Consider the following 72,089-nt stretch of genomic DNA (forward strand, 5'->3'; position numbering starts at 1 on the left):
TAAAAACCCATCAACTGGTCTGAATTACACCCAAAAATAGTATCTGGACTGCGTAGAGGACTGGCCACTGGCCACCACAATATAATATATAGAAAACCTTCAACAGGTCTGAATTACACCCAAAAATAGTATCTGGACTGCGTAGAGGACTGGCCACTGGCCACCACAATATAATATATAGAAAACCTTCAACAGGTCTGCATTACACCCAAAAATAGTATCTGGACTGCGTAGAGGACTGGCCACTGGCCACCACAATATAATATATAGAAAACCTTCAACGGGTCTGAATTACACCCAAAAATAGTATCTGGACTGCGTAGAGTAGTGGGCACTGGGCACCCCAATAAAAATATATAGAAAACCTTCAACAGGTCTGAATTACACCCAAAAATAGTATCTGGACTGCGTAGAGGACTGGCCACTGGCCACCACAATATAATATATAGAAAACCTTCAACAGGTCTGCATTACACCCAAAAATAGTATCTGGACTGCATAGAGGACTGGCCACTGGCCACCACAATATAATATAAAGAAAACCTTCAACAGGTCAGAATTACACCCAAAAATAGTATCTGGACTGCGTAGAGTAGTGGGCACTGGGCACCACAATAAAATATATAGAAAACCTTCAACAGGTCTGAATTACACCCAAAAGTAGTATCTGTGACTGCGTAAAGTAGTGGGCACTGGGCACTACTATAAAAAATATATAGAAAACCTTCAACAGGTCTGAATTACACCCAAAAATAGTATCTGGACTGCGTAGAGGACTGGCCACTGGCCACCACAATATAATATATAGAAAACCTTCAACAGGTCTGCATTACACCCAAAAATAGTATCTGGACTGCGTAGAGGACTGGCCACTGGCCACCACAATATAATATATAGAAAACCTTCAACAGGTCAGAATTACACCCAAAAATAGTATCTGGACTGCGTAGAGTAGTGGGCACTGGGCACCACAATAAAATATATAGAAAACCTTCAACAGGTCTGAATTACACCCAAAAATAGTATCTGGACTGCATAGAGAACTGGCCACTGGCCACCACAATATAATATAGAGAAAACCTTCAACAGGTCTGCATTACACCCAAAAATAGTATCTGGACTGCGTAGAGGACTGGCCACCACAATATAATATATAGAAAACCTTCAACAGATCAGAATTACACCCAAAAATAGTATCTGGACTGCGTAGAGTAGTGGGCACTGGGCACCACAATAAAATATATAAAAAACCTTCAACAGGTCTGCATTACACTGCACATACGGCTGCTCCTCCATCCTCTCCATCATATACATGTTGGAGTTTCAGCGTGTGAAAACCTCTTGTTTTTGATAATGTCAGTGCATTTTGAATATTTTTCAATTTGCCCCACAACACTGAATGTACTTTATCTATGATACGCATCTATCTATCTTGACTGCGTAGTGTGGTGGCCCTGGTACACAATTTGGTACCGAGGCCACAATATAATTAAAAAACCCTCCACGGGTCAGAATTCCACCAAAAAAGGGTATGGACTGCGTAGTGTGGTGTGCCCGGAACACAATTTTTTACAGCGCCAACAATATAATTAAAAAATTGGGCATCAACTATCACCGTTGTTTAATCTCTGATACACCTAAATATGGACTGCACAGTGGAGTGGCCCCGGTAGTAAATTTGGTGCCGTGGCCACAATACCTCCTCCAACTTCCAAGTGTAGTGTTTATAAAGACAGACAGCGTCGAAGTGTTATTAGTTGACTTTCTTAACCCTAAAATTGTCCCTGTTGCAAATATTCGTGCAATGGACAGTTACTTTTTCATTGAAAGACTCAAGCTTTCAAGTGTAGTGTTTATAAAATATAAACAACAATACAGTAGTTTTAGAGCACGTCAATACCTCTTGTTTTAAATTATGACAGGGCATTTTACTTTTGGTTTAATTTCTTGAATTTGTTTAAATTTGGTTTTACTTTTTGAACATGGCAAACGACTGTTGATTGGTCATATAATGCAAAAAAAAAAGTTCCAAGATGGAATTGTCCTTGGGCCCTCACACCCACCCTTATGTTGTTGAAATAGGACATGCAAACTTTAACAAACCAATCATTTCAGCGACAGGGCCTACCAAACAACTTTGGCTGAAATGATTGGTTTGTTTGGGCCCCCAATCTCTCCCTGTACAGACTAAACAGGCTCTACTGAGGCAAGATGTCGTCCTCATCCTCAACCTCTGATTCCTCTCCCCCTACAGTGTGTACTTCCTCCTCATCACACATTATCAATTCGTCCCCGCTGGACTCCACAACCACAGGTCCCTCTGTACTATCTGGAGGGCAGTGCTGTACTTCATTGAGGAATTGATTATTCATTTTTATAAACATCATTTTTTCAACGTTATGAGGAAGCAACCTCCTTCGCCGCTCACTGACCAGGTTCCCCGCTGCACTAAAAACTCTTTCCGAGTACACACTGGAGGAGGGACAACTCAGGTAAAATAGAGCCAGTTTGTACAGGGGCTTCCAAACTGCCTTTTTTTCCTGCCAGTAACAATATGGACTGTCTGACATGTCTACTTGGATGGTGTCAGCAAAGTAATCATCCACAATTTTTTCTATTGTGACAGCATCCAATGCAGCGAGAGTAGACATGTCTGCAATGGTTGGCAGGTCCTTCAGTCCGGACCAGATGTTATCAGCATCCCTGCCAGCGCCTCTTTTGGGAAAACTGAGCTTTTTCCTGGCAGCCATAGATGTGGAAGAAAATGAGGGTGGAGCTGTTGGCATGTCACGGTCCTTTTCAGAGGACAATCTCCTGACCAGCAGGTCTTTGCACCGCTGTAGACTTGTGTCCGCCGGAAACAGAGACACAACATACGCTTTAAACCGAGGATCGAGCACGGTGGCCAGAATGTATTCCTCTGACTTTAAAAGAGTGACCACCCTCGGATCCTGGCAAAGCGTACGAAGGGCTACATCCACAAGAGCTACATGCTTGGTGTAATCGCAATGGCTTACCAGCTCCTCCCTCACTTTCTCCAGCTGCTTCTGCAACAGCCTGATCAGGGGAATGACCTGACTCAAGCTGGCAGTGTCGGAACTGACTTCTCGTGTGGCAAGTTCAAATGGCTGCAGAACCTTGCACAACACGGAAATCAGTCTCCACTGCGCTTGACTGAGGCGCATCCCCACTCCTTTGCCTATGTCGTAGGTGGCTGTGTAGGCCTGAATGGCCTTTTGCTGCTCCTCCATCCTCTGCAGCATATAGAGTGTGGAGTTCCAGCGCATCACAACCTCTTGTTTGAGGTGATGGCAGGGCAGGTTCATGTTTTTTTGATGTGTCTCTAGTCTGCGGTAGGCACTGGCTGAATGCCGAAAGTGTCCAACAATTTTGCGCGCCACCGCAAGCATCTCCTGCACACCCCTGTCACTCTTGAGGTAATGCTGCACCACCAAATTAATGGTGTGGGCAAAACATGGGACGTGCTGGAAATTGCCCATATTTAATGCCCGCACAATGTTACTGGCATTGTCTGACACCACAAATCCCCATGAGAGTCTAAGTGGGGTAAGCCACTGGGAGATAATTTCCCTCAGTTTCTCTAATATGTTGTCAGCGTTGTGCCTCTTATTAAAGCCTGTAATACACAATGTTGCCTGCCTTTGCACGAGCAGCCATTTTGTAGATGCTGCTACTGATGCAGCTGTTGCTGTTGCTGCGGAAGGGGATGCATCTACCCAGTGGGCTGTCACAGTCATATAGTCCTTCGTTTGCCCAGAACCACTTGTCCACATGTCCATGGTTAAGTGGACAGTGGGTACAACCGCATTTTTTAGAGCACTGAGGACACTTGATCGTACTTCTCTGTACATTTTTGGTATCGCCTGCCTAGTGAAGTGGAATCTCGACGGGATTTGGTACCGGGGACACAATACCTCCATCAACCCTCTAAATCCCACTCCACTGATGGCGGACACCGGGCACACGTCTAACACCAACATTGCAGTTACAGCCGCAGTTATACGCTTTGCAATAGGGTGACTACTATCGTATTTTGTGGTCATGGCAAACGACTGTTGGACGGTCAATTGTTTTGTGAAAGACTTAGCGGTCTTACGACTTCCCCTCTGGGAAGATGACCGACTAACAGCAGCAACAGCAGCAGTGGCAGTAGTAGGCGTACCGCTGCAGGATTCCTCGGATTAATCCCGTATTGAGGAGGACTCAGTCTGGCTGCTGACTTGGGCTGCAGGACTGAATCTGATGGAGATTGTGGAGGAAGTTGACGAGGAGGGTGTTGCTGGTGTGTATCCAACTGGACCACGGGATTTAGGTGTCCCTGTACCGATGAGGGTCCTAGCCCCAGTTCCTGAACTAACCACTGAACTATGAAGGTTATTCAGGTGACGTATAAGGGAGAATGTTCCTAGGTGGGCAAGATCCTTACCCCTGCTTATTTGAGCTTTACATAAGCTACATATGGCCATACATTGGTTGTCTGGATAAAAATAACTCCAGACCGAAGAGGTGCATTTTTTGGTCTTCTGACCAGGCTTGACGATGGACTTTTTCATCCCATGGACATCAGCTGATTCCCCCTCTGGTGCCTCATTTACAATAACCACATCATTATCCTCATCATCAAGTTCCTCCACAGCGCCAGCTACATCATCAATAGGCTCCTCCCGAGCCACCTCTTCCCGTACAGTGATGGGAAGGTCAGGCTTGACAACCACCAACACCCTTGGATTTGCCTTGAGGATTTGTGATAATTTCTCTTTAGAAGGCAGAGTTGTTTGCTGTTTTGTTGCTGACAGCATAACTCTCTTCAATTTTTTGTAGGGGGGGAGGAGGAGGAGGGATAAGATCCGTGGGTGAAGCTGAACCACTAGTCATGAACACGGGCCAGGGCCTAAGCCGTTCCTTGCCACTCCGTGTCGTAAATGGCATATTGGCAACTTTACGTTTCTCCTCAGATGATTTTAAGTTTCTCTTTTTGCTACTTTTTCTTAACTTGGGCTTTTTGGATTTTACATGCCCGGTACTACGAGATTGGGCATCGGGCTTGGAAGACGACGTTGATGGCATTTCATCGTCTATGTCATGACTAGTGGCTGCAGCTTCAGCATTAGGAGGAAGTGGGTCTTGATCTTTTCCTACTTTATCCTCCAAATTTTTGGTCTCCATTATATGTAGCACAAGATACTGCAGAATGTGTGAACTTGGTAATATTGCAGTACCAATGGACTTATACTGCTGGATTGGTTTTGCAAATTTGGTTATAATTACTTTTTTTTTTTCTTTTTTTTTTATAACTTTTTTTTTATTTTTTAAAAACTTGGGAATAATGGGGAAATAACTATGCCCTTAGAAGCACAGAGCACAGGACACAGCACCACTGGACTGAACAGGACACAGCACAGGACCCAGCAGCACTACTGAACTCAGCAGGACAGAGCACAGGACACAGCACCACTGGACTGATACTGCAGAATGTGTGAAATTTGTAATATTGCAGTACCACTGGACTTTTACTGCTGAATGTGTGAACTTGGTAATATTGCAGTACCAATGGGCTTATACTGCAGAATTGGTTGTGCAAATTTTGTGGTAATTAAAAAAAAATTAAATTCGTTTTTGGTATTTTTTTAAATAACTTTTTTTTATTTTTTTAAACACAGGGGAATATTGGGGAAATAACTATGCCCTTAGAAGCACAGAGCACAGGACACAGCACCACTGGACTGAACAGGACACAGCACAGGACCCAGCAGCACCACTGACCTCAGAAGGACAGAGCACAGGACACAGCACCACTGGACTGAGCACAGCACAGCACAGCACAGCACAGCACTGAACTGAACAGCACGAGATATAGCAGGACAGAGGACCACCTAACACCCCCTTCCTCTACCCTGATCAATGCCCGAGTGAAGATGGCGGCGACTAGCGGGGAATTTATAGGATCCGAGTATCGCGAGATCCGACAACGGGATTATGAGTCAGAGCCTCAGTTTCAGATTTGAATTTGGCGCCAATACCCGGATCTGTCTCGGATCCGACTCGGATCGGCAACGTTCGGGTGGGCTCGGATTTCATAAATCCGAGTGCGCTCATCTCTACTTCTATGTCAGTGTCTTAACTTTGCTTTCAGTCAATTGGCAGTGACATCTATGTATTCTTCGATGATACCTGTAACAAATCAAACCGAAAATACATTACCAAACCGCACAGGTCAATATACACTTATTTTGGTGATTATTATATTTAGGAAATTTATCTGGATATTGAGACATTAATAATTTTTCCAATATGGCGTCCTTTAGCATCAGTCACTAATTATCAAATAGACAGGAAAAATGGTTACGGGAATCAAATCCTGACTTTGAAGGTGGTATCACACCATCCGATACTACAGGTAACACCTGGTCTGGTTATCTTATGGAATTGAAACATCTGATGTATAAGCAAACAAAAACGTTTTGGAATAAAAAGATGTTCGACAACTACTTGAAACAAAACATGATACCATGAGGCTTAAGACTGAAAATCTATCCAGCCAACATCAAAAATGCCCCCAATGATAGAGATAAATTTAAACCTATCACTACGGTGGCTAAACATTTTCTGCTATTTCATGATAATAATCCGAATACACTTCAAGCATATGTAATGGAACAGGTATCTCTAGGAATTAGGGATGGCAATATACAACAGGAACTCCTAAAAAAGGAATCTAAATTGATATTCCTAATAAACAGCTTGGTACCATATGGCTTAAATGATAAAACCAACTATATAGTTTTCATTTGATAGATGTATTAATATATCTATATTACTTTCTTTGTAGTTTTCACTTTCCTTTTTTAATCAATTTAATTAAGTTCAAAAATGTATTTCACAATCATACATATATTCTGTATGTCCTACATAACATAGTAACATAGTTGATGAGGTTGAAAAAAGACACCAGTCCATCAAGTTCAACCTATTTTGGATCTCCTGCAATCCTGCACTTATATTTGAAATTGATCCACAGTAAGCAACCGCCAATCTGTTTCAATTGTGAAAATCGCCCCAGACTCAATATTGCAGTCCTATTTTTACCCTATATCCACTACTATCCTTCATTTAAATTAACGGTCGTATCCCTGGATACACCTTTACGCTAAAAATTTGTCTAACCCTTTCTTAAACATATCTATTGAATCTGCAATCACAACCTTCCCTGGCAATGAATTCCATATCTTGACTGCCCTTACTGTAAAGAACCCCTTCCTTTGCTGGTTGTGAAATTTCCTCTCCTCTAACCTTAGGGGGTGACCATGTGTCCTGTGTATGGTCCTTGGAGTAAAAAGTTCCCATGAAAGTTCTCTGTATTGACCTATAATGTATTTGTACATAGTAATCATATCTCCCCTTAGACGCCTCTTTTCTAAAGTAAACATGCCTAAACTGGCTAACCTTTCCTCATAACTTAAAAGACTCCATACCCTTTATCAATTTTGTCGCCCTTCTCTGAACCCTTTCCGGTTCCAAATTATCTTTTTTATAGAGTGGTGCCCAGAACTGTACTGCATATTTAAGATGAGGTCTTACCAATGATTTATACAGTGGCAAAATTATACTGTCTTCCCTTGCATCTATGCCTCTTTTTATGCATGCCAATACTTTGTTTGCCCTTGCAGCTGCTGCTTGACATTGAGCACTATTGCTTAGTCTACTGTCTACGAGCACTCCCAAATCCTTTTCCATTATAGATTCTCCTAAATTAATTCCATTTAATTTATAGATTGCGTTCTTGTTTTTGATCCCTGAATGCATAACCTTACCTTTATCTGTGTTAAACTTCATATTCCATTTGGCCGCCCAATCCTCCAGTTTATTAAGTCCCTCTGTAGAGAAGCTACATCTTGCTCTGGTTTTATTACCTTACAGAGTTTAGTGTTATCTGCAAAAATAGAAACTTTACTCTCTAAACCATCACCAAGGTCAATAATAAATATATTAAAAAGGAGTGGCCCCAGCACGGAACCTTGTCGAAGTCAGCAAATTGGATGAAGTCATTTCAATTAATATCGAGCAAATTTGATTGTCTTTGTCTGAAATTATGCGTAGAGCACGCTACGGTGTGGAAGGGCGTATCCTGCCGCAACACATGGCAATAACAGTTTTTACACTTTTGTATACATTCGCACAAACACACACATTTGTAAATAGTACACATTAATCGTAGTTGCAACACATAGTTATTTATGTCGAAATATAGTAGTGTTTATGTGTAATATTATAAGTTATATGCATATTAGTAATACATATGGTTCAGGTTAAGGGAAATGTGTCATGATATCATATTAATCCCCTTTGCATCAGCAGCTGTCCGATGCATTCGGCGAATAGATCGCACATTGCATACTCTAGTTATTGATGTTAGGGAATAAACCTTTAATATGATGCTGACTATAAAATGCTAATAGACTAGTTGTAATTGGAGTCTTGGCGGAAAGAAAGGAGCACATCCCCTGGAGAGATGACCCCCACCTTTGGATTCTTTAGTTTGAACTAGCCTATGATCTGCAACCCTCTGGACCTTCCTGAAGCCTGGACCAATAGAAGCAAGCCATACCATCTGCATTGTTTTACTGTATTTCTGTTTGTATACAAGCAGTAGCTCTCATCTAGTGTACAGTCACATTGACCACAGACTTCAGACCTGAATGACTGTTCACTGGATCCAGAGCGCCTGCGATAAGTAACGGCTGTACTTACTATTATTTCGCTTGAATTATTCTGCTACTTTTTGAGAATAAATATTTGTGCATTGGAAACACAAATCGAGATTCGACAATCGTTATTGGATAGCGACAAAACGTGCATAACACCTTGAGGTACTCCACTTAAGACTTTCGACTAATTAGAAAATGGTCTATTTATCACAACTCTCTGTTCCCTATTCTCTAACCAGTTTTCGATCCAAGTACAAATGTTAATTCCTAGACCCAGTTCCCTTATTTTGTAAACCAACCTCTTGTGTGTCACTGTATCAAAGGCCTTTGCAAAATCTAAGTAGACCACATCTACTGTGCTGCCCTGGTATAAGTTCCCACTAACTTCCTCATAGAAACTAATTAGATTAGTTTGACATGACCTATCCCTCACAAATCCATGTTGATTCCCACTGATAATTTTATTGTGTGCCAAGTAATCCTGAATACTGTCCCTTAAAATACCTTCCAGTAGTTTCCCCACTATTGATGTCAGGCTTACAGGTCTATAATTCTCTGGTTGTGATCTCGTCCCCTTTTTAAACAAAGGCACCACATCTGCTATTTGCCAATCTCTTGGTACTGAGCCTGATGAGATTGAATCTCTGAAAATTAAGAATAGCGGTCTAGCTATTTCCGATGTTTAACTCCATAAGGACCCTTGGGTGTATGTCATCTGGAGCTCTATTTATCTTAATATTCTTCAGTCGCCTTTGGACTTCTTCCTCTGACAACCAAGTATTAATTAATGGCATGGTTTCATTTCCATTTTTATGAATTACTCCTGCCATTTGTTCCTCTCTGGTAAATACTGAAGAAAAGAAAGTGTTTAATACCTCTGCTTTTTCCTTAGTATCATTTATCAATTCACCCATCTCACTTCTTAGGGGTCCTATATTATCTTTTTTAATCCTTTTGCCATTTATATACTTAAAAAACTTTTTGGGGTTTGTCTTACTTTCTTTTGCAACGTGCCTTTCATTTTCTAATTTAGCCAATCTAATTTCCTTTTTGCATGTTTTATTACATTCCTTGTACCTATGGAAGGACTCCTCTGACCCTTCAGACTTAAACAATTTAAATGCACGCTTCTTCCTTTGCATTTCTTCCCTTACCTTTTTATTTAGCCACATTGGTTTAGACTTAATTCTTTTACATTTATTTCCCATAGGAATGAACTTATACGTGAATGTTTCCAACAACATTTTAAAGACAGCCCACTTTTCTTCCGTATTTTTTCCTTCAAAGGCTTTGTCCCAGTCTATGCTCTTTATAGACTCCTTTAGCATATTAAAATTTGCCTTTCTAAAGTTTAAAGTCCTAGTTGATCCCTTATACCGTTGCTTCCGGAAACTAATTTCAAATGAGACCATATTATGATCACTGTTTCCCAAGTGCTCCTTTCTTGAATATTTGATATTACGTCTACATTGTTTGTTATTACTAGGTCCAGTATAGTCCGGTTCCAAGTTGGTTCCTCTACTAATTGGGACATGTAATGGTCTTTTAGCGTGCTCAGAAACCTATTTCCCCTAGCTGTACCGCAGGTCTCAGTACTCCAATCAATGTCCGGATAATTAAAATCCCCCATAATTAAAATTTGACCTAGCTGTGTAGCCTTTTCAATTTGCTGTAGAAGTTGGGCTTCCTCAATCGTACTAATATCTGGCGGTTTATAGCATATCTCTATCAGCAACTTCTCTGAACATTTTCCTCCGCTGGATATTTCCACCCACAATGCCTCTATATTATCACCAATATTTTTGTATATAACTTCCTAAATACTTGGTTTTAATTCTGGCTTAATATAAAGACATACTTCGCCCCCCCTTTTATTTACCCTATTCCTCCTGAAGAGAGAATAGCCTTCCAAGTTGACTGCCCAGTCATGTGTATCATCCCACCAGGTCTCCGTAATACCTATAATATCATACTGCTCATTCATTGCTACTAGTTCTAACTCCCCTATTTTACCTGTCAGGCTTCTTGCATTTGCAAGCATACACTTAAGTTTATTGCATCCCTTAGGCATTTCTTTTTGCTTTAAAAAGGGCCTTTCCTTATCGGCTATGCTTCCCTTTCCCCCCTCTCCACCTTCTTGACTCTTGTTAAATTCCTCCTTACTACTCTCAATGTCTATCCCATAAATACTTGCTTGCCACTCCGCCCCGGAGCCTAGTTTAATATCTCCTCCAACCTTCTAACCATCCTCTCCCCTAGCACTGCAGCCCCCTCCTCATTCAGGTGCAATCCATCACAACAATAAAGATGGCAACTGACCGAGAAATCAGCCCAGTGCTCTAAGATCCTATCAGACTACAAAATAGGATAGGCGGGACCTGTCGTTTAATTTGTTAATCTTTCTGCTCATCACGAATGTCTCCGCTTTTTGCAGGGTCTAATTGGTCCATATTGACATGACGCAGGTATTGTGGGCGGACCTATCTCATAAAAGGGATGTCGGTTGTACTCCTCGGCTTGCCTAGTCAAAGCAAGTTAGCGAAACGCAAGTCGGCGTTCGCCTCGCTGTGTTTACTAAACAGAATACTCATGCTGCATTAAATAATGATTTTTTTAAGCAACCTCTTATGAAGGGATAATCGGAGGGTCATCATCTTAGTATTAGTCTAAGGGGACTTTAAACAATAGATATAAGGAGAAATCTGCATTAGGTATGGATGAGACTCCATTAACAAATACCGGTGCTCAGGGCCAGATTAAGGGGGGGCACAGGGTGCATGTGCCCCGGGCCCCCCTCTCTAAGAAGGCCGCCCCCGTCTGCTGTCCGCTGATCGAATCACCAAGTGATCCGATACTTCTCCTGCTGGTGCAGCTGTGGCTGCCCCGCTGACGCATGCGCACGGAAAAAATCCTTGTCAGCGGGCTAGATGTACAACAGCACCGAGGCTGCTGTACATTCTAAAAAGGCCGTAATGGAGCTGCTGCGCATGTGCAGCTACAGCAGCTCCTTGCAATTCCAACTGTGAATGACGTGAAGAGTGGGCTGATCGTGGCTTCCTAGGTGAGTCACATTTTCTCTGGCCAATCTTAGTTTGTAATAATAGTTCATTTAAATATATCATATACAATTTATTTTAATTTAAAAAGGTAATGAAAAGAATAGGAATAGGTGTGTTATAGAAGAATTCCCTACTGTATTAATCATTATTAAAGTATTACTGAAGCCAGCCACTTATATTAAAGGTTGAATTAGATTTCAGTACATATATATATATATATATATATATATAAAATATATAAAATTAAAGCTTTAACATGAGACAGGCTTTGATAATTACCTGGAGCCGCCACGGCTCGTGACAGTACCCCCTTGAGGAGGGGTCAAGGAACTCCGACATCCAGGTTTTCCAGGAAATCTTTTAAAGAAATCAGCAAGTAATTTATCTGAATGTGCCCAGGACCGTTCTTCAGGGCCGTACCCCTTCCAATGGACTAGAAAATGAATTTGGCCCTGAACTTTCTTCTAGTCCAGGATTTTCTCAACCTCAAATTCTTGATGTCCATCAACAGATATAGGCTGAGGTTTAGAAGACCATCGGGGTCCGAACCTTTTGGAGGAAAGAACGGGTTTCAACAGGGAGCAGTGGAACATGTTGGGAATACTTAAAGATCCTGGAAGCTTCAGTCTGAAAGACACTGGGTTGATTTGTTTTAATATGGGAAAAGGTCCAATAAATTTGGGCCCTAGCTTCTTGCACGGTTGGCAGAGTCTAATATTCCGAGTAGACAACCATACGAAATCTCCAACCTTGAAGGAGCAGGCAGAACGATGTAGGTCAGCAAAGACTTTGGACCTAAAGGAGGCTCGGAGTAAGGACTGATGTACCAACGTGTTAGGAACCCCTCCAGCCGGCACAACACAACCCAGAATCTACTCTGCCAATCAGGTGTTCACTGGAGCCCCTGGTGGTGGGGACAGACTGGGCTGCAGACTGACAGAGGGTCGTGAAGTGTGTACCGGCTGGGGAGAACCCAGGCAAGCGGAGTGAGGTCCACGCAGAGTTCTAGGGCCGGCAGCAGGTAGCAATTCCAGTTAACAAGCTGGGGTCAGGGGTCACAAGCAGATAGCAGAAACGGTAAACAGGCCAGAGGTCAGGGTCACAGGATACACAAGCGAAGTCCAATTCCAAGCCAAAGGTCATACATGGGAGATCAGCAGAAGTTCAGTAGACAGGAACGGGAACAAGCAGGTCAGCAGACTGGAGAGCAGAAGCTATAACCGGCAGTGAGGCTGCAGACCTCACTGCCTTAAATGTACAGGTGAGCCAATCAGAGCCTAGCTCTGCAACTTACTCCCAGGAGCTGACTAATAAAATAATTACAGCCTAATAGCTAGCAGGCTATTAGGTCCCTCTGCGCACGCGCACGGCTGTCCCCTGTTGCCGGGATGCGGCGCTACACTGCAGGGCGTTCGGCCGTTGTCTCGCCAACGGTCGGGAGTTGGAGGGAAGTGACGTCCCGGTCGTCATGGTGACGGCCGGGACGTTGGGGCAGGCAGGAAGCGAGCCGCGGCGGCTGTGAGTACCGCTGCGGCTCGTGACACAACGTCCAGATTCTCCTAAGCCGGGTGGCCGTAGACCTGGATTCAGATGACCTATCGGCAGACAAAGAGGACAACGAATTGGCTCTGGGATGGTACCCAAGGTTGCAGTAGAAGGGAGAGTGCTGGAACGAAGAATGGCATGCATTGTTGAAGGCAAATTCAGCTCATGGAAGAAGGTCTGCCTAGTTGTCGTGGTTTTTTTATATATATAACCGCAGATATTGCTCTAGGGACTGATTCACCCTTTCAGTTTGTCCGTTTGACTGCGGATGGTAGGCAGATGATAGGTTGAGACTGATACCCAACATGGAGCAGAAAGATTTCGAGAAGGCTGCTATGAACTGAGAACCCCGATCCGACACAATTTTCTCGGGGAGACCATGGAAACGAAACACGTGTTTATAAATAATGAGGCCGATCCACGGTTAACAAGATGGTGTCTGAGAAGATGGAGCGGTTTCTGAGGGGGGTGTCTGGGCTTGGTGGCCATCAGGCTTCTCTTGATCCCTTGGATTCTGAAATAACAGAGGATCAGGGCGAGGGCGACTGATAATTTATCAAGTAAGAAATTCCCAGGCTCGGATGGTTTAACCTCTGAATTTTATAAAGCCTTTGTGGACCTCCTGGCCCTGTACCCTGTGGAGGTTTTTAATGAAAGCTTGGGTAGAGGTTTACTCCCTCTCTCCATGAGGCAGTCCTTCCTTATTTTGCTATCCAAGGCGAAAGACCCATCCAGAATTGAGAATCGGCGCCCCATTGCTCTTCTCAATTCAGATAAAAAGATTCTGGCAAATGTCATTTTTAAGAGGATTATGGAAGGTTCAGGCCTGTTACTTTCCCCTTCTCAGCACTGTATGGTGAAGGGTCAAAGCATCTTTGATACGTCCAGGGAGGCCGTTGAGCGGTGCAGGGCTGAGAAGTGGGATAAGTACTTTCTAGCACTGGATCAATCAAGGGTGTTTGATCGTGTCAATCAGTAATACCTGTGGGCACTTCTTGAGAGGTATGGTCTGCCAGTGAGGGTGGTTGATTGGTTACGTACCATTTATAGGCAGGCCGAGAGCTTCCCTCTTGTGAATGGTTAGGTGGGCCCTACTTTTGGGGTGTCATCTGGAGTCAAACAAGGTTGTCCCTTGAGCCCCCTCATCTATGTATTTGCGATTGATCCTTTTATCAGGAAGATTGAGAACACTACAGTGAGGGGAGTGCAGCTGGCTGTAGATGTTCCCTTGAAGGTAGCGGCCTACGCTGATGATGTCACAGTCATCTTTGTCAGACATGGCAGAGGCACCGGACATTGAAAATCTTATCTGTGAATATTCTGAGACTTCAGGCTCAGAGATAAATCAGGAAAAGAGTAAAGTTCTCTGGTTAGAGGTGGAAGGATGGCAGTTTCTTCCGGATGCGCTCCCTCAGGCCAATCGAGAGGTTAAAATCTTTGGCATTCGATTTGGTTCAGGTGATTATGCCCAGAGAAATTGGGAATTGAAGCAGGCAGATGCCGCCTCTAAGGTATATACCTGGAAAAAGTGGAAGCTGCCCTACAGAGAACGAATTGATTTGATCAAGACTTACTTGATCCCAGTTTTTTTGTACGTCAGTTACATATGTCTGTTGCCAGAAGCAATAAGGGTCAATGTCAGTTCCTTTTCTTTCAGTTGTTATGGGGGAACAAGTTGAACTTTATCAAGAGGAGTGTGACCTACAAACCGAAGGATGAAGGTAGCCTGGGAATGGTAAATCCAGTGCTGTTCTTTAGTACTGCCTTCTAAAAGCTTCAACTCGTGAGTCTCTTTTTGGAGTCTCCCCCTGGGTGGGTAGCTGGCTTTCGTGTTTGGGTGCACCCCTTTCTCAATGCATTGTTGGATGGGGGTCCCGTAAAACGTCTTCGAGTTAAGTATGGATACCTCCGGCCTATGTGGTTCAAGGTTTGAAGGTGACAAGGAAATTACAGATTGGGGTGGGTGAGGCAAAATACTCCTCTAGGAAGGTGTTGGAGAGGAGGATTTTGCGCACTCACTTTGATGCTCCCGTTACTAAAGTATTGCCCAGGTGATATGTGCTTGAAGGGTCTGTCTTTAGTGAAATCTAAGCGAATTCTTCCGAAGTTTAGAGATCTCACTTGGCTTGCATTTCATGGGAGGCTCTTTGTTAAGGGGAACCTGAAGCATAGGGGTGTCAATGACCGTGGTTGTCCACGGGAGGAATGTCACGGGGAGGTGGAGACAATGGACCACTTCTTGTTGTTTGAGTGTCCTTTTAATATAGGGGTTTACAGGGGAGTGTCCCACGCCTTAGGCCTTCCATGTCTTTCGGGGCTTAGTTACCCTGAGTGGGTGTATGGAGTGCTTAAAAGGTGTGGGATTTTGATTTAAGCATTCGTTTTTTCGTTAGCGCAGTTGTTAGGTTTTACACGTGGAGCACACGGTGTCCATTAGAGGCAAAATCCTTCCTGTAGTGAGGTGGTGGATAGTATTCTGTATGAGGTTTGGAAAATAAGGGAAATGGAGAGGGGCCGGATGGATGCTGGGAGCTGGGGTAGACTCTGGCGGGGGTTGAGACCTCCCTAAGTGGTAGCTAACATCTGGTAGTCTCTCGATTCTTGGCTATCTATCCTGTTCTTTGAACAATAGATTTTGTGGAAATTTCGTTTTTTTATAGTAAGGTTTTGTAACTGGATCACTATTAAATAACTTTTGGTAAAAATGTATTTAAAGCAAATATGTAATTGCATTTGCACTTATTTTTTTATATTGTTTATATTGTGGGATAGGTAATCGTTATTTCTGAGACCAGGGAATAAATTTGTCTCTTGTCTAGTCTTGCTATAGGATATGCCTATTTCTGATGCATATATCTGATACAATGAGCCTGTGTTTACCAAGCCTTTGGTGTATTGTGGTTTGGGAAACTGGCTTGTTGTGAGTCCTTTTGTTGTTCTGTGTGAATATGATTTCCGAACGGTCTGATGAAAGGCCACGTGTTAATTAGATCTTTTGATGTGTGAGGTTTAACTTGGAGACAGAAAGGTTTAATTTAAAATATGTTGCCACTTTTCCTGCATCTCAAAGATGCAGGAAATCACAGCAAGGTTTTTAAGAATTTCAAAGCTAAGTATAAATATTAGTGGCTTTGCAATGTATGTAAATTTATGTTTGTGTAAATAGAGTATATCCTGATGCTAAAAATAGCATGTGTCTGGAAGGTATAGATGCTCTGACTTGTACACTGAAATGTATCGTTCTTCTGAATTTTCATCTGACTTGATATGACCTCATCTGACTGGTATCTTCCACCAGTGTGTGTAAGCAAATAAACCATCTTGCTTCAAAGACCTGCTTGGAAACATCTTCAATATTGCTGTTTTCCCGTGATCTACAGATAAGACCATAAAATCTAATCCGTTCTCCGGCTGACTGCGGTTTGGACCCAAGCTTTTCCAGTACCAACGCTCTGTCTGCTACCCATGCAGCCCTGGTCCATGCGATAGGCCAGGGGCGATCAATTCACAGCAATCCGGATCCATAGTAAGAGGTCCGGAGTTACCGGCCCAGGTACATCAGCAACGAGGTACACTAGCAGCGTCTGTGACCCAGAAGAAACCCGGTTCTGGATGCCGGTATAGGAGTCCAGTGGTGGCAGCAGCTTAAGCCCCTCCTACTGCGGCAAAAGGGCGCTTTTTGGATAACAAAAGGGAACGGTGTCAAAGTAAGCCCAGCCGGTTCCCAGCAACAACAGACAGGGTGGCATAGGCGGTCCATCCTGTCACAGGTTTACATACATTTAAAGTTTGCTTTCAATTACTGACAGTAAAGGGTGTGTGGGTGGTATTATAGATTGGTGGCTGGGTTGTGGTAATGCAGAGTATTGTGCTAGGCAGAGCCGTAACTAGGGTGGTGCGGGCGGTGCCGTCGCCCCGGGCGCAAGCCCAAAGAGGGCGCAGCAGCCGCCCGCTACCTAGCTCTGTTGCCAGTAATAAGAAAAGCCTTTGACTTCCGCAGTGGAACGCATGTGCGTTCCACAGACAGGAAGTTCCAAATACCGAACTTCCTGTCTGTGGAACGCACATGCGTTCCACTGCGGAAGTCAAAGGCACATCTTGAGTGAAAGGCTCCGCTGCGTCCTGTCTGCACTCTCCTCCAGGTTTGCTGTTTGTCCCCTCCCGTGTCTCCACATCGTCTGTTAGAAATATATTCCATGTATCCATTAGCCGCTTCTGTAAAATGCATCTTAAAATGTTGCATGATTCCCTTTGGCTTCTAATTATGTCTGCCTTCTCTACTAATCTGTTTCTGGATTCTGGAGGAGTAAATCCAGGCTCTTAATAATATAGAGGAGATTAAACAGAAGTATCACTGGAACTGTTTTACCTATGACTAATGTGAAACTAATGTGAAATATTGTGACCGCAATTCTAATATGCAGTTGAACACACCAGAAAGTGAAGCTGTTGAATAGTCAATGTATTTTTTGTACTGTATATTCAGGATTTTCCTCATGAGGACTATGTGATGGATGGTGAATATATTTACATTTCTGCTATTTTAACTAAAATCATATTAATTTGTCTCATACTAGAATCCTCAGCAAAGTAAAGAAGCATATTAATATTATATTTGTTTGAAAGATTTAACATGATTTTAATAAGGATGAAATGATTTACAAAGATGGTTTGTGTGCATGAATTGCAGAGCACCTATACATGTTGTCCATGTGTAACGAAAGAAAAAAAATTTGCATTAAAAATCATTACTACCGACAACACAGAGCCGTAACTAGGGTGGTGCAGATATGTGTATATATATATATATATATATATATATATATATATATATACACACACAAATTCTTTCAGTAAAGTGCTAAACACACCCACATTAGGTTGGCCACACCCACTTGTCAAATGCCACTCCCACTTAGATGGGGGGCGCCGGTGCCCTGTCTCGCCCAGGGCACCAAAATGTCTAGTTACGGCACTGGTGCTAGGGGTTGTCATTTTTCTTTAGTGTATATAGTTATTTTATTTGTGACATGATGTATTATTTTTTTGTGGTGGGATTGTAGTAGAATTCAGTCTGTGAAGCTTTGTTCCTATTGGTCCTTTTTACCCTTTGATGTTGTATATAGTGTATTTTATTTTGGACAAAAAGATATTAGATTTATTTTTGTTGCAATTTTTAATAAAAACATCAACCCTTGAAAAACTACAGCTACTTATTCAAAATGATAAAATATGGTGACTTTGCCCCAATTTCATGCCCAAAACCTTGTTGGGTCAGGCTACTATTGCACTTTGCATATGGACACCCTTTAGTGTTAATCTGATGTGAAATCAGTGATCCAATTTGATTTAATCCTTTAAAAATAAGCTTTTCTGAATAAGAAGCTGGAGACTGAATAAGAAGTGGATAAGAAGCTGGCCGAATAAGAAGCTAACTTCAGCCTCGTGAAACACCCATGACTTGCTTCAAATCATTTGCTATCCTGGCACTGCACCCGTCCCTCGTCAGCCTGGCAGATCTGGTGTGTTCACTCCAGATTAGAACAATATACCCACAAAAGCCTGTGAAGCAGCCGCAGTCTTAGTAAATTTGTCCTGGTCGAGCCACCGTACTAGCTTGACATCAATGGACCACGTGACTGAGAGCTGAGCCACCGCAGCAGAGGGCTGGCAGAGCGCAGGAGAGAGGAGAAGCCGAGAGCATCTGATACAGGTCTCATTGCACACAGCTACCACCGTGAGTGCATTTCTGTTTAACCCTTATTGGAGGCGGCCATTTCTTTTACAGCGTCATTTGCAATATAACATACAAGTATGCATTACAATAATTACAACATACATAGAATAACACAATTTCTATACTATGCGCTGCTTCCCAATATAAAACAAGCCGCTGCAATAGAAGAGAGAAGGCATATGCATGCTAAAGCTACATACATATATATACTGCACACAATAGACACCATGTGGATTTCCAAGCATCCTATGCCACAGAGAACTGGTGTACCGTATGTGGCAGACGATACGTATGTGGACATAAGAATAACGCGGCTGCCCGGGGCTCCTGTCCTCTCGCTGTCACATGCTGCACTGCACATGCTTCCCAGTGAAATTGATATTTTTCCGATATAAGTGACAGTTGCTGCTGGAATGATGCATTTGTTTCAGCAAAAAGGATTGTCTACAAAGCTTTGTGATTAGCTTTAAGCCTAGAATAACAATTAGATTATTGTACTGAATTGACAATTTTTCAGCGATATGCTTAGATTTGTTCAAGAGACTTAATTATTTAATTAGCCACGTCGGTTTCTCTACATCCAATTTAAATTATACACTATATGCGCCATTTGCTTCATTTACCATTGATACTATTCTGTTTTATGAATTTATATTCACTGTGACCCTTTTAAAAAAAATGTAGGTAGCTTTTGTTAACCAACATTGCCTTAGGTAGTATTGCGACTGTGTGTGAATTAATGAGGGGATTTGTACATTAAATTGTCTTGATTTACGCGAATTACTAGAGTGTAAGGCAGGATCCTAACATGGATTGCATCAGCTTGTGCGTCTCACTCACCGTTTCTCTATAAATTGGACGTAAAAGTGCCATGTGTTATATGTGGTTTTTAACTCGGTGATCACTTACATTTATGTAAGTGTACACATGTTAATGATATATTCATGCTGTCATTGTTTGTTTGAGAGGAATGTTATACTACAGTGTAATGTTTCTGATAATATTTCTACAATGCAGTTCATAAACTTTTATGTGCTGCTTGTCAAATACTGTACAGTAGAAAGGCACCAATCCTAGACGCTGGTTTAGAATCTTATTGAGGAAAGTTAAGTTTCAGAAATCTATCAACTGTTGAGTAGATAACACCCAATGATATATTTATTTACAGTATCAAAAGAAATAGATATGATATTTGACTGTTTAAGTTACTGGTAATGTTGAAATGTGATGCCTGCCAGTGCTGTGCTGCTGAAGACTAAAAGATTGTAAAGCATGTGACATTTTGATTATAAAAGACTGTTTCATATTGCACTGTTGATCTTTGAACTCGCTGCCTGCTTAGTACAGTAATATGTATAGTAGTGCTTCTCTTCCTAACTCTGCTTTTAATGAGCAGACTGACTTGTATTATCAGCTCATGTTTCTTTGACTAACTTTTCAATCGGTGGCAGTCTGGTATAATTGTCAGATTAAGAGTTACAAAAATAATCTCTTGTACATTCTCTTTAAAATTGAAGTTTAGGTTGGGCCTGAGCTGGGATGTTATACAACAGCTCTCCAACTCCACTGCTCCCTACATCTCCAACCTTATTTCCATCCACGCTCCATCCCGCCCTCTGCGTTCGGCTAATGACCGTCGCCTCACCTCCCCCCTGGTCACCTCCTCCCATGCTCGCATCCAAGACTTCTCCCGCGCTGCCCCCCTTCACTGGAACCAGCTCCCCCGCTCCATCAGAACATCCCCCAACTTGTCCAGCTTCAAACGGGCCTTAAAAACCCACCTCTTCCTCAAAGCCTTCCAGTCCCCCACCTAACTGACCTCCTTCCCACCTACCGCCCTCCCTATCCTGCCCTCCTCCTGCCTCCCTCCTCGTAATTCTCTCCCCCCTCTTCCTCTCTGCGTCCTCCCCCTTTCCTCCTCCCACCCTTGTCTCTGTCTGTCCTACCCTCCCCTTAGATTGTACGCTCCTTTGAGCAGGGCCTCCTCTCCTCCTGTTCTCCACCACCTTAACTCTGCTCTCCAGCTCCTTGTCTCCTCCGTGAGGTCCTCCTGCCCTTCTGCCCCTCTAGCTTCACCGCTGGGGGCTCTCACCTTTCATCTAGCTGTACTTTGAGCTTCTGAGTTACTGTGCTTTTTGTTAACTGTACCGTGCTGTCTCACCTTGTATCGTGTTTCTGTATGTACGGCGCTACGGATACCTAGTGGCGCCTTATAAATAAAAATTAATAATAATAACAGGGATGGCCAACCAGTCAGAGACCAAGGGGGAAGTTCAATTGGCCGCGTTACGAGTAAAAGTAACGCTGGCCTGCGCATTATTACCGTTATTACGGTAGTTTCAACGCCGGCTTTTTGCTCGCAGCTCCCTAAGCTGCGAGCAGAACGCCGGGTTAAAACTACCATAATAACGGTAATAGTTTTAATGCCGTGGAAATTCGGGGGGGATTGAATTCCCCCCCAAGAGCCAAACAAAATAGGTACTGCACAGGGCCAACATTACCTTTTTATGTGTGTGCATATACATATACCTAGTAATATGCATACACCTACAAACATCCGCATACATACCGTGCACACATAAATAACATAATTTACAATAACTTGCAAAACAAGAAATAAAATATTCAATGTTCAGAAAAATAAAATCCCCCCCCCCCCACGTACCACTAGATCTCACCACATGCCCCTTAAATGCCATAAGACTTCCCCACGTGCCATCAGATCTAACCAAATTCTCCATACATGCCATCACATCTCCTTACATGCCCATCAGCCTCTTCACATGCCATCAGATCTCACATGCCCTTTATTTGCCTGCACATAGGAAGGAGGAAGTTTACACTACACTCTCTCCTCCTTCCCTGATTGGATTGTCTGTGACACTGTGGCCTTTCTGCATTGTTCAGAGCAATTCACATAACGCGGTTGCTCTCAGTCAGTCTAGCAGCTGAATATATTCCAATCTACCTCTGTCGGCGCCTGGACAGCTATAATCTGTTGATGCTCCTGGCCAGGAGACACATTTCAAAGCTCAAAGAGCCACAGGTTGGCAACCGCTGTTAATAGAACATCATTTCAACTGAATGTGATAACATTTGGTTAATCACAACAATTTGGTAAATCTGAGTTGTCTGATTTAAATAAATAAATGAAAATGTGTTTCTTCACATACAAATGAATTGAGAAACACAGGCCAGGAATACCTAGTAGTAATTTTTGTCAGGTATTAAGCACTTTTGTATTGAGCAATTTTGTGCATAAGAGGTTTCCACACTTAATATGCAATTTGTAACGTGTGTCCATATGCAAGCCCCAGTCTTAAATAATTAATTGGTAATAATTACCATTCCAAGTTCTGAATGGCGATCTCCAGCATCACTTCAATATAGGACATCTCTGAGTCACAGCCGCTTTTTCCACTCACTCAAATTTAACCTCCGCTGGTGAAAAGTCAAGCCCTGTTATCCACTTTCAAACCTGCTGGAAACTAGCAGCTTGATACATTTACCCCTAGGTGTGCAATCAACTTTACGAACAAGTTTGCCTTTTGAATTCCTTTATACATTTCATCATCGTATCCAAAAGAGAGACTCCTAGATAATTTAGTTTTTTATTGTTATATTAGCAGAAAGTTCATATTTTCATTCTATACTGGTATCATTGTCCAGTCTGCCATATCAAAAATATATCTATTTGAAGCCATATGTGTCATCAATATTATATAAATCAAAGGGCAGTACATCCATACCATGAATCTTTATTACCAACGATGAGTGAGGTACAAAATAAGTGACCCAATAAACAAAAATTTATAAATGGATGTAAAAATAACTATAAAACTTGAATTGCACCTGTGGTCCCTTCATCCAGAGTATCGTACAAAAGATATCTGCTTAGCATAGTTCTCAATACTATGCATGTGTCCATTAAGTCATTTGAGATTGTTACAGGATCCCGCCCTCACTATTATCCTCGCCAATAGGATACATAATATGAGCCCCTTTCGACCCTTCAAAAACTGTTAAGCACTATGTGCTCATTTAACTCTGCCAGAAATATGAAGCCGAAACAGAAAATTCTGCAGGCTTCCCTTTTGTACAGTTTTCTATATCAGTCATCTTCCATCGCCGGCTCTTAAATATTCTAAAGCCCACTTATAGAAACATTATAGTTTACCATCATGGTAAACTAACAATGTCTGGAGAGGCTATGTGACTCTACCCTCTTCATAATATTTTGCCTATGGTCAAGTAAGTGAATAAGTGTGTGTTGTCCTTCTGTCTTTTTGGATAAAATCCCATCTTGCAAAACCATAGGAGTTCCCAGGATAAAAATATAGTGGGCACCTGCTCAAGGACCCGAGCATGTTTCTTGACAATGCAATTAATTTGCCAAAATACTGAAAAAAGAGCTCAGGTAGACTCATTATTTTTCATGGAATTAGAGCTGTGATGGTAACAAATTTCTCCAAATTAATGTTCTTTCTGGTTTCATTAAATTGGGTGCTCATTTTTCAAGCACACGTTTATTGTGAGTCTATGTCACTGCCATTAATATACCCATTCTTAAAGGTGCATGGTTGGGTGACCATGTGAAGAGTCTGCAATCATGAAGTGCTCCATAACACAGTGTGGAGAGTATTAGTCGGAGGAAAGATGCATAAATGCATAGGATCTATAGTTCTTTGATTGCATTTGCAACTGCAATTTCCATAGTAATCAGCAGCTACTAAGATCACTGCTCATGTTGTCATTACTCCCCTCCTGTTTGGGCACATGTCCCACCTAATTGAGGTATGAAGTCACAGCTGGAATTCACCGGAGTAGTCTTCGCCTTATGCATTTATATCACTTTGGAGAATGCAGCTTGAGATGGTAGAGGCAGATGTGTCAGTTTCTTGTTTAACGCATGATTTAGAACAACTGAGCTTTGCCTTCTCTTCAGCTTTGGGTAGAGCTGATGCAGCTTTTCATATTACACAATGCCACTGTAACTGCAGAGGAAATTGGGCCTAGAAAGTGATACATTTACACATCCTGAATGTAGCTATTTGACACTTGTCATTAATCCACATCTGCTTCTCTCTACCACTGACTGTGCTGGCCATATACCTTTTTGCTCCTATGACTCCAAAAACATACTGGTAGGTTAATTGGCTGCTAACAAATTGACCCTAGTCTGTGTGTCTGTCTCTGTCTGTGTGTGTGTGTGTGTGTATGTTAGGGAATTTAAACTGTAAGCCCCAATGGGGGCAGGGACTGATGTGAGTGAGTTCTCTGTACAGCGCTGCGGAATTAGTGGTGCTATATAAATGATGATGATGATGATGACTAATTGACAGCATGATCTGGACTGCGGCATCGTACAGTAGTAGATATTGTGCTTTATGCATAGCTGGCATGTTCAGTAGCCTATGTGATTTAAATGTGCCATTTCTGAGTGTTCAAATAAAAAATGTACATAAGAAAGCTAAGTGAAGAGAATTTTTAAATAATTATTTGTTTGCAGTATGGTTTAGATGTGAACAATTTTCAAAACTGTTCCACAAAATATTCACCTCAGTCTGCATTTATCTGTGAAATCTTGCCCCTTTCGCCCACAGAATTTGACCATAAATGTTCCCTGTCCTACCCCAAGCACAATGCACAACAAAACTATTTGACAATCATCCCAGCTCTGTTCATAGACTATTAATTCTGCAAAATACAGTTTACAATTACAGAACATAATGGCGCTTGTGAAAACAATTGCAACGTGAAGATTATATCACTTGAACTTCAAACCTCTGTGATTCGACCTGTTCTCCTGCAAAACTCAATCTGTGTGATATTTTGTAACTGTTTGCTCATCTGCACAGTATAGTCCATTTGATCATTATTTCATGGACAGCACTGCTCCCAAACATTAAACATTCACAGTAGCTGTAAGTTTGATAGATGTTTACAAAACAAACTACATAAACTATTAAAAAAACTTTGAATGACCAACAACTTTAGAGAAGCAACTTCCATATTGCCAATGCATTGTCCCATGTTATGTCACTGCTTGTGCAAAAAAGCTGTCATGTTTTACTTACTCAGCAGCATAGGATTTAATATGTAAAAGAAAAGGTGGCATATCTTGCATGCAAGCAGTATAAAAAAAAAACAACCCAAAAAACCTGATCAGTACAGGTAGACATTTACTAAAAGAACATAATTCTGCAAATCTCTGATAATCATTTATGGATGGAGCATAGACACTAATGCTGAGCTGTTGTTTATTGTGTGATTGGCCCGATAATTGGCTGAAAACCCTGTAGTGTATAGCCAGCCTTAAGCTGGGTACACACTACACTGTTTTCGTCCAATAATTGGCTCAAACAGCCGACATACGACCGCTCGTTCAAAAGTCGGGTCAGTGTGTGCAGTGACACGATGGTCGAAAGTCTGCCCAAATGGACGATTATCGCCTCATTTGTTTGGACGTACCGTTTAATATTTTCGTTCCAATCTCGTTTCCGCTGTGTAGTGTGTATAAACTTCCGCCCAATCCACAACAGTGAGTACGAAATTACAGTCATTGCTCACGACAACATGGCTGTAAAAAGTCGCTAAAGGGATGCTTGCTCTTCCCTTTATCGTCCTAAACAAGGCTAGTGTGTATGCAGTCCATGGACCGAGCGATCGGAATATCGATCGCATGTAAAATCGCTCGGCATAAAAAGTTGGTCGAAATTTCTGTAGTGTGTACCCAGCTTTAGACTTGTACACTTGTGTTGGTTCTGGGATGTGATATCTCTTTGCCCTGTCTGTGGGCTAGGTATGAACAGTGAGCTGAAGTATGTCAAGTGTTTTTTAAATAACAGAATATAATCTATACAAGGAGGTCAATGGTAAAGGACAAAATTTCACGGTGGTAACCTTTTCAAAGTAATGATTTACTTAGATTACCATTTTCTGTAATCATTTGATATTTATCTTTTACCATTGTTGAATACTGCTTTTCATGTCTTTTTAACTGTAGTGAACAGTCAGGTTAAGTACTAGAAGTTGCCTTCTGTTTCTCCTTTGTTGCAGTATTGTACTTGAATTCAATATGTTTGGAGCCATACCAAATGAAAATAAACATTGATAATGTTACAAAATACTTAATTGCTAATTTGAATATAACTTTTACCTGAGCTTCATTTCTTTTGTTTTTTGTAAACTGGAAATTCACAAGTTTTCTTATATTTACATTAGACAAAAGTGATCACATACAAAGTAGGATTTTATTTATTTTCAAGTAAGACACCTAAATTGTGGCAAACCTAACTCAGAGTAATTAATTCTGTACTCTTTATATGCAACAAAAAATAAATATGAGCTATTAACATCAAGCAGGGGGTGTAAATTACCACACACAGTGGGGGGAACTCAGAAAAACAACGGTCAATTATCGCCAGTTTAAAGAAAAAAAATACCTGCATGCGTTTTGACCCACTGGCGCGACCGTTATTAGCTACCACCGCGTAAAAAATGGTGCAATTCAATTCTAAAACAGGTAAGCCAGCCCCCACACGTTAATCATTGGTGCTTGCAGAAATTTTTGGTGAGTGAAGAGGAGGGTTTAACGCGGTTCATCTATAATAAAAAAAAAATGCATTGGCATACATTTTATTGCATTGCACATCCTGTTTTATCTACGTACAGTACTTTTTTTTACTATACAATCATCTATACCATGACAAAACACATTAGTACATACATATTAGTACATATAACATACATAAATATATTAATTAGTGATTAGTGTGTTTTATTTTTGTTTTTGTTTTTTACATGCTTTTTGTAAAAGAAAATCACCTTTTTCATGTTATGCATTACTGATCAACATAATTTATAAATTTGTTTACATTATTACATGATTTCAAATACTTTTCTTATGTTTTTAATTTTTTGCACAGCCATGAGAGGTGCGAGATAAAACTGGAGATTTGACAGTTTACCGCGCCTCGTTAAAAAAACCAATTGAATAGCTTTTAACGCTTCTCCCTACCTCCCTCCCTCCCTATACTTTCAATGGATCTTCTACTTGTCAGCAATAGGACTGCTGCGTTAAATATTTGAATATCGGGTAAAGTTAACCCGCTCTAAAATGAGTGAAAACCGCATTAAAATGACTTAATGCAGTGTAAAAAAAAAAAAAACCTGCAGCCAATTGAATTCCCTCCAGTATGTATGAAACATGAATGAAATAACACAAATTGTATCTAATATTTCTTCTGTTTTTTTGTTTTGAAGAGTTAAATGTTTTATGTGACAGTACATTTATTGTGTAGCATGCACAATGTATAGCTCCACTCCATGTGATTAATTGCATGCTAGTGGATCTGACAATGAGATCTCCCAGCATTCTTGGTGTGCACCACTTGTCTTTTGTTTGCAGTATTCCATTCAGTGATCTCTTGGCACGAAAGGCTAATTGTAGCAGCCGACCTGATGTTTGATTTCACTACTAAGTAAACCATTTTAAAGTATGACCATTATGTGATGAAGCAATTCATTTGAATGATTTCTGTAATGATCACTGTATAGCTGTACCATTGGCTCCAGAACTTCATAGACATCCTTTGTTGTTGCTGGTGTAATTTTACTCTGTTGAGCATCTGCTTTATGGCAAGAAAGTTTACTGGTTTTAACTTTCTCCATGTATCCTAAAGGAAGATTACAATGTCTGTATGTTCATGTCACTGAGGTTAAAAGGCCGCCTAGATGGATTTTATATTATTTGTTGTAAAGTATTAGTGCTTGACTGGTTAAACCCTCACTGCAGTGCAAACAGTTCTGAAAGCAAGTCAGATTTGGTGGGAATGCTAAAGAAACATATTGTTTCTGTGCCACTGTATTAACCCTGTGAACTATAACATTTATTAAAATACACTACAGGGGTAAAAGTTACATTACATCCATATGTGCGTGTTGAACATCTCATTCTAAAACCATGGGCATTCATATGGTCCGCTTCCACTCTTCTGGAAATGCTTTGCCCTAAATTTTAGAACATGACAGCGCGGACTCCTATTCAATCAGTCACAGGAGCATTAGTGAGGTAAGGACACTGATGTTGGGTGATGAGGTATGGCTCAATATCTGTGTTCCTATTCATCCTAGAGGTGCTCAATGGGGTTAAGATCAGGGGGTAAATGTATCAAGCTGAGAGTTTTCCAGCGTGTTTGAAACACCATTCAGATTCTAGCTATCATTTATTTAGTGCATTCTACAAAATGATAGCTAAAATCTGATTGGTTGCTATAGGGTACATCTCCAATCAGATTCTAGCTATCATTTTGTAGAATGTACTAAATAAATGATACCTAGAATCTGAATGGTGTTTCAAACCTGCTGGAAAACTCTCAGCTTGATACATTTACCCCTAGGCCTCTCTTCACGCCAGTCATGATCTTCCATACCAAACTTGGAAAACCATTTTTTATTGGCCCTTGCTTTGTGCACGGGGGCATTACCAGTGCTCCAGGTCCAATGGCGGCATTGTGATTTCCACCACTCCAGTCGACATTTAGTATTGAGCATATTGATCTGAAACTTGTGTGTGGCTGCTTGGTCATGGAAACCCAGTTCATGAAGCTCCCACAGTTTATTGCAGCTGAGCTGTTGTTGCTAGAGATTTCCACTTCATAATAACAGCACTTACAGTTGACCAGGGCAAGTCTAGCAGGGCAGAAATTTGATGAACTCTCTTGTTAGCATCCTATGACAGTGCCATGTTGAAAGTCACTGAGCTCTTCAATATGACCCATTCTACTGCTAATGTTTGTCTATATAGTTTGAATGGCTGCATGCTTGATTTTTTGCACTAGTTAGCAATGGCTGTTACTGAAATGGCTAAACACACGGAATAGAAATGGTGTCAATATACTTTTGGCCATGTAGTATATTAGAAGGGCATAGTCATGCCCTTATAGTAATGCTGAATAAATTGCATTCTGCCATGTTAATTTTGTGAGGAGCGGCGTGGTGTTTGAGGGGCTATTCAAAAAGATATCCGTATCGGTGATACTCAGCTGAAATAGGCACATATGGAGAAATGTCTGTGGGTGCTGCATGCCAAATTTCAGAACAAAATTATAACAAATGACAGTTGCAGACACAGCATCTAGTGAAAAGTCGCTGGGCTGCTGCAGGGAGCGTGAGGGTGCCAGCTGTTAATGGACTGTACATCTTTCTGTATTCTTGGCGCTATGTATGTCCGTTTTATTAGATCAAGAAATAAATGGGTGTTGGGAGCTTAAATTTTTTTTACAAATTTTGAATTATTTCAAGTTTGAAATCTTGATTTTTTTTTTTCCCCTCCATTTCCTGTATTGCAAAATTAGACCATTTTATTTTTACTTTTTTTTTTTTCCTTAATTGTAACTCTGTGTTCAGCATGTGGTGAAAGCAGTGGTTTAATATATTATTTGATAATCATGTTATGCCAGATAGGTATGTTTTCCAGCCCTCTGATGCATGTGAGAGACTATCATCATCATCATCATTATTTATTTATATAGCGTCAACATATTCCGTGGCGCCTTACAATTGGGACTATTATTATTGTCGCTAGCCCCACACTACAGCAGGATCAGTGTTGAATTTGTGATTTTCCACCACTAAGCATGATTGTTGGATGTAGCAGTTTTGTAAACATTTACTGCAGAAAAAAATTGTGACTAATAGGCCATTACAATTGAAAACTGGAGACATCTATCTGGATTTTTCCAGTAGTGGATGTGAAATGTGTTTCCATAGAGTCTTCACATTTTTCAGTGTACATGATAAAGGTTTTATTGAATAGAACAAACCTCAAATTTGTTTTATAACTCATTTTACTTCTACTTTTGTCAAGATAATGTATTAACGAAAGTTAGTTTTGTGTGTTTTGCATGGTTTTATAGAAAAGGAGAGCCAGAGTTGTTTGCGATTGTTAAATAGAACAATAGATTTGAAGGATAAACAGAGCTACCATAAAACTTAGCAATGTTAACAAGCATGAAAGTTTTTTTTATTACAGTTGCGATTTCCAGCAGTAACTGCTGAGGGTGAATTTTGTTGAAATATGTCCCTTCCTTGTCTTGTTCCCTTCTCTGTAATCATTATAATCACCATTTATTTATATAGCGCCACCAAATCCGCACCATTCTACAGACTGACATTCACATCCGTCCCTGCCCCAGTGGAGCTTAGTCTTAACACACACAAGCAATAGGGTTAATTTTGTCAGCAGCCAATTAACCTACTAGCATATTTTTGGAGTGTGGGAGGAAATCGGAGCACCTGGAGAAAACCCACGAAAACAAGGAAAGAACGTACTAACTCCATACATAAACTCTTTCAGGAATCTAAAGCACAACCCATGATGTCAATCATTTTGTTTCTTTCCAATTGTTGCTTTCAAATATGGGTAGTGGTCTTCGATATGTCAACACACCACTTGCTTTTAATTTAAGTAATTTCATAAATTGTAAGCTATTCAGATGAGTTCAAATGAACTTTATGCTGACCCCCAAAATAATCCAAATTAATCCAAACTCTTTGGAATGGCTGTGTATCTGCTTGGAAATTTGCTACTTTCTACCGAGTAACGAGTCTCCTTGTGATGCTGCTACTTGGCCTGAGCATGAAGACTCTATTCAATTTGGCTAAATTGCACAGATCCTGTCATTTAGCATTTGGACTAAGCAACAGAATCCTGTCATTACATGGTCAGTTTTTCACCAGCTTGAAATCCAAATGTGATGTTCTTAGAAAAGATAAATAACATTAGAGTATTGAAGATGAACAACACCTAAAACCAATTATTTTTAACTCCTCACCCCCAGCAAGAAAGCACTTGTTTCTCATGCCAACAATAGCGCTTCCCACCAGCAGCTGACATTTCTTCCAGTGTAAAATAGCTAGTGTATTTTTCTTTCTGCTATTCAACATAATAGCAGAAAAAAAAGCAATTGAGGTCAGAAGTCGAGTAAAAAGGTTGGTTCGTTGTAATTGAGTTTTAGAAGGTTGCACTGTATGCTACTCAAAACCTGTTTTTTAAAGTATTTATTTTTTGCATTTGTAAAAGTTTGCTATTGTTATATAATTGTTCAATTTATGTCTACACAGCTTCAAAAGATGTCAGGTGAATTATCCTTAAATAATAACATTAAGGAACCTCGCTGGGACCAGAGCACATTTGTTGGAAGAGCCAAACATTTCTTTACAGTAACTGACCCAAGAAACATCCTTTTGTCCAATGACCAATTGGAGCATGCCAGGCAAATTGTTCATGACTACAGGTACAGACAATAAATGTAAAATGGTGATCATATAGACCCATCATGTCCTCATCTGCTTTTGTTAACGTTTTATCTTCAGTTCAGGATGCCTGAAATCTATTTTGAACACTCCCTTTCCACTAATGCTTGTGAACCACTCAACACAAGTTAATTTTTTATACCACACAACAGAAATCATTTTACAGCCGCTGACTTGGAATGCATTTAAATATTTATGAAAAACATTTGTTTTTGTTATTGGTTGCAGATAGTAATGTTTTTTGAGTTGATATTTGCAAACCTTCTGTATACATTTTTACAGCAGATTTGTTTTAATAAAAAAAAGTTATGCCATAAAGTAATCTGTTATGTGGCAAAACAAGGACAATGAACGTATATTACTTATAGCAGCTGTCTGTGCTGGTTATGGTGTGTTAATCTTTCACAAAGTCTAAGGTTAAGTGGCAGAGATGAATTAGAGTGTAAATATAAAAAGAAAACATGTTTGTCACATCTTCATTTGTTTTTGTTTTTTTAATAGCAATGAACTGGATGCCAAGCATGTAGTTTATCTTGTATTGGTTGTATAATACAGCTATGTATTCTACTTTTATCTTAGAGAGATAGATACAATGTAGCCTATTTTAAATTTGTAGTGCTATGTTTACAAAAGGTTATGTACTAATAAGCAAGTATACGTCTACCCATTGCATTTTTCTACATCAATCAAATGGTGAAGTGGACCTGAAAACGGTGATTGTGGGGCATCCTAAGATGGGTTTTTTTTCACTCGATTGCATGCGTCTCCTGAAACTTTATTTGAATTGTGTATAGATAACATTCCTAAATGATCAATAGATCACTATCTTTAGGTTCACCTATATTGCAGGAAAAATAACAGCTTGGAGGTCTATTTTTGTCTATCCGTGCTGTTTTTTGTCCATGCAAGTAAGAAGGATGAATGTGGCTAGGGTATTAAGACTATAAAAGGATACAGACAAACCAGGTCATCTGAGTCCCCCACTATGTACACGTGTTGGACCTAGAAATAGTAATTGCTCACATTTCCAGCTTTACAATGTGAACTGGTCATTTGTTGCCATATTTTGTTTATAGATCTGGTGGTGTGGCAATCCAACAAAACAAATAGTCTGAACGTGTGTGGTCAATATAATCAGTTAAAATGTGGGAATGTTTACACACACCTTTTTATCAATTTAGGTAAAAAGAATGCTAGAATGATATTGCTCCAATTACTTGACAGTATAGTAGGTTGATGTTATCCCCTGCACATTTTAATCAAATAAAAGTTAAAATATTTGCAAGGAATGCAATAATAAGATTTACTTTTGTCCCTCCTATCTTCATAAACTACTTATCACTGACCTCTTTCCTCCCATTTTGCAAGACTTTAGTATGAACCCCAGACACAGTAACAGTATTGCTGCTTGCAATCTGGTCTAAAAAAACAGAAGTGTCAGAAATGTCATCCTTTTCAGCCAATTGTACATTTGCAGGTTTTTTTTTTTTTATTATTTTTTTTTTTTTATGTGGTTTCCTCCCAGTTATGTCAAGCATGTTTATATTTTGATCTCCCAAATTACTTTCTAGCCTGATGTCGACTTCAGGCAACTTTTTGACCTAAGCCATAACATTTATATGTATGCTTCATATGTAATTTAATTCATCTCCACCAGTCTCCCCTTCCCCATCACTTCTTACTCCGTATAACACACTATGCTGTCTCTCGGGGTCATTGACTGTAAACATATATAGGCTGGTCATGCCATCAACAGAGCCTTCTGCTAACAGACTCAGTGTCTCCAAGCAGCAACATTGTCGTGTGATAGCCATAGATAGACATTCCCTCTAATCACAGCTTGTATATGAGGAAAGATGACAAGGAAAAGGATAGAATTAATATTTTTGGGAGACACTAAAGGGGATATCTTGAATATTAACGTAATTAACCTGCCATTGGGAGATAGTAGACTATTATTTTGTTCTTTGTACTTACTTGTTCAGCAGACCTGCCAAAAATGGTCTCCCTGTTTATATCAAGTAAGTGTTAACAAAGTAGGGCTTCTAATTGAAACACTGCATATAAGAAGCAGCAGGGGTCTTTGAATACAATGTGTGCATTTAGGGAACCTTAATCAAATTTACAGCAAGATAGCAATGAATAATTAGAACTTTTATATGTGACACTGGCTAGGAACACACTGATAAACTTGACCAATTTGTTTTTACTAACAATTTTACAAGCGACTGAAGTTACAATCAGTCTGCCGATTCATGTGTACACACTATACACGATTTACCTTGAGATCTTTGCTCTTCATCTGGTCCAAGAGCATTGTAGTCTGTCATTCTTGTCACACTGATTATAACACATTAACTAAACTGATTAATTCCACAATGTCATTATACATTTATTAGCTTCTGTGACTCTGAAAGGACATATTCAGTCTCGGAACAAATGAAAGGACGAAATAATCCACCTACAGCACTCTCTACATTTAACAACACAGACACAGTGACAGATTCCTGTTCTGTCTCTTGGCCGACAGTCGTGTGAATGCATACACGCTGCAGGATTGGAAGGCGGTTGGAAAGAGATTTTTAAACAGAACATGCAATCAAATGAAGCGACTATCAGTGTTTTAGAACGACTCTTGTTCATCAGGAAAGTATACACACTAATGCAATATATGACTAAATGGTCGTTTATCAGGTGTTTGGCCTGATAATTGGCTGAAAAGCCTCCAGTGTGTACCTAGCCTATGTTCTGTATGGCTATAGCTAAATTGGTCACAGATCTGGTAATTTAGATCACTAAATGCAACCAGCCAACATCCGGGTTCTTCAAGCATGTTGTACTTTAAACCGCAAGCAATCATGTAATTAATATCACAAAACATTAGTAAATATAAAAAGCAGTATTTAATTATTAAGCCAAATTCTTGCAAAGTGCTTCTACATAATGTATAAACATATGTTTTCAATATAATGATTCTCTAAATAAAATGCTGTAAAGTTTTCTTTCGTCCTGCGTTATTATGTGCTGTTAAATGCAGAACCCCTGGTTAAGTAAAGGTTTTTATCATTTAAGACAGGGCATTGTGCAGCCGGGTCTCACTGAAGATGAATTGTGGAGAGCAAAATATGTGTATGATTCTGCCTTTCATCCTGACACTGGTGAAAAGATGATTCTAATTGGAAGGATGTCTGCTCAGGTACCAATGAATATGACCATCACAGGCTGCATGATGACATTTTACAGGTAAGCATACTAACCCCCTTTGTTACTTTTTAGTTTATTTGTTTAATGTAAACAATTGGAGATACATATTGCAATGATTTGTCTTCTACTGTATAGTATTCAGTAGGATGCTATTTTCTATGTTTCGGTCCCATAATTTCTTCAGTTACCTTCCTGTAAGTCTTATGTGTCACATTACAATGACTTAAGGGCATGCCCTAGTTACAGATGGTAGCATTGTTTCATTGTGGACATTATCCCTTCTTAGAGGTACCAGCCCTGCACTGCCCAGCATTGGGTTGGTTTGCACTGTAGCAGGGTGAACCTACACTCGTGGAAATTATTCCAGGCTGTCAAAGGTTAGGTGTTGGAAGCTGAATTGCTTAGCTTTAAAACATAATTGCTACATTTGTATTTAATAGTATTTGTCCAATTATATGGAAGTTTTATTCCAGTTAGAATGTAACATCTCATTTTCTGCTGGAGAAGATGACGTGAGCAGGGCAGCCAGTATGTGTGCATTTGTCAGAGTTCACCAGTAATATATGCATGTTGCAACCTAAATAGAGCCGAAATCCAGATGTTCACGTTCAGCCTTTTCTAACTGCTGCCTCTAAGTCACGTCAAATAAAAGCCTGAAAATGCTGTTTTATTTTTAGAACAACACCAGCCGTGATCTTTTGGCAGTGGATTAATCAGTCGTTTAATGCCATTGTCAACTACACAAACAGGAGTGGAGATGCCCCCATCACGGGAAGGTAAGAGAATGTATTATATGGGGCTGCAATCCAGTCACTTCTTCATTTCTGTGCCAATATAGACGTTAGGTCATGCCATGTGTGGAAATAACATGAGTGACCCTGTGTCAGAAAGGCAACAGGCTGGAAAGACTGTTGCCAAAGGTTTGAAGTGGGATAACAATTTTAATTAAGCAATTTCAAGTTTTCTTTATCTTTAAAAACATTCTTCCCCTACTGAAAAGTCCAGCTTGTTATGGCAATGACTATACAGAATGAGATTTCCTCCTAAATGTGCCTGATTTTACACACGAATGCAACAAAACTGGTTTTGCTGGGAAAGATTTTACATGAGCTACTAGGCTAGAGAGTACATAATTGGAGGTGTTTCCTATGTAACAGGAGTCCACGGCCTCTTTCCTACCACAGATTTAATACCACATTAGTACGTAGTCCTAGTTGGCACTCAGCCACTACATTTACTGGGAGGCATTTAGCTCCATCTAGGTGCATATGGTCTGTGCGGTTAAATGGGCATTTGGAAATTTTTTGTTTGTTTTTACGGTTTGTAAATTATTTATACACTGATTTATATTGATTTTGAGACAATCTGTATCTGCTGCTTTTTACATGTATCTGCTAATGGTTTCAAATTTGCTTGATTTTTTTGCTTCTTCTCCGTCCTTCCTCATTCCTCCTTCCTCCCCCTCCTCCCAGATGGGCATGCCTGAATCCATGCTCATGGCCATGCACCTATTTAAAAATTACAGTCTCGCCCATTATGAAGTGCCGCTATCTGTCTGTTGCATGGTGTACACTGATAGTACTACTTTTGGTTTTTGCCATATTCAAGTACTGTAATTGTATGTTATTAATATGCATTTAGTAATTTTCTTTCAGGGTCATTTAAATAGTAGACATTTACAAAAAACTGGAGACAAACAGTGGAGTTTGTGATAGCATGTGCATGTTAATCACAATCATTAAGAAACAAATTTCATAATGGATTGCAGTTTTTTCAAAGCTCTGTTTGCTGTAAAAGAGAGTGTAGTATTTATTAGGTCTACTTGAAACCCTGGTAAAGAAAGCTGAAGTTAAAATGTTATTTCCATCAATTGTTGGTTAAGATAGTTCTCCTTTGTCAAAACAGGTAAGATGACTTACTGGGTTAATATATAGACCTACGGTTATCTGCTCAACAGCTTAAGCGAATGCAGCTACCTCATTATATATGTTTCGTTTTGCGCGCTCTACATCGTCAACTGGAGTATCAGCATTTTCACATTGCTCATGAATTCTCAGACCCAGTTATGTTACCATAATTTGGGCACTGATTCACGTGTTTCACATACAGATGAGTGAAGTTTTAAAATCTAGCCTTTGCTCCCAGTCCTACCCACACCACAGAGCAAAAAAAAAATTTTTTTTAGAACAAATGGCTGTCAGAACATGTATATTGAGCAATTAAAAAAATAAATGAATTCATGCTTACAGTTCCACTTTAATTCTCAGGAAATCAAAATTAATGTGATAGAAGTCATTCAATCAAAATTATTTGTAACATAATACATTAGAATCTATTTAAATATAATACTAGATATAAAACAATTACATTGGCATCTATGTCAAACCAATACAAACTGACATTATAGTAAGTTGCATAATTACTGGGCCCCATTGCAACATTTTGGTCGGCTCAACGGTATGTGTCTATCATTCCTGAGGTCTCTGCACTTCTGAGCATGGGTTGGTGTGTGCTCCTTCACCACACATGCACTTGCATCTCGCATATGCGTAGAAGAGTAGGTGACTTCATTTGCGGATAGACCAGTATTGCAGGTGCATAGACTGCTCCGGAGGTTGTTCCACCACTGATAGTTTTAGCAAACTGTAAAGAATGCAGCTTACTGTAAAAAGCATGTAATTACTATTTGATTTACCCATGTGAGCAGTAATGAAAGAATTACCTTTAGACAAATGACAGTTAGCCTTAACATTGAATATGAAGTGCAGTGCTATTAAATGCACTGTTCTGTTTTACAATGACTTTTTTATGTAGCTGTTAAAGAACTTCAGTCTTTTGGACAGTAGGTAAAAGGCTGCTGAAATTGAACAAAATGCAAAACATAGCAAAATGTAATATAGGTGAATGGTATTATTATGACATTAATGGGCATGCTCTCCATAAAGACTTCTTTCTAAAACTTCATCCCTTATCTTCATCAGTTGGTGTCAGCTACACACCTCATTTATTGCAGGTTTATACCTGCATCGAAGTTATGCTGAATATGCTGTCGTAGTCAAGCGGCTCTGATATCTCTGGAACAGATGCCCTGTCCACTGATGCCTCCCACATTAGCTTAAGCATTAGGAATTTAGGAATACAGAATGTTGTGGAGGAGAAAGTGAAAAATCTCAACATACAGTTATGGCCAAAAGCTTTGCGAATGGCACAAATATAATTTTTTTCAGTCTACTGCCTCAATTTTTATGATGGCAATTTGCATATACCTAGAATATCATGAAGTGATCAGATAAATTGCAATTAATTTCAAAGTCCGTCTTTGCCATGGCAATGAACTTTATCCCAAACACAACATTTTCACTGCATTTCAGCCCTGCCACAAAAGGACCAGCTGAAATCAGGTCAGTAATTCTCTCGTTAACACAAGTGAGAGTGTTGACGAGGACAAGGCTGGAGATCACTCTGTCATGCTGATTGAGTTAGAATAACAGACTAGAAGCTTTAAAAGGAGGGTGGTGCTTGAAATCATTCTTCTTTCTCAGTTAACCATGGTTAGCTGCAAGGAAACGCGTGCAAGCATCATTACTTTGCACAAAAACTTCAAGGAGTGAGATTCAATAGTTGTGAAGAAGGCTTCAGGGCAACCAAGAACGTCCAGCAAGTGCCAGGATCGTCTCCTAAAGTTGATTCAGCTGTGGGATCTGGGCACCACCAGTGCATAGGTTGCTCAGGAATGGCAGCGGGCAGGTGTGAGTACATCTGCACACACAGTGAGGCGAAGACTTTTGGAGGATGGCCTCTTGTTTTACTGGAGAGAAGTGGCTTCTTTGCTTGACATTAGGGACAGACTGATATTATGTAAAAGGTACAGGAATTGGACTGCTGAGGACTGGGGTAAAGTAATTTTCTCTGATGAATCCCCTTTCAGATTGTTTGGGGCATTTGGATAAACGCTTGCCTGGAGAAGGAAAGGTGAGCACTAACATCAGCCCTGTGTCATGCCAACATTAAAGCATTTGTAAACAATTTGTAAAAGGGATAAATCGGGCACTAACAAGAAACTGACCTGGAATTGGCTGCAGCTGGGAAAGGTAGTACCCACAAACAATCCACACAAGATACCAAAAAATACCAGCGCAAAACAAATACCAGGGCAAAAAATGTGTAGATATAGAAAAATGTAGAAACCAATCGGTATATGTTAAAAACAGTGTTTGTTTTATATTTGAAGGTCATATGACCTTAGTCAAATAAATATTCATAAAATGAATATAATAAAATGCTTAGAACAAATTAGTAATATTCCATTAGGGAGACATGTCCTATGTATATAATATAGCAAAGTCTCACTCAATGCGGATATAGATATAGATTATATATATCTACTATATAAATGCCTAGTGGCGTGCGTGAAAAAAAAAAAAACCAAGCTGCAGTGCCACCTGCTGGGCAAAGTTATACACTGACCTATATATTTCTTGAAGGAGAAGTGACAGTTGGGAGTGGTTGGTGGTTGCCGGGGGTGACAGTGGGGAGTTTTTAACACCTTAAGTAGCTTGATGAAGGATGTCGCGATGAAGATGAAGGATGAGGTGATGGAGAAAAATGATGAGGTGGTGACATGTGGACAAAACCACGTTAAAAAAGGGCGCTTGCGTCGGGAAGTAACGCTCTTCCCCTGAGGAGGCCTGGGCTAGGGCCCAAATGCATGACAAGAACCTTTTTAACACCTTAAGTAGCTTGATTTGACTAGAATGCATGAGTATCATGCACGGGTTAACTTGTGTGTGTGTGTGTGTGATATATATATATATATATATATATATATATATATATATATATATATATATATATATATATATATAATTAGATAGTAATCAGTGGTACATTACGAGATATAGACCCTTACCTTTGAACTGTATTTTTCCATAGCTGTTTGTAGTGGAAGGAACATATTACCTAGGAACTGTCAAGACATATGTTTGTTTCCGTACGGGCAGCTTATAGGGTGCGCACCAAGACAGTCACGTGAGGTCTTTAAAAATAAGGGTCAACACTGCAAATATTGACTCTTTGCATGAACTTAATGTAATTGTCAATAAAAGCCTTTGACTCTTATGAAATGCTTGTAATTGTATTTCAGTAGCAAGATCTAGCAAAAAGGTCTAAAAACACTTAAGCAGCAAACTTTGTGAAAACCAATATTTGTGTAATTCTCAAAACTTTGGCCATGACTGTATTATAGAAGACCTTTCAGAATAAGTGGCCTAAATATCAATGCCAACATATTTAGGTTAAAAGTCCAATATTCATTTCTTCTTAAGGGTTTCCACTATGAAACATCCTTAAATCCACTAGTGAATGCTACATATATATCTTTAGCACCATTATAATGTTGTTGCATATTTTCTAAATACATTAAACTTCCACTTACCTTTCATTATTGACCTTAGTTTGCATGATTTCATGTTACGCTTTTCCCGTGTACATTTAAACACTTTTCGCTCTTGTTGTTTTAGCGAACTGGGAACAGCTTATGTTTCTGCCACCACAGGTGCTGTTGCCACAGCTCTAGGACTTAACGCACTAACCAAGGTATTTCATGTGTTTGTACTTATATTATGTCTTTAATTACCCGATTGACTAATATCCATTTCATTAATGTTCACGTCTAACCTTTCATGTCCAGCACGTGGTACAGGAAATGGGTAACTTTACATGAACGTTGATTTGAGGTTTTACAGTGAACTTTAAAATGTAAATGTTTCATTGTGTAATTGTCATCTCTTGCCTTGGTTGTATCAAAATGTGATGAATCTGTATCGCATTTATCATGCTTGAATTACAATCAAGTACAGTCCTTTTATTTATGGACCAAAAATACATATATAGAAAATGTGGGATGGCACAGAAAATTCTTTGTCTTCGACATAAAGGCACTCCGACATCATACTTAATTATGCCTAGTACAGGGGAAAATGTATGTTGTGTATATCATGAGTCTGCTTCTGCTGCCTCTTTCATCTGCTCTGCTATATTCTTAAATCTCTGGAAACTGTTCATGCCCATATAGATGGCATACCCAAGACCAATTATGTAATTGTACTGTGATTTAACTCTGGACATCTCTGCGTTACGTCATTTTAAGCCTAATCATTTGCACCAGCTGCAGGGCAAGTGCCGATTGATAGTGGTGACAGACCAGTTAAAAAACAAAACAAACGCAAATTGCATTCCTAGATGAATTAAACCCGTTATGCCAAGGCCAGGGGATGTGTTGTAGCATACTGGCTTTGAAAGACTGCATTTATAATCCTTGTAATAGGCACAGATATTGAATAAGATCTAGTAAATTTCTAGCAAACTGTCAACTATGTACTTTTTTTCCTGTGTTCTAAAGAGCTTGTAGTCACAACACAGATTTTGGAATGAAAACCAAATTCCATCAATCCTACTGATGTCCGTTGCCTAAATTTTAGAAAGGCTAAGCTGTATGATTTTCTGACTTTTACATAATGCACTGCATGGACGTTTTATGACAAGCTGAAAAGAAGAAACCTATGTGAGCCAATCACTGTTTGTGTGATATTTATATCAAATATACAGTGTTTATTGTGTACTTGTTTGCTATATTTGGTGAGTAATTTATCAGTGGTAAAAATGAAAATCACTTATTTTGTTTTGAAGAGTACTTCTCATTCATTCTCTCTGGCTAGAAATTAGATTATTCAAAATAGGGAAAACCCCCAAGATAATTCATTATATGCATGTATATAACTGCCTAGGCTTGTACAAATCAGCTATTCTGAGTCCTAATATTGCTTAAAGGAGTGCATTCTCCACGTTCCCATTTTGTCTCCTCAAATGGGGGATGTGACAGATATAACCAAACTTGCATAAAGAAAAACAGTATTAATATTTCTCAACTAATACTGAGAGGATTTGCAGATGATTAAACCATTACTGTTGAAATGTTTTGTCAAGTAAGCTTGCACATGTGGTACTGTTTGTTTCCTTCACTTTGGAGTATCTAAAAACCCAGGAGAGCTAGTGATGAAGACTCAAGTTGTAGCACAGACTTGCAACACCCAATGCCAACAAAGTTATTCGAAGTACACAAGTGGTACCACATTTGTAGATGTGGTAATCTGGGCATCACCCGCTCTTCCCTATGCATTACAATATATTGTGCAGGTTAATGTTTGTTGTTGTGGGGTGTTTATTGTTTGCTTGTTTTTTACTTTTACAACCAGGAATGGTGTCTTGTTATCAGCTGAGGTACATTAATAAAATAAAAAACAGTGCAACCAATTTGAATTTGCACTATGATGGTAATACTGTAATTTGTATTTTTGACTCCGTTATAATATACTTACTTTAATAATGTTTACGTTTTGTGCACACAATTGTTCACTTTGTATGTGAGGCCAAAGCCAAGAGGTCCCCATTTGTGTGGAGGACTTTTCACAAACATGCGTGAGTTTTCATGTTATAATCGTGACCAAACAGATGATCGGGTCCTCCTTTTTTTATTTTCATTTTTTTCTCTAAACAGCATAGAATTATGTGAACATTCAGGTCCGTGTATTACATGAACAAACAAGGTGTAATGATGGACAACTAGTCTACATATCAAGTGTTACTGACATGTATGATACTTTACCACTATGAATACAATGCACAAAGGGGATTTTGACTAGTTGGATAAGGCTATTAAAGCACAAGGGTAAATAATTAAGTCATTTTTTTCCTTTCTCCATTATTTTCAGCATGTTTCACCACTAATAGGAAGATTTGTTCCCTTTGCTGCTGTTGCTGCTGCTAACTGTATCAATATCCCGTTAATGAGGCAACGGTAAGGCATATCACTATTTGGAAAATTAGAAGAGGAAAAAATCTAAAGCAACTTTAAATAATTTTTTCTGTTTGTAAAATTAAACAATCTGCTGGTCAAGATGAAGATGGCAAAATGTAACTCCCAATGAAGTATCCTTTAACATTCCCACATTCACTAGTTACACATTGACCAATGTTTACCTAAAACAGTAAACCTAACATTGATCAATTGCATTATACCTGAACAGTGAGCCCAAATATATTTCAGGAGAGAGGGACCTTAGATACCAATCTTAAAATGAGTATATGGTATATGAGAACTTGGGTTCAATACAGAACCTGGTCTTAGGGTGTTGGAAAGGGCAGGGTCACAAGTGAGAGGTACCAGGACAGAAGTTTCCAGCCAACGTGTAAAGGGTGCCATAAGAGAAGGTCCCAAGTGGCATATAACGGTGCGAGAGGTGGGTTGTAAATGGTTGACAAAGATAGGGATGAAAGCCGATAGACCACTTTCTGGTGATGCTGATGGCACCATGGCTCTCGTAGTGATTTCCTCCCATGCACGTTGGGAGTTGACTGTCAGAAGTGGGTCAGAGCGTGAACATCCGTGAAGATGAGCGGGGTGGGGTTGGTGTGCAAACAGAAACTTCCTCTGATTTCATGGCGCACACAAGGTGCATGTGGAAAATTTGGGCTTTTTCGAGGAACCAGATTTAAGGCTTTTTGGGTTTCAATTGAAAATGGTAATCCCTATAAATCTATAGGGTTTTGTAAGTCATTACTCCTGTATGCTTTTACAATGTGGTTTACCATTTACAGTTTCTGTGTTTATGCCACTAGCTTGGCGCAATGGCCAAAATTAGCATTATGGTAAGGGTGGTGTAATAAAGATGTCTGTATATTATGCAATTACCACCGTTAATGCACATTTGCAAAAAGCCTATACCTGATGGTAAGTGGAGTAGAAGTTAATGTTATAGAAATGAAAATGAATGAAATATATTTTGTAAAGAAGTATGAGTTAAACATGTTATTTTAAGAGATGTTTGTTCTGCTTTTCCTGAATATTGATTCTCTATTGATATTCCCAACTGTCTCTGTATATGTGTATAAACCTTTACTTTTAGATGATAAAGACACAAACGCCAATCTATCCTTGTGTATTAAATAGAATGAATGGTGATTTCACCAGCAGTTTACTTGTGAGTTGGGTGTTTGGTGTGTAGCATGTTGTAGTCTTTTTTTTTTTTTTTTCATGGTACTGCAATTTAGGAGGAATGTCCAGTACAAATAATTTATTGCTGTGTTACATTTTAAAGGGAATTGAAACATGGCATTCCAGTCACAGACGAGAATGGAAACCGAATAGGAGAATCTGCCAATGCTGCTAAACAAGCCATCACTCAGGTGGTCGTCTCTAGGATCCTGATGGCTGCCCCTGGCATGGGTGTGTGCATATAAGATTACATTAAATGCAATCCAGGGGGCTGTAAACATGCTATAACTTAGCAATTTTGCTCTGTAACATACATTTCACAACAGCAGAAATATTCATATTAATCTCACCTGCAACACTTTTGCTTCTGCATTTTAAATGATGCTTTAGATTAGCTAAAATTGATTCACCATAGTATTTTTATCCTTGGAATGTGTAAAATACATGAACATCTTCACTGAGGTGCCGCCTTGTACCATTTCAAAAGTACACACTTTTTTTTTTGTTTTGTAAAGATTCTCCATAAAATATATGAAATAATCACTCTATATTACAGAAATTTATGTTTGGTGAAAATTACCTTTAATTTGTATTCAATTGTAGTTACTTTATTGGGGTAATATAGCAGTTTATCACATGAACACACAGCACACATACTGCACATAAGACACAACTGTAAATTATTCTGGATATAATAAAAGCCAGCACTCAAACAGTGTGTGAGTGAACATGCACTTCTCTTTTGTTTGGTTTCACACAGGATGAAGTTATTGCAAGCATTGATTTTTTTGTATATTGTGTAACTCTGTTTTGTCCAACTTATTATTTGCAAAAGTAGAGGACCAAGCAACTGGGTGTAGTTCTTCTGTCTCTACAAGAGCATTGCACACTAGTTGGAACTCAATTGTCCCAGCTGTCTTAGGGTACAGATGAATAGCCAATTGCGGATAGTGCAAAATAGCCGATGTTTGCCACACACTGAAAAGAAAATCCTGTATTTAAAGGAAATATAAATTATACATGTTTGTGATGTGTCACTTTAAGCAGATTGTTATTAAGAATACTGTGAAGGATTTGCTCAGTTGCTAACACATACACTACTTATTTACAGCTATCCCTCCATTTCTAATGAACAGTTTGGAAAAGAAAGCTTTTCTTAAGGTAATGTGGATATCTGTGTTGTGTATGTATAGTACTGTAATAATTTTCAACGTGCACTTACACAAATCTCACACAAGCTATGTTGTCATGTTTTTGTGTTCAGCGTTTTCCATGGATGAGTGCCCCTATACAAGTTGGATTAGTGGGATTCTGGTAAGTATTTTTGATATTCTTCTTCTTTGTTTTTTTAAAGGTTTGTATGAAATTCATATTCAAATAAAAGTAGACTGAGAAAAAGTTAATTGTAATTAAAGTCCACTCTTATTAATAAAGCCACACTCACATACATATATGGAGAAGAGCATAATCCTATTTAAAGTTATACAACTATTCGATATAATGGGTACAATAGCCATAATAATATGTATCATGCCTGTTTAATAGGCATCACACCTATTCAATATTTTCTTACACATTTCCCATTTATTTTCACATGGCTCATCGGCTAATAAAGAAAAACAGTTGTCTAGAAGATCTGAATAGTTCAGTGATCTAATTGTTACTATAAATATTTAGTACGAGGGTACTACATTTTTACAAGCACTGATTTCTAAACATGGGGTTTGTCTAGTTTGATTTATGACACTTGCTTTCAAATACGAAGAATAAAGTTATTTTTTATTAAATGTACCATAAAATCATGTTTTCCATTTTCATGGTCAAATAGGTCATGCAATATTGTAAATCTTAGAAGACATACCTACATTTATCAATAGCATTTTTTTAAACATATTTATTTATTGCTTTAAGAGATTTATAAGAATGTATTTTATTTTTCCAGTTTGGTATTTGCAACACCTCTTTGCTGTGCATTATTTCCCCAAAAAAGGTAAGATTCCTATACACATCAACGAGAACTAAAGCTACAAACTTCTCTCATATTAAAATTTCTCTTTTTCCATTTTTTTTTTTTCTTTTTTTTTTTTTAACAAATACTATTTATAAACTGATCATATTTGCAACTTTATATTTGGATTACTATGTTGATTAAGTGCTTTTTATGACATGACTAATGAGAAGTGACAAGCGATTTGTCTACATACAGTACAGTGCTTTTTGTTTGTTTTTTTAATTTTTTTTCTTTTTAATAAAAACACATTTTACTTTTCATGTTATATGTGAACTCAATTGAAGATATTTAAGTTACATTCCTGACACTCTTACATATTTTGTAAATTTCACTAATAACCCTTTCATATAAATAAATGTGTACATTCAGTACATCAATAAGCCTCAACCTGCCTAATCAGTAGGACCACAGTGGTGTGTTGCCTGTAACCCCACACATTGGTAGCTACTCTTGTATGCCTGTGACAATATAAAACTGGAGAAGTTGAAAGTATACAGTTGTGAACACAGCTGTTTGGATGGCTGTACAGCTTGTCCAAACTTCTAAAATCTTTGGTGTAATAGATATTGGCACTATTGGGAGCGAGAAACTTCCCAGGCAGTGTGGTCCTACAGATTAAACACTACTGTTCCACTTGTTAGTTAATTTAGCCTATTCTAGTTAGTCTTTTTTTTCACTTACATGTGAAAAAGCTGTTTGTTTTTAATTTGGTTTTATTCTACTATTTTCAGTGGATTTTTAGAAAGTAAACTATTTTGCCATGAGATCCTTGTCACTGAGTTACACAACCGTTATGATTCCAGTGTCATCGTCTTTCTGCTCCCGTTTGAGTCTCAAAGGTTACACTTAACTTGTTAATTAATAATCTTTATTTTTGCCTAGCTCAATGTCCGTGTCGCGCTTGGAACCCGAACTACAAGCACAAATTAAAGAGAACAATCCAGGGCTGGAGAGAGTATACTTCAATAAAGGATTATAATCCTATCCACCCAGCGATCATGGAATGCCACGCATTTTCAGAAAATGTATGCCAATGACCTTCTAGGAAAAAGAAAGCAGTCTCTAAACCCTTTGAACACAAGATTTTTGTTTTAGACATTTTGAAAGAAATGTTTCATATTAATTTTTATTTTTAAATGAGTACCACACAATGGAAAGCACCAATCCAATGGTATTTATTTTTACAGGTTGAAGCGGGTCTACTCATTAATTTTAATTATTTTTTTTATACATTGTAAATTCATTGTAAGTGTCATTGTCTAAATGTTGTGGCAACAACATTGAAGACCATATAATATTCAAAGAGGCATATATTATATGAGAGTAGACTCCACCCATCAATTTATTTTCGTATTTTACTCATTAATTGTAAATAATCTACCTAGATTTTATTTTGCAAAAATAATTTCAAATAGTGAAATTCTGTCTCAATACAATATTTTATTGGTTGCCTTTTAAATAAAGTTTAAAGTGTACACATAAATATATAGTAAATAAACAGCAGCCTGGTAATTCGGTAATGGGATATAGATAGATAATCTTAATGTCAAAGTTTGTTTTAGTTGGGACCCGAGCTTAAAATGTGCATTGCCATAATGGTTTCTTGATGAGGCACTGTTCACCGTTTCTGAAAACTGCCAGCAGAACTGTGCGGTGTTCTAAATAAAAAAAAAAAAAGGTGTCTCTTGCCTCTCCTTCCTTTCACTGAGGGTGATGGTAACTGTAAGCACACAAATATCAGATTGTGAACTTGGAAATAAAAATTATAAGCACTATAGGATTTACACTGCAGTTTGGATAGGCTATTTCCTTTTTTAACCTAACTGGCTAAAAAAAAAAAACATCTTTTGTGAGCCCTAGAAGACCACTATAAGATGTCAGCCAACAATGACTACATCTGATCTTTCAGATATAGCCATACAAATTTTTCACTTTTGTTGCCAAATCTGACAGAAATATTGCTTGGTGGTGAGACCAGGCGGCCAAATGTACCTTTTTGTATGAGTACAATTTAGGAGGGATCATAATCTGTCATTTTTGCTGTAGATTAGTACATTTTATGTTTTAAATGTATTTTTACAAACAAACGGAATGCAATATGATTTATATTGTACAATTGCTCATTGTCCAATCTGTTTTTGCATTTCAAATTCTTAAGTCTTGGTTATTTTATTCAAAGCTATTAGATTTAATTCTTACATCATTTCTGATTGTTTGTTATATCTTACACTATTTTACCTGAAGTTATTGAGTTACTACCATGTGTAACAAGAAAAATAGACATGTATTTGGTGCTAATGTGTCTCTTGTATTGGTATTTTGGTGCTTTCAACATAAGTCTATTAGACATTGAAATAACAGTAGAAAACATATTTCTAGCACATTTAGTCTCCCTGTGTTCTGTTACTAAAACATAGTAACTATAAATTGCAGTGTTTGTACATATTAGAAAATCACCTATTTAAATAAAAACATTTGCCCTATTGGGCTTTTCAAAATGTACACACTTACAATTATTAACAGTACTGAAGCCTTTCCCCATATAAGGATCAGATTGTTAGGAATGTATAAATATAAAGTAAGATCAGGTCCCTCTAGAAAACGGACGTCTGGCCATTTTCATCAGAGCTGTAGAATAAACTGCATTTTTACAAAAATGCCTTAGTTATTCTGTATCGATAATAGATGGCACATCAGCAGATATAATGTAACTATTGTGAATTGCTTATTAACCCTGTCAAAACTATAAAGACTAAGGGCTAGATTTACTAACCTGCGGGTTTGAAAAAGTGGGGATGTTGCCTATAGCAACCAATCAGATTCTAGCTTTCATTTATTTAGTACCTTCTACAAAATGACAGCTAGACTCTGATTGTTTGCTATAGGCAACATCCCCACTTTTTCAAACCCGCAGCTTAGTAAATCTAGCCCCAAATGATCTTGTAGGCTTAGCCAGACAGATGAAATGAGAGATGGATAGAGATACAAAGGTGACATTGGCACAAATGAAGAAGTTGATCAAAGCTTTAGTTTAGACAAGGCTATTGTTGTCCCCGCGTAGGGCAGTCTTCAAAAGTGCATGCATATTTATCATTGTTAATTCCACGTACAGTTTTAGAATATGCAGATATTTCTACTACTATTTCATCTGGTGTTTTCAGCCTCATCTAATGCTGTTTTTTAAAAGGTCCTACTGTAATGTTTGATTCCACCCTTGTTGTGGTCAGACACAACGTCTTTGGTTTTTAACCCATGAGCAATAGTTTCACTGTTGCATATTTATGATATGTCCCTAAGGATATCCCGTCTGTTCCTATTAGTTTTTGCTCTAGGGGCATCACACCACATCCAGAGCTGTGTTAAGATGGTCATTTATTTGCAGGCGTTGCAATGTACTTTGGTTTTTTAGATTAAGTTAGTAGTTTATGGTATAATTAACTTAACTTTATAAAAAATCATTAGGACTTTGTTATTTAACATTTTCAGTGTGGCTGAGGGTCTAAAATATTGATGATTTGCATTATAGTTACAACCAATATTCACTGGATCATGTCAATGAAATATTTCAGCCAACGTAGAGGACCTAATATAATATTTTTTTTTTATTTTGCAAAGTAGAAACTAAGATTCTGCGTTGGGCTCCTGTTGCATGTGCTGATTATTGAATTAGTTGTATGTGCCTATATGTAGCCTTGTAGAACATCTTTTTCTTTCAATTACGACTTGGCCACACCGTTGCTACTGTAGGGACTGCTTTTACAATGCCCAGGTGATGAAAGGGAACTATTCATGTTGGTAGTAGAAATCTGGGACACTATCCTGGATGATTGTGTATGTCCACTGTAGTCACTATAGCACCCTTCTCCTTGTTAATAAATAAGGGGCTGCTATATAGCTGAGTAACCCTTGCCTATCCATATTACACTAATGAAAATCGTTTGCAACGAGGTTGCTGAAACTGATCAGCACAAGCACGCACATGAACCTAAAGGGAGACCAGCATCTGTATTTTAAAATGGTAAATGCTCCATGTTCCAGGAAAGCAAATAGGGTATAGATGTAGGGTATATATATATAGATCTGGAAACATGTAAGTCTCAAATATACTGGAAGAAAATTGAACCTTTCAGGCCCTTTCTGAGTTGCAAATGCATAATTATTAACATGAGAAATGACCCTTTTGGCTCACAATGCCTTTAGTCTAGAGTCATTTATGGACTTTCACATAAGGGTCTGTAAAGCCTGTTTATATGATTCTAGCGTAAAGGATTTGAATATGTTGGATCAAGAATATTAAAGACCTGTCGCTACTAAACCTAATGGGTTAGTGCCTGGACAGCTCTGAATTAATGGAACAGAGGTCCACAATGGAAGAAACAACACTGTAGATTAGGTCACACACAAAAACGGATACCCTAATAATACTACAACTACCCTCTTCCAGAGCACAGGAGAACATCTGTCTCATGCAATAACACAGTACACCATGTTTACCTGTGAGCCCAACCTAGAAACAAATATACCAACAAGGGCAGTGAGTTGTTTCAGATATGGATCAATAAACCACTTGGTTGCTGTTTTGACCCTTTTCTTTGATCATTCTTCTCCTTTAACCAACATCAGAAAGTCTGTTCGTTTATCAGTTCTGCTGTTTAAAGGATAATGAAGAACTTGTGACTCATCATTATTCTGACAATACATGACCTATACCAATAACAAGCTCCTTGGACCATAGATGTTATTTCTAAAGACTGTACAGAAACTCCTCAGTCATCTCCATACTACAATAGTACTACAGAGCTTCATGTGTGGCTTGTAAAGATTTCTACAAGAGTCATAAACAAACCTATGATTTCAGTTACCATAAAATCACACTGCATCATCATCATCCGTATCCTCTAAATTGTACAGTTTTTCTTTTGAAATCTTTGCAACAATGGCAACGAGACATTTTAAAACTAGCTTTTGGCAACTCAGGATGTTTGCAACCCAGTCACTACATAAACAATCAGACTTTGCATTTGCTGAATTCAGAGCCCAGATATGCAGCTGATGTAGAAAGAGAATAAGACCTACAGACTATATGCTAGAGTGCAATTGTCCATTTGGAAGCCAAAACTGGTTTCATTAACCTCCACCTAGTTTTATTATCTGCAAGATTACACTAGAAACATTGTCTAGATTAGATGAATATAGAATTGTCTTGATGCTCACCCTTCAATTCAGACTTTCTCCCATAATACCATGTATCCTGGATTTACTTGGACAGTCCCCTTTTTTCTCTGCGAGCTGTCTTTGAAAATGCTTATTTGACCATAATTTTGATTCCTGAATAGCAAAAATGTTTTTTTCCCCCATTATCTGGTGCCTAAAGGGAAGTATGGGATGAGTTTTATGACCTTAAACAAATACGTGTCTCAGCTTTTTGGTTTTTTTTTTTGTTTTTGTTTCTGTATTTTTATTTCAATATTGAGAGCTGAGAATTACAACTTGCCTAATATAGTCTACTTTCTTGACTGTTTCTGTGCAAATATATGGGGGTTAACAGCAAATTATATTTAAAGCCTAGACATAGCTCTGAAATGCATCAAATTGTATTCAACCAGCACATAGTTAAACTGTTGGACAATCTGGACCGAATTCACAGACACTGTTGGATATATGTTGTAAAGGCTTGGTACCATGTGATATTGACTAATAAATGCCCTTTACCAATACAGTTCAAGAAAGTCAAGGAGGTATGTGCTGGATGTGGCCCATAGTCACAGCTTGTGTCCACAAGAACTGTACTGTAACTGAGATTTCCCAGTGCCAGATATAATTTTATTATGTCTTGAAATGTATTTATAAATCCTATGCTTTCCAAATAAAGATTGCTATTGATTTAGTAGAGTGCCTATATATTCAGTAGCAACATGCAATAGTTGGAGTAAGTTGGTAGTTATTGAGTGATCTATGGCTTCTATTTACTAGGCTACTATCCGTCAACATCCACATAATTGACGTTTTTGGATCGTTTTTAAACCTACTTGAATTTTGTGGTGTAGAAATTAGTTATATAGGTAAGTATTTATATTCATTGTGTATGGATGTATGAAATATGATCCATTAAAGGGTAAGTCTACTTTTATCTTATGCTTGTTGGAAAATTTAGTTAACTTAAGTAGGTGTTGGAAGATATTTTTCCTGGGATTTGTTGCACTTTGCTAAGGGCACCCCTGAATAAATTGTTTGATCTAGAGTGTAGGTGGGAGCATGTCCGATCGGCTTCCAAGCCATGAACTTGATTATGCGGGCAATAAAGCATACCACCACTAGCAACCACAATGAATGGCTTTACATTTGTCGACTGAAGTGATATGATACAACAGTTGGTTGGTGCTCAAGCTACAGCCTACTCTGATTTAATTAGAAGCATAATTGATGGGGATTACACGGTAGTAGACCCCACTAAATATCTTTTAAGAGTGTGAGTACATTCTAAAAAGTTTTTTGTTTTTTTTGGGTAGAATTGTCTTTTTAAGCTTTGGATCTTTCTTATAGGGTGCTGCTATCATAGTTCTCTTTGGTAAATTAAATACAATTGATGGCTAGGAAAATGTTAGTGTTTTTAGTATAATTTCTATTTCCTGGTTATCTTCCCTCTGCAGTAGTCGCTAGTCATCATGTACTCCTTTTCAAGTCTTTTGGTGCTACTTTAGGATGAAGAGGGGGTGTTCCTTTTTAACTATATCTGTACCATCAGCTTAACGAGATGGTCTACTAAAAATGAGCCGGAAATGGAATTTACAGTTTGTAGTTATGCTATGTTGTAAACTGAATAGGTCAGAAGGCAGAGGAATGTGTGTACTGTAAGAATGAGTTGTTACTGAGTACATTGTCAGGGATATGTGGTATTTTCATTTATTGTCTATGTAAGCAAAACATTGGACAGATGTGAAGCTTTAGTCATTTTTGAACAGAGTATTTTAGTCACAACCGCCAGACCTCATAAATTTGTATTTTCTCTTCCATGTGGTCCCAAAGCTTTCTGTAGTTTGCTGACCTTATTAATGATGGACATTACAGACACACAAGACTTTTCCGGTATTTCTAAACAGGAATTCGCTATAAAATTTTCCTTACATTGTTATAAAAGCATTGATTACTGACTGCCTCCAATATGATATGGACATAGTCAGTGGTCATAGTGTAAATTTTTAGAAGTGGTGGTATAGCAAATGTAAGTGAACAAAATTTGAAAGTTTTACAATAAAAACAGTAGAAGTGGTGGTATAGCATACTACCGTATACAAGCCCACCCTGACCACTGGACATAGTACATAAAGGTACAACACCACCTGCAATACTTCAGTGTGGTTTCAAATGCCAGTGGTCTTAAATTTAATACTAGGGGGTAAATGTGTCGCCCATCTTTATTGTAAAATAGCCGATTTTCAGCGATATTGCCATTGATATTTAAGACAGCTATTTTATTAAGGGCAATTTATTGTGGGATGTTTTATCAATTAGATTTATAGTTAACTCATGCTGGCAAAAATGCAGTAAATCATAGATTTTACAAAACTGATGGTTGATACATTTACCCCCAGGTTTAATTGGTTATTGCAATAAATGTATCTAGAAAGGAATAAACTCCATAAATGAAATCTGTCAGTCCGACTACTATATATTTGCATTTACATTTTTCTTTTGCTTAAAAGTGTAATTAGGTTATAGAATTATAATAAGGGTTTGATTTCCAAAGCATACTAAATGTGTTTTTCCTTCTTTCAATTAACATAGTTTGTCAGGAGAAATGTATACTTACATCTAGCAAATCTATTTACTTCTAATACACATTCTTTTGCCAAATTTTCAAACATTGTAGCAACTTCAGGGATTCATAGACATCCCATGTTTTTAAACCAATTAAAAACGTGTTGGTGTTTTTACAACACAAACGAGAAGTAGGAAACTGACGCTATTTTCTTGCCAAAGTAAGGAACTACCTATTATGCCTCTCTGAAGAGTCTTTTAGTTCACATTACTGAAAAAATCAGGCCCTGCCTACATTGCCATCACAATTTGTGAAAAGGTATTCTGCTGGAGGAACATTTATTAACATACTTCTATGTTTTCACACATTTTAGCATAAACTAGTTATTTGTATTCAAGTGTTCAGGTTTGATTGATATTTGTTTCAGTTATGGCGTAATTGTCCAGCAGGTTCATTACAAATTGGTCTAAAAACATAGATATGTCTTCAAGTAACTCCCATCAGGGGCAAACACAGGATTTTTAATGGGGGGTTCCCCCCCCCCCCAAAAAAAAAAAATATAGAGAGAGAGATAACTCCTGCGCACGCGGCCGCAGCTCCATTTTGGTGATGCTGTACTGATCAGCAGCCGCGGCGCTGTCGGAAGCATCCGCGGCAGTGCTGTATTGTAGTACAATACAGCGCTTCTGTGACAGCGCCTCAGCTATTGTTCAGTGCTGTTGTGTAGGGGAAATCTTTAGTGCCCGTTCGTTCGCGGAGCGGTTTCTGGAGAACAAGAAACCTTACCCTGCGTGCGCCCCTGCCCATGACTTTTTGCCACATTGGTATTAGGCATGAGTAGCACTCAATGGGGGAGTTTTTACTTACCTTGTCAAATGGTGCAATAATTCATAATGACCAATCAGACATTTTTTTATTTTATTGTTTTGTTTTAATAGATCAATTTAAAGAATTTAATTGCTGATAAGTTGCTCTGTGTTATACATTTTTATTCTGTTAATAAATTGTTGTATTATCTGAGATGTGGATGTTATAAACTAAGGGCCATGATCATGACAAATGAAGAGTGTGCTTAGAGAAACTAGGCGTGAGTTAAGGATGGAGCCCAGGCAGGTCTCTGCATGGCCAATTTTTGCCCCTGTATCTTACAATTTATTCAGAAATATTGGGGGAATGCATTATTTACGATGTTAATCCAGCTATCTATTGTGCCATTTTGTTATACTTGTCTTAAAGCCTTGTGTTTAATTCTACCAACAATATGTCTTCAGAATTAAGTTGTATTGCAGCATCTTTTTTTTTTTTTTTTTATTATTGTACACCCTATGTATTTATTTCATTTTCATTTCTTTTGGAACCAAAGAACATTAACTTTGAAATCCCCATAACCAAAGCTTCTGTCTAGTAATGGTTTTGGTTTTTGCTTTACAAATTGTGTTCATAGTATTATTAAAGAGAACAAACTGGAAACATAATTGTAATGTAGTTGTGAAATGTTCTAGAGATAAAAAACAAGTAATGCACAATAACATCTGATACTGATTTGGAAAAATTTTATTCTCCTCCACCCTCCCCAATATTGAGGTTGTATGGTGAACATCTGCAATTTATGTTCCAATTAAATAGTAGTGGGGGGGGAAGTCTGTGAGGGAACATGTAAATGTTCTATCTGAATTTGACTAGCTGAAACAAAATAAAAACAATACTGGTAATAAGAAAGTTGTGGTTTGTTTGTTTTTTATTTTTTTTTAAAAAAAGACTACACATGAAAGCGCATGTATACTAGTGGATGTGTGAGTTGTCATTTTAGGAAAGCAAAGTGAGATTCTCTGGTCATTTATGGAAGCAGAGAGAGTTGGGGGGGGAAATAATCCTCTATAAAGCAGAAGGAACTTCTGTGTAAGATACAGTCCGTGTATTTTATAGTTAATTACAATGCTGCTGTAAAAGACGTTTCAGGATGAACTATTCGCCATCCCATTTTACATATGGGGCATTGTAGCCAATCGCCTCCTCAAGGTCCATACCTGTCCTTGCAGGAAGAAACAACAACAACAAAAAAATAAAATATACACTTGCGGTTGGTTAAGGCTTATGAATACTAGTAATTGATGTTTCACAATGATGGGAGGACCAGAATATGGCAAACGCTAGGAGGCCATAGATCCAAATGATTTTCAAACATCTTTTCAAGTAAGTTTCCGCAAAAGTGGTTTTAAGGAGTGGTAGGTTGGAAAAAGATATATTTTATTTCTTCTCCGTATCTGGCATCATTTACTTTCATTTCAGATGGTTTGTGTGGGGTTGCAAATCTGAATGAACTGTTAGAAACAACATGCAACTACCAGCAGGGGAGTGCTGGCAACTTTTGGCCTGGTAGGGACTTCCAGTGGGTGGGTATCGAAGGTGGCCACTTTTTATCCTCTCTGTGCTTTGGGGGCTTAAATCTGCATGCATCCATCCTTTTGCAAGAGACGAACTGCAGCTTACTCAGGAGCACAGTGATCCTTTTATCGGGTGCATCTGAGCATATCATAATTTTTCCCCTGAAGTCTGGCCCTAACAACAGGGCCTTGCTACTTCACTTTCCTGCCAGACTCGCTACAGTGATTATCTAGTCTGTAATGATGGGTTTTCAAAGTACTAAATCGAGACAATACCTATTCAAGGAACCTTCTGAAGAACTGCATTGTGGAACATGAGGACTGTCAGGCACGGGAACTCTCGTGTCGCGAAGCCTGTGGCCATTAAGTGCCATGGGGACACTTGATACTGATCATCGGCCATATTAATCTGGCATTTTACTGGAAGAATAGCAGCTCCGAGACAGGGTTCTTTGTTACTAACAGCTCCCTACAGTGATATTTGGTGAAGGTCTGCAGAGGTAGCTGACATGTTTCCTCATCAGTATATTAGACCTTAATGGTAATTATCCACGCAGATTACCTCCTTGTATAGTGTTTATACCTTTATTAACAATTCACTTCTGAAAAAAGTAAGCTTTTCACCCTCTACTTTCTCAGACCACAGGAAAATGTGTTGGGTTTCTCATTACAATAAGATTAATTTTATAGGGTGGTGATAAAGTGTAATTCAATACCCCTTATTAACATTTCTAGGGGGGTATTCAGTGAGTTGTTGGTTTTTTTTTGAGCGTGTTAAGTCATTTTAACGCTGTTTTTTTTTTTGTTTGTTTTTTTTTAGCATTTTCAAGCAGTTTAACTTTATCCTCGATTCAATTCCATTTTTAACGCTACATTTTTTTCATCAAACAGTCCTCTCGCGCTCCAGTAGAAGGTCTGTTAAAAGTATAGGGTGTGCTAGAGGCAGCCATGTTAAAAGCTATTCAATTGTTTTTTAACGCGGCGGGTAAAACAGGCAAATATACTGTTTTATTTCGCACCTCCTTGAGGTGTGTTAAAAATAAAAAAACCTCTGAAAAGTATTGGAAATCATGTAAAAATGTTGAAAAAAGTTTAACTTGTGTAAGTCTATTTTCTTTTGAAAAAATATTGAAATAAAAATAATAAAATCACTAATTAGATTTATGTATTTGGTACAAATATGAATGTAGTAATGTGTTTTGACATGGTATAGATGATTGTATGGTAAAAAATAGTTCAATAAAAAAAATATTCTAAAAGAAAGTACTGTAATGTAGAAATTATCAATGTGTAATGCAATCTAATGTATGGAAATGTATGCAAAACCTTTTAATTGTGTTCTACATGACAGCGGTAAAAACTCCCCTTCACTCCCCTAAAAACTCGCAAACACAATTTTTAACTCGCAGGGGCAGCGTTCTCTCTTTTATAATTGAATTGCACGAGATTTCCCGCTGCGCTAACTCAAAATGGTCGCTATTGCCGGCAAAAACCTGCTGGAGATTTTTTTATTTTTATCATGGGAGGAAAATAAAATCTCACTAACAATTGAATACCCCCTCCCTAATGTGCTCACCCCATCTCTCCCTTAATCTTCTCAAAGTTCTTCCTATATATTGCTTGTTACAGGTACACTCTACTAAATAAACACAATTTTTTTAGTTACAGATCTTGTATTACCTCGTTGCTTCCCTTATAAGCGGGTTTTATAACAATTTCCTTATTTGTTCTTCAAAGTTTCTAAGACTAATCTCTACCTTATTCAGATTTTAACTTAAATTCTTTTTAATGTTACTTTATGCAAATATTTTATCAATATTTGAATTATTTCTATTATAGAACCATTACATTCAGTTGTAAAAAAAAATTTTTATTTTTTTACTAAAATTATGTTGATCTTCACTATTACTAATTTTCTCTTTCTTATTTAAAAAAAAAAAAAAAAAAAATTTTTTTCAAACTAATCTTTCTAATAAACTTTTGAAGATCAACAAAAACATAAAAAATGTTAGGTTCATTGGAAAGGGGAAATATATGTTCTATGGCAAGTAGGGATTTATCATCTTTAAATAATGCGAATTTACTAAGATTATATATTTCACCCCCACCCCTCTTTCTCCCCTCTTCTATTTTTTTTTTTTTTTATCATAAATTTTATTTAACTAAAAAAAAATAAAAAAAAATTCCTGTTTATTCGGGACTTCATAACTTTTTTTTAATGGTAACAGGATATTGTAGAGCCTGTCTTCTATTCCATTTTCTATCCCCCACCGATTTCCATCTGAATATTTATATTTCCCAACCCTATTCCACCTTCCATAATTCGTTTTATTTGTTTCCTGTGTTTTCATTCTACACCATATTTATTCTGTTGATGTATTGGTGATATATTTTCTTTAAAATTGTCCTTCTGATCAGATTTTCTCCTGGTATAATGATGAATTCTTTTGCTTTTCACAGTTGTTTGTTCTTTTGAGTTATGCTCAGTTCAAAAATGTTTCCTGCCCCTCTTTGGTTTCATATGTAAGGTACCTATAGGGAAATCTTCCGTATCTCTCTATTTACGCTTTTTTCTATAATTTTCTCCTGTTTATTCAATGTATTTATAATACCTTCCTCTAATTCCTGAACATGGGGAGACTAATGAGCTTAACATCTCTATTTCTTGACTTACAAGTAATAAATATATTGTTCTTTTCCCTACTCCATGGCAGCCCTTACAATGGGTTAATACCCTGATCAGCTAGTGTAGACTGGTCCCTATATAAGGCAGCTCCTCCTCTTCCTCAGTGTCGTGTTTTCCTGTTTCAGCGTGTGTAGGACAGGGTAGTGTAGTTTTTTGTTTTTTAATTTATCCGAGAGGGCTTACCTATTAGAGGTTTCTGGCTTTCCTCTGTGCTGACTGCTGAGTACAGCACCAGCGGGGCAGGTCTGGGGTGAGAGTTTCTCCTCTCTGGAAGTATTTGGTTTCCTTGACTCCCGGCTGGCATGCACGAAGACGTGCGCTGCTGGGCTGCCGGCAGCACTATTTCTCATCCAACCCACATGACAGGATGGAGACAGGTGAGATAATTATTCTGCTAAAAGGCAGGCACCTTGTTTGAGCAGCTGGAGCCCATTATATGAGGCTCAGTGTTTTCTTGGTGATTGTATACTGCAGGACCTAGCAGCCATCTGGACAAATGCACTATAGACCATGAGCCCGCCCCAAAAGAGCTGAAGGACACCCCAAGGTAAGCCCTTAGAGTGGGGGTTTTTGTGTACTTTTAGGATAGGTTACTTAGTTCCTTTTTGTTCTATTGTTTGCAGTACCTCTGTGGTGCTTGTAAAAGGGGAAAAAGGAAATGTAAAGTAAAAAATCGTGTGTGCAGCCTGTGATGGCCAGTTGCTGAAAGATTGTACTGATCCATTATGTGTCATGTACCCCTGTAATGATAGAAGAACCTGTTCCCCCTGAACAATTCAAACAGTTCTTTTCATGGATGGTCAAAGCGATGCAGGATTTTCAGGCCCCAGAACAGCGAGCAAAGAGGGACAGGATTCCTATAGCAGAAGATATGGAGGAAATGAGGCCAGGGCCGTCCTCTGAAACATTCAGTTCTTCTCGGAGTGGGATTCAGAGTCAAATAGTGAGGCTGAGGTAAAAGAGTATTCAGGATGTTTAACTTGGATACTGTGAATGTTATACTTAAGCATATTAACAAATCCTTAGGTATTGAGCCGTGTCACGGGCACTAGGAGTCTTTGCCCAGGATATCACCAGATGATGGACTTACCAGAGTAATATAGTTGGTACTATGGTTCTCTGGTAGCAGGGTGACAACGGAACAGGAGAAACAGCAGATGGTGAGAGAATGCTCGAGGAAAGTCTGACTAGCAGCAACTGGTAATGAGTAGATGAATGTACACGAGGAACCAGATGGACAAGGAAACGTGAGGAAAGTCAGTGGTCTGCGTATAGCAAGTTGTATCTCTGCTATAGTGAGGAGGAATGTCCAGGAGTAGCGAGGAGGTAGTGAGAGTCAGCGGTCTGCGTATAGCAAGTTGTACCGCTGTCTATAGTGAAGGAATGGAATCCAGGTGAAAGTAGGTAACGGGGAAGTCAGTGGTCTGCGTATAGCAAGTTGTACCACTGCTTATGTGAGAGGATACTTGAAACTGGTGTCACAGGGAATGGGAGTCAGTGGTCTGCGTCAGCAAGTTGTACCACTGCTATATATATATGTGAGGAGGGGCACGAGGAGATGAATGTAAAGCAGAGTATACACGGGGCACACAGAACTTGATCCCACGATGATATCCACAATACAACGATAACTGACAAGCACTGCTTGAAGTATACAAAGTCACAATAGCTATCCAGGCAATAGGAAACAAAGTCAATGGTAACAATAGCTTCAGTGGATAGGAGGCTCCGGAGGAGAACACAACTCAGTCCAGATGGATATGCAATACAAAAGCAAAGTCAATGGAAAGTATGCATACCGCGGTTCAGGAGAGCAGGCTGTCAGAGAGATGTGCAGGGATACCTGAACGGCTGAAGGCCGGCAGGAGGAGAGACCACTGGAGGGTGGAAGCGGTAATCAGGTTGGTGCAGCGCACGGCAGGTAATCCAGAATCAACGAAGCAATACTCAGGAAGCAGTAGTAAGTGGAACTGGAAACATGAAGAACACGGGAGAGTTGAGGCTGTCTGGTATCCAGTAGTAGTGGTGGAGGCAGCGGAGAGAAGGCACGCTGAACACGGGAGAGTAGAGGCGGTCTGGAACCCTGTAGTAGTAACGGAGGCAGCGGAGAGCTGACACGATAAACACAGGAGCGTTGAGACGATCAGGAACTCTGTAGTAGTAACGGAGGCAGCAGATAGGAATCAGCTGAGTGCAGGCACGATGAACACAGGAGAGTTGAAACGAACAGGAGTCCGGTAGTAATAGCAGATAGGAATCAGCTGAGTGCAGGCACGATGAACACAGGAGAGTTGAAGTGGTCTGGAAACCACAATAGCAGTAAACAGGAATCAGCAGGAGCTGAATACACAAGGAACACAGGAACACCTTCAGAGGCTCATGGGGAATGAGACTCCAAGATCAGGCAACCAGGTAATGATCACAGGTGGTTTAAATAGGGAGGGTTGCCTGATCATCCAATCAATTAAAAGCAACAGGTACTAAAGGTTTGATAAGGGCTGCACATGCGCAAACCCTCAGGATGGCGGACGGCCACGGTTCCTGAACACACGGGAAATGGCACTCACAGTCCGGTGAGGGACAAGCCGACAGTTCTGATTAAATCTCGGGATACATTGTTTTCAGAGCACCAAGTAAAGTCTAGAGTGCTCCATACACACATAAGGTGATTAAAGACTTGATCACTAAGGAATGGCAAGCCTTAGACAAGAGTCATACTAACATGGTGAGACTGAATCGCATGTACCCTTTTCAGGATGAGGATATGCTGAAATGGTGTTCGGGGCCTAAGGTGGATTCAGCCATAACTGGCTTATCCTCAAGGACCACTCTCCCATGGGATGATGGGGGACCATTGAAAGATGCCATGGATAGGAGAATGGAGACTTTCTTCAGAAAATTACACCTCCTCAGGCATAACTAAAGTCTGGGATAGCCATGGCTTCAGTAGCAAGAGCCCTTAGGTTATGGGCCAGTAATCTACATACAGATATTGAGGACAACATAAATATATTGTATATTCTTAAATCCTTAGAGATTATGCAGAAAAGCATTGATTTCTTGTGTGAAGCCTCGTTGGACACGATTGTGTTCTCTTCCAAGAGCATGGCCTTGGCAGTTGTGGCAAGAAGAGCGCTTTGGTTATGTCCATGGGAGGCAGATCATCAATCCAAAAGCCGTCTGGCAACGCTTCCATATAAGGTAATTTCTTGTTTGGTAAAAAACTGGATAATCTAATGCAGAGGCTAGTAAGTGGCAATGCTAATCGTCTACCACAAGACAGAAAGGTGAGACGTTTCCCCTTTTATTCTCCAAGGCAACAGTTTAAGGAAGCTCGTGCCTATAGGCCAGGGAGACAATGTTCTAGACACCAAGATAATATGGCAAGACAGTCCTTTCGGCCCTTCAGACCAAAAAGGATGAAACAAGGACAGCAAAGAACCCAATTACTACCTGCAGATCCAGTCTCCTTTAACTCCAGTGGGTGGCAGGATATCACGCTTTGCAAAATTCAGACCACACAAGACAAATGGGTCCAGGAGATAGTCACCAAGGGATATGCCATAGCATTCCATACCATATTCATATTCCGATCACATCCCGTCACCAGCAATTCCTGAGATATTGCATTCAAGGACGCCACTTTCAATTTACTTGCCTTCCGTTTCCTTTCCATGTCTCCAAGAACATTCACAAAGGTCCTTTATAGTTCTCATAGCGGCACTCGGGGAGAGAGGAGTGGCTTTGTGGCCGTATCTGGACGATATCCTAATTTCGGCAAAGTCAGTGGAAGCGGCCTTGGAGGTTACATCCCAAGTAATCCAGTTTCTGCAACGGCACAGTTGGTTAGTCAATGTATCAAAAAGCCATCTGACACCGTCAAAACAGCTTGTGTTTCTAGGAGTGCAAATAAATACAAGAACGGACAAGGTCTGTCTCTCTCAAGAAAGGTTGGACAAAATCCAGTCGTTTAGCGCACCAAGTTCAGGTTCAACCTCATGTTTCAGTGCGAACATGTCTTCGCATCCTAGGAATGTTTTCCTCAACAATAGGAATCCTTCCGTGGGAAGATGGCATATGAGAGATCTTCAGGCAAACCTCTTTGCACAATGGGTTTATACAGTGGGGTCTCTAGATTCCAAAATCAACCTCTCAAGATGCTGTTGGCAGCTCACAGGCCTGAGAAAACAAGGTGTGACTTTCTCCATACCAGACTGGTGTGTCCTTACCACAGATGGCAGTTCAATAGGTTGGGGTGCTCACATGCAGGCGATGGTCACACAAGGTGCTTGACGAGACCAAGAGAGATTTCTCTAGGGGAACATCTTGGAGATGAGAGCGGTCTGGTGTGTGGTCCAGTACTTCAAGCCGTATCTACAAACCAAGCATCTACGAGTGTTTTCCAACAACAGGACTGTGGTAGCCTTTATAAACAAGCAAGGTGGTACCAATAGCAGGGCCATGTTAGCCGAAATAACCACATTAATGGCATGGGCAGAGACCAACCTGAGATCGCTCTCAGCCCTTCATATAGCAGGCAAAGACAACGTAGTGGCGGAATACTTAAGCAGACACCAAGTCCACTCGGGAGAATGAGAGCTGCATGAAGAAGTTTTTCAACTTATACGATGCAGATTTGGAACGCCAGAGATAAACCTGATGGCCACACAGAACAATGCCAAGGTACCCCTCTTCTACTCCCGTCACAGAGACAACAGAACCTTAGGGGATAGATGCCCTGTCAATACGCTGGAGCTTCAAGCTGGGTTACGTGTTTCCTCCCTTTCCAGTCATGCCTCAGGTACTCAGAAAGATAAGGAAAGAGAAGGTGGAGGTGATAAGTCCTCCCGGCGTGGCCGCGGCTCCCTTAGTTCACTGTAGTAAGGTGAATGTTGCTGGAACATCCATGGCCATTGTCGGTCAGGCCAGACTTCGTACATCAGGGTCCTGTTCTGCATCCAAATCCAGACTCCCTTGGTTTGATGGCGTGGAGACTGAGCGGCGATTACTGAAATCCAAAGGTGTTTCAGACAAGGTAATAGACATTCTAATTCAGGCGAGGAAAAAGAAATCCTCTATAATTTTATTACAGAATTTGGAAAAAATTAATTTGTTGGGCAGGGGACATGGCGAAGGATCCCATGTGTGCCAGATGTGTTAGAGTTTCTCAAAGATGGTTTTTTAAAGGACTAGCACCCTCTACACTAAAGGTGCAAGTATCTGCTCTTGGCATCTTTCTTGAGATCAAGCTGTCATCTCAGGGTCTCGTCTTCCAGTTTTTTCAAGCACTGAAAAAGGTTAAGACCGAGACTGAAACCATTCTTGGCACCTTGGGACCTTAATATTGTCTTGGACGCCTTAACAGCTTATCCCTTTTGAACCATTGCAAGAGTTATATCTCAGGTGGCTTACTCTGAAAGTGCTCTTTCTGGAGGCAATCACTTTGGCTCGTCGAATAGAGGACATACATGTGTTATCGTGTGCCTCCTGAATATCTATGAAGATAAAGTAATTTTGAGGAGGAATCCGGATTATCTACCCCAGGTTGTATCTTCCTTACACATCAAGAGTTGATTCTGCCATCTCTCTGCCATCTCTCTACCCTCATCCCACTAATAGTGATGAAACATGTCTCCATACTCTGTGGTGAGAGCTATATCTACTTACATTGTCAAGACGGAAAATCTTAGGAAGACAAAGCAACTATTTGTACTTCCTGAAGGTCCTCGCAAAGGACATGTCCCATCCAAACCCACATTGGCAAAGTGGATCAGCGAAGTGATTTCACAGACCTACAAGGGGAAAGGGCATGAAGTACCTTGAATACTGAAGGCGCATTCAACTAGGGCGGTAGCGACCTCTTGGGCACATAGAACCCATGCATCAGCAACCGACATCTGTAAGGCAGCCGGATGGTCGTCAATGCACACTTTTTCTAAGCATTATCTTCTTGACGTTTCAGTCGCCAAGGAGAGACAGTTTGGGAGAAAGATTCTCCAGCAAACGCTGTAAATAAATTTTTATGTTTAACTGTATAAAGGTGTTGATTTTTTACTGCCCTCCCGACTATTGTGCTGCTTTGTTATATCCCATTGTAAGGGCTGCCATGGTGTAGGGAAAGGAAAATTGAGAATTATACTCACAGTTAATTTCCTTTCCTTGAGATGCTCCATGGCAGGCCTATATTTTCCCACCATTGCTATGATAGTTATGTTATAGGACGGTTTGGGAAGTTACGAAAGACACTGAGGAAGAGGAGGAGCACCTTATATAGGGACCAGGTGGGGCAAAATTCTTCCTGTCTACACTAGCTGACCCATTGTAAGGGCTGCCATGGAGTATCTCAAGGAAAGGAAATTAACGGTGAGTATAATTCTCAATTTTCCTTTCACTTACAATGAGTTCTGTCAAAGAAAAAGAACAATTTTAAATTCTATACCAATTCTCTGTAAACTATTTTGACTCTGTATTAAAAGAATACCTTTGGTCATTCTCAGACGTCTGGGTATAAGTTTGTTGGCTAAATACTTTTCGAGAGTAGCAATTTTCCAATAATTTTACTATCTTACTATTTATTTATTTTTCTTGAATATAAAAATTGTTCCTTCATGATCATCATCAATATCATCCTTATTAAAAAGTTGTTCTAGCTTCAATTTGAGGTTCTCGATTTCTAAACATACTTGTTGAAGCTTTGTATATATGTATACAAAGAAAGTTTAGAAATCTTACAGTTCCATAATTGAGCCTCCCCAAAAAAGTATATAAAGAATAAAAATACTTGACATGTGTAATGTTATTACACGTATAATAGTTGCTTTTTTTCTTCATAAATGAACTCCTGATATTTATGCAAAAATCCAAAACTTTAATTCAGGAATGTAGTCTTCAAAATTTTGATTTCCAAAATGGACTTTCAGAAATATGGTATATGTAAAAAAGCAAACATATCATAGTGCAATACTGCATAAATAAACTCACTAGTGTGAAAACATCTAATGTGAATCAAGATTTCCTACAGCTGTATCTTTGCAATAGATATGTGTTTTAAGTTGTATGTTTGTTAGAATAAGAATTTCGATGGTAGTCATCTTGCCGAACACCATAATTCGGACAAGAGAGATGTAGACACTACAATGCCGATAGCTGTTAGAGCAATTTGTATTAAATGTAGACTTACAGAAAAAGTGAAAGTAAATATTTGCGACCGCACGGAATGCCGGAAGTTTAATTCTCCTCACTTAAGTTTCCGACAGTGAGATTGCTGGTCTTAAGGGGATGATGCGACCACCCGCCTCCAGAATAAGGTACAATTGTTTATACAAAAGCTAGGGAGGATTTGTACAAGTGTATTAACAAATTTAGTTCGTATAGTAAGAGATATACAAGAGCTGAACAGGAGGGGAACCTTCTACCTGCAAACACTGCTACATGAGGACAACATTCCACAATCAGTAGTAAGCTCTGATATCCTCCACCACCTAAATTTATCTTTTATCCCCTGACCTCTCCCCTTCTCTTTTGTCTCGTGTCTCCTGATGTCTCTCGGCCATCTCATCTTGCATGTCCCAATGCTTCCTTAAACTCAATATTTAAATATAAGAGAAAGGAGTTTTGTCGCACCAGTGAAAGAGAGTGATACCTCATTTATTACCTTGAAAAATAGTATATTATTTATATGGGTAAAGAGGGTGCACCAACCATCAATGGATAATGTAGACCGAAAAACAAAAAGAAATGGATCAGGTGCACACTACTCTCTAATTTTACAATTTGATTGAGAATAGAGAGAGGTAAACCTAAAACGTAACTTTTATTTATTCAAACAAAAAAGCAAAATAATTCAGACTATGCTAATTTAAAAACAAGTGTGTGCGTTAAAATCCACCGATTGAGTAGTTAAACCTCTAATGGTAAATATAAGGGATTGATACTAGGTAGTCTAGTAATCTTATACTATTATGATGCCATCATACTGCATGGGAAATAATAAGTCTGTACACTATAATAGTAGATTATCGGTATAGTAACCGCTTCCCATCCAGTAATGTGCAGCTGGAGGTAGATTGTATATGCAAGCTCAGCTGCAATGGATACCTACTTAATGAATATATTGTCTTGCTAACTACCGAACTGTTGATCCTTCTAGCTTTGGATCTAATGGAGCGATATAAGGCAGATACATATCATGTTTGGCTGGCTACCTAGTTCTTGCTCCTTCTAACTAGAATCTGTTGGAGCAATATAAAGGATCCCTATAATAACAGGAGGTAAGGCACTCAATCAGCGGAACGCCGATGCGCGTTTCGCTATGTGTGCTTAGTCGTAGCAACCGAGGGACTGATTGAGAGGGTTTAAATACCGTGAGTGTGGAATCACCGTATCTGACGTCTGCGGCTTATCTCCAATCATATGAGTCTTCATATGATTGATGGCTATATCAGTCATTAGTGGAAGAGTTAGGTAACGCCCACTCTAATCCTATTGGTTCTATTATGCGTTGTTATGATAACTGTCATACGCTAACTTGCGGATGATATTCCAAATTAGCTGTAAAATATAACCGCATGATCGCATACATTAATCTCAGGTAAGGTTCTAAAATAACTATTGTAGAGAAGGACCTTTGCAGTATTCAAGCTCCCTGTGGAACTTGTACAATTTGAATCGGTAGTTATCTCATCTACACCCAGGGGTTATGTTAGAATCACCCTATCTGCCCTTAACAGTTTGTCACCAATCCTATAAATCCTCATGTGACAAATATCTAATAGGGTCACTCGTGATGGAGAGAGGTCGCAACTATTCCGATCTTATAGGTACAATGGCGTGTGGTTGTAACCTCCATATACCAATTCTCTATCTATTTGTGTTAGCTGTAAAATATGACAATACAGTCTTCTACAAAATTCAAAAGTATTATTCTAAAGATACCTGTTTGTGAAGGAAGATATTCTTAGCAGTATGGAGTCTGTCTGTAAAGCGATGACAATATATGATAGTTCACCTCCAGTTAGAACTTATATGCCTTTTTAGAGTGGATGATTTCCACGGCACTATACCATGTTGCAAAAAACACCCATTTAACATGCTTAGCATGTGTATATTGGTTGGGGTAAAACCATTATCCTCCAATAACGATTAAGATCTCATACCATGATTCCTCATTCATATTATTCCTTGTGCTCCTGTGTTAACCGATATACATTATAGATCCATCCTATTGGTATATCATATTAGTTATATCCATATAATTTAGAACAAAATGCTTGAAAAACAAATTCAAGCCTGATTTATCTGAAGTATAAGAATAATAATCACTCTTGGATTATTATAATAAAAAAAAGTGATTTGTGCCTGTGTATGTAAAATAATCTGAATACAAAAGTTCTTGAATGTGAAAATCAAGCATGGATATATTAATACCTCATATAATCAGTGTTAAGGTAAAAAGGTAAAGTGACATAATTTATTTAAATAACGTGATGAACAAAACAAGGAAGAATGGATGCTTCACAAGGAAGGAGCATCGATAGAAACCTGTGAATGACTGATATACTAGTGAAAATATAAGTTGTCGATTAGTGAATGAATTATATGATATCCAATAGGTTATTAGCTAATCATGTATGTAGAGTGAGAAATATAAAGGACAATATCAAATGTATTGGAGGCATATATATGTGCGTTATATCTTTTTACTTGATCACTATTAGAAAAGACTCGACTTTTTACAGGAAGACAGTATAGTTGATATTGTCGTTCAAACCATTTGGGATAGCTGTACCCATCAAAAATATCATTTTTGCTTCCTGTTGTAATAAAGATTGCTTATCACCTCCTCTAATTCCAAGGTTAATTTTTGACATGCCAAAAGCTGTCAAACATTTGGGGTCACTGTTATGTAATTTTAAAAAATGTTGCGCTACATTGGTTAAGGTTTTCATCTTCTTAGCATCTTGTACGGCATTGCGTATTTTGCCAATGTGTTCCAATACTCGAACTTTAAGTGGTCTGGTGGTCATCCCAATGTAGCTCAGTTCACATGGGCAAGATAGGCAGTATATAACCCCTGATGTGTCACAGTTGATGGAATTTCTAATCTTGTGACACTTGCCATATTTATCCACAAATTGATTTATTTTTATTGTGTTTTTGCATGCCTTGCATTTTCCGCATGGAAAAAAGCCGGTCACATTTGTGCTAATAAATGATTCATGCGTTTTTTTCTTTTGAAAGTGACTATGCACTAGTACATCGCACAAGTTTTTGGATTTTCTCCAGCAGGTTGATATTTTGTCTCCTATTATTCCTTGGAGATCTGGATCTAATTTCAAAATGTAACTGTATTTTTGGAGAATGGATTGAATAAGCTTCCATTGACTGTTAAACGTGCTAATGAACCTAACTGTTTCATTTGCTAATGTTTGTCGACTTTGTGGGAAAATCAGAGATTCTCTAGATACACTTCTAATTTCTTTAGAAGCTTTCTTAATAAGATTCTGGCTGTATCCTCGTCTTAGGAGTCTCTTTCCCAGCTCAGTAGCTCTTGTGTCATACAGTTCTAAATTTCCACAATTCCTTCTTGTCCGGAGAAATTCCCCTTTGGGAATACTCCGAATTGTTGGAGGAAAGTGGGAGCTCGAGGCATGTAGAACACTGTTTGTTGACGTTGTCTTTCTATAAATATCTGTGGACAATTCCTTTTGATCTGTTATGAAGATAGTGAGATCTAAAAATGTGACTCTCACATCATCAATTTCACTGGTAAGTTTCAAATTTAATTGATTCCTATTAAGATGATTAATAAATGCAACCAACAGTTCCTTATCTCCCTCCCATATCAGAAATATATCATCTATGAACCTAATCCATAAGATGATATGTTGGGTATAGATTTCATTATCTTGAGTAAATACTTTCTCACTCAATATTTCCGAGACTGGGCCCCTTCCAGGACTCTCCCCCCTCCCTCCTCTCTATTTCTGTTTAACACTACCCTCGTTTCTGTCCCTCAAGTCCGATGCCTTGGGGTCAGCCTTGATTCCCCCCTCTCCTTCAAACCTCACTTTCTGTCCTTCTCAAAATCCTGCTGCTTCCACCTTCGGAATATATCCAAGGCCCCTTTCTCACCATGGAAGCCACGAAAACCCTTCTTCACTCGCTTGTAATTTCTCGCCTTGACTATGGTAACTTTCTTCTCTCTGGCCTACCTGATTCTCACCTTGACCCTCTTAAGTCTATCCTCAATGCTGCTGCCCACCTCATTTTTCTCTCCCGCCGCTCTATCTCTGCTGTCTTCCTCCAACAGTCACTACATTGGCTCCCCATGGCCTACAGAATTAAATTTAAACTCCTCACCCTCACCTTTAAAGCTCTTAATCAATTCTCCCCTCCCTACATCTCCAATCTCATCTCTACCTACACTCCTAGCCGCCACCTCCACTCTGCCTGTGATCACTGCCTCACTACTTCACTGATAACCTCTTCCCACTCCCGTCTCCAGGGCTTTCCCCGAGCTGCTCCCCAGTTGTGGAACAATCTTCCACGTTCCATCAGGTTAGCATCTACTCTCATAGGCTTCAAGTGTGCCTTTAAGACTCATTTCTTTATTCAAGTCTATCAGTCAAGGAGAGGAGAATATCATCTGCAAAAAGGGAGATCTTAAATTCTCGGGCCCAACCTCCACACCGTTGTAGCTGTCTGCTGAATTGTTGCCACCAAGGGTTCTATAACGAATGCGAAACCTAGAAGTGATAGGGGACAATCCTGCCTCGTCCTGTTGGAAAAAGAGAGCGGGTTAGATAAGGAGCCATTAACCAAGCCGCTGGCCGATGGAGAGTTGTACAGTGCGGATACACCGGTCGGGAGTTCATCAAAGAAGCCATACGCCTTTAATGCAAGGAACATGAAGTCCCAAGAAATCCGGTCGAATGCTTTCTCGACGTACAGGGAAAGCAGAATACCAGGGAGACGCCTCTGATTGATAATCTGGATCAGGTCTGTCACAGGGCAGGTGTTATCCCTGGCCTGACAGCCTGGAAAGAATCTCACCTGATCGTAGTGAATCAAGTCTGGAAAGACTCTTCAGTTTGGTGACCAGGTTCTTGGCCTATGTCTTAACATCCATGTTGAGGAAGGAGATAGGACGGTAAATCGCGCAATAGGTCTTTTGTGCCTTAATGACTGCCAATATTTCTTCTAACAATATCTCCATTCAATTGCTGGGTTAATAGATCAGAGAGCTTAGGGAGTCTTGCACGATTCAATAAATCTGCTATGGTGTCAGTAGGGGAAGCGCACCCAGGGTTCAGACTAAGTTTTATATAGGGAAGAATAAAACCAATGGAATTAGTGGCTGATCTGATCAGGGCCATGAATGGGGTAACCTGAGGCAGATTTCAGGGCCATAATATTGTGTTGGGATCTCTTGGCTCTCAGTTAAGTGGCCAGAATTGTATCTGCCTATCTCCCTTCTCGTAAAACGTCCGCTTCAGCCATTTCAAGGCGGCTGCAGTGGATTCCCAAGAGGAGGAGGTTCAAGTCAGGCCGCACCCTATGGAGTTTGGTCAAGGTATCGTCATCCGGGGGCAGTTTGTTGTCATTTTAATGTCTGGAGTTGGATGGCTAGCGACAGGCGTTTTGTAAAAGTTTCGGATCAAGGAGGATATAATTATTGAGGCTTAACGTGGAAGGGTGGGAGGCGATACCTGAAAGGTCAGCCAATATGGGAATGATCAGACCATGCAATTGGGTGTATACTAGCCTCCTGGAGCTTTAGAGGTAGGTCTTCCTGAGGAAGACCATGTCTATCTGTAAGTTTTGTGAACTGGGGAATAGAACATATAGTCATGGGATGTAAGTTCCCTAACCCTTCAAGAATCAAAGTGAAGATTAGGAGAGAGGAAAGATGCCAAGATTTATTGGATTTACAGGACTTTGAGCCAACAGCGAGGGGGACCAGAGAAAATGACCTATCGATAGCCCATCTGCTACCACATTAAAATCCTCTACCATAATCACTTCAACCTGGCAGATCTGCGAGAGCAATGAGTTTAGGACAGTGAAAAAGCGGCTCTGGTTCTGATTCGTGGCATATAGGTTAATCAGAGTGCACAGGGTGTTATTAAGCTTACACACTAGTAATAAAAATCGACCTTTAAAGTCAGAGTAGGAGGTCAACATCTCAAAAGTAAGATGAGAAGCAAAGAGGGTTGCGGCTCCTCGTTTTTTTCTGCCTCGGATCACAAGCATGGAAAGTGAATGGTTACAGTCTAGACTTCAGTTCAGGGCTTAAATAGCAGGTGAAGTGTGTTTCCTAAAGAAAAACTATATCAGCCGTATGTTTCAGTGTGGGAAAGTGTTGTGCATTTTTGTGAGCTGTTCAAACTTTCAAGAAGAAGATCCTAAGAGCCATCCGCTAGTGAAAAGTGAGCTGCCTCAGGTCCCCCAGCAAAGGCCATACAAGCTGCAAAACAAAATAGAAAAATACAATATCAATACTGTGCCAGTGCAGGAGAATAACATCAGAGTGTCTGAAGAAGAGAGGAAAGGAAGGAAGAGGATAAGGTAAGAAGAAAGTCAGCGGTGTGGATGGGGCCATATCTG

At 39.3% G+C, this 72,089-nt stretch overlaps 1 protein-coding gene across 2 annotated transcripts; it reads left to right on the forward strand.

Annotated features, from left to right (window-relative positions):
* The first annotated feature begins 18,959 nt into the window (after window positions 1–18,959).
* Window positions 18,960–48,462, forward strand: SFXN1 (sideroflexin 1). 2 transcript variants are annotated; one of them, XM_075209646.1, is made up of 11 exons: window positions 18,960–19,067; window positions 31,194–31,366; window positions 34,458–34,628; window positions 35,267–35,365; window positions 40,109–40,184; window positions 42,359–42,444; window positions 43,745–43,872; window positions 44,753–44,802; window positions 44,906–44,955; window positions 45,584–45,631; window positions 46,535–48,462. In XM_075209646.1, exons 2-11 carry the CDS (start codon window positions 31,203–31,205, stop codon window positions 46,629–46,631), a joined length of 969 nt encoding a protein of 322 aa, XP_075065747.1. In that variant the 5' UTR covers window positions 18,960–19,067; window positions 31,194–31,202; the 3' UTR covers window positions 46,632–48,462. The 2 variants fall into 2 exon arrangements, with proteins under 2 accessions (XP_075065747.1, XP_075065748.1); XM_075209647.1 differs by lacking the exon at window positions 18,960–19,067 and adding an exon at window positions 19,124–19,142.
* Window positions 48,463–72,089: the final 23,627 nt, after the last annotated feature.

This window comes from Mixophyes fleayi, chromosome 4 (genome assembly GCF_038048845.1).
Source record: "Mixophyes fleayi isolate aMixFle1 chromosome 4, aMixFle1.hap1, whole genome shotgun sequence".
Lineage (NCBI taxonomy): Eukaryota > Metazoa > Chordata > Amphibia > Anura > Limnodynastidae > Mixophyes > Mixophyes fleayi.

What these genes read in the sequence shown, in the direction of transcription:
- SFXN1 (XM_075209646.1), top strand. Translation starts at nt 31,203, where the DNA reads ATGTCAGGTGAATTATCCTTAAATAATAACATTAAGGAACCTCGCTGG. An exon ending in GATGGCTGCCCCTGGCATGG is followed by an intron (nt 43,873 to 44,752) that starts GTGTGTGCATAT and finishes ACTTATTTACAG; the next exon opens with CTATCCCTCCATTTCTAATG. An exon ending in AAAAGAAAGCTTTTCTTAAG is followed by an intron (nt 44,803 to 44,905) that starts GTAATGTGGATA and finishes TTTTGTGTTCAG; the next exon opens with CGTTTTCCATGGATGAGTGC.